The 63,891-nt window shown below is 36.1% G+C and overlaps 5 protein-coding genes across 10 annotated transcripts; 3 read left to right on the forward strand and 2 right to left on the reverse strand.

The window, feature by feature from the left end:
* The first annotated feature begins 6,482 nt into the window (after nucleotides 1-6,482).
* Nucleotides 6,483-8,702, forward strand: LOC140873698 (subtilisin-like protease). The gene has a single exon (XM_073276916.1). The coding sequence runs from the start codon at nucleotides 6,483-6,485 to the stop codon at nucleotides 8,697-8,699; it is 2,217 nt and encodes a 738-aa protein (XP_073133017.1). The 3' UTR covers nucleotides 8,700-8,702.
* A 295-nt stretch (nucleotides 8,703-8,997) lies between these two features.
* LOC140873643 (uncharacterized) lies at nucleotides 8,998-14,292 on the reverse strand. Of its 5 annotated transcripts, none has more exons than XM_073276843.1 (9): nucleotides 13,608-14,099; nucleotides 12,633-12,752; nucleotides 11,764-11,993; nucleotides 11,339-11,590; nucleotides 11,179-11,255; nucleotides 10,719-11,079; nucleotides 10,341-10,397; nucleotides 9,670-9,731; nucleotides 8,998-9,425 (listed from the first exon to the last, which is right to left on the reverse strand). In XM_073276843.1, exons 2-9 carry the CDS (start codon nucleotides 12,724-12,726, stop codon nucleotides 9,374-9,376), a joined length of 1,185 nt encoding a protein of 394 aa, XP_073132944.1. In that variant the 5' UTR covers nucleotides 12,727-12,752; nucleotides 13,608-14,099; the 3' UTR covers nucleotides 8,998-9,373. The 5 variants fall into 5 exon arrangements, with proteins under 5 accessions (XP_073132944.1, XP_073132941.1, XP_073132942.1 ...); XM_073276841.1 differs by lacking the exon at nucleotides 13,608-14,099 and adding an exon at nucleotides 14,159-14,292 and having other exon boundaries at nucleotides 8,999-9,425; nucleotides 12,633-12,764; XM_073276839.1 differs by lacking the exon at nucleotides 13,608-14,099 and adding an exon at nucleotides 14,108-14,228 and having other exon boundaries at nucleotides 8,999-9,425; nucleotides 12,633-12,764.
* Nucleotides 14,293-16,286: 1,994 nt separating this feature from the next.
* On the forward strand, nucleotides 16,287-19,729 carry LOC140873759 (putative transferase At4g12130, mitochondrial). Its single transcript, XM_073277001.1, has 5 exons — nucleotides 16,287-16,891; nucleotides 17,691-17,944; nucleotides 18,561-18,659; nucleotides 18,954-19,112; nucleotides 19,206-19,729. The coding sequence occupies exons 1-5, from the start codon at nucleotides 16,452-16,454 to the stop codon at nucleotides 19,448-19,450; spliced, it is 1,197 nt and encodes a 398-aa protein (XP_073133102.1). The 5' UTR covers nucleotides 16,287-16,451; the 3' UTR covers nucleotides 19,451-19,729.
* A 498-nt stretch (nucleotides 19,730-20,227) lies between these two features.
* LOC140873730 (uncharacterized) lies at nucleotides 20,228-28,588 on the reverse strand. 2 transcript variants are annotated; one of them, XM_073276959.1, is made up of 8 exons: nucleotides 28,284-28,588; nucleotides 26,938-27,759; nucleotides 25,848-25,946; nucleotides 24,212-24,354; nucleotides 22,631-22,739; nucleotides 22,086-22,193; nucleotides 21,229-21,369; nucleotides 20,228-20,756 (listed from the first exon to the last, which is right to left on the reverse strand). In XM_073276959.1, exons 2-8 carry the CDS (start codon nucleotides 27,208-27,210, stop codon nucleotides 20,394-20,396), a joined length of 1,236 nt encoding a protein of 411 aa, XP_073133060.1. In that variant the 5' UTR covers nucleotides 27,211-27,759; nucleotides 28,284-28,588; the 3' UTR covers nucleotides 20,228-20,393. The 2 variants fall into 2 exon arrangements, with proteins under 2 accessions (XP_073133060.1, XP_073133061.1); XM_073276960.1 differs by having other exon boundaries at nucleotides 26,938-27,063; nucleotides 28,284-28,587.
* A 20,782-nt stretch (nucleotides 28,589-49,370) lies between these two features.
* Nucleotides 49,371-52,301, forward strand: LOC140873729 (AT-hook motif nuclear-localized protein 1-like). The gene is made up of 5 exons (XM_073276957.1): nucleotides 49,371-50,218; nucleotides 50,915-50,985; nucleotides 51,292-51,423; nucleotides 51,552-51,713; nucleotides 51,805-52,301. Exons 1-5 carry the CDS (start codon nucleotides 49,816-49,818, stop codon nucleotides 52,030-52,032), a joined length of 996 nt encoding a protein of 331 aa, XP_073133058.1. The 5' UTR covers nucleotides 49,371-49,815; the 3' UTR covers nucleotides 52,033-52,301.
* Nucleotides 52,302-63,891: the final 11,590 nt, after the last annotated feature.

Genomic DNA, 63,891 nt, shown 5'->3' on the forward strand with positions numbered 1-63,891 from the left:
CTCAATTGACACAACACCCATACGAGCTGTATGCTCATGAAACAGTTTGAGTGGTAGTCCCTTTGTAAGCGGATCCGCAACCATGGAGTTTGTACCGATATGCTCAATAGACAACTGTCCACTCTGAATTCTTTCTTTAACAACCAGAAACTTGATGTCAATATGCTTCGAATTCGTCGAGCTCCTGTCGTTATTGGAATATAAAACTGCTGACTTATTGTCACAATGTAACTTCAGTGGTCTGTCAATACCATCAACAATGCGCAGTCCCGTGACAAAATTTCGCAGCCATATTCCATGATTGGATGCCTCGTAACATGCTACAAACTCTGCTGCCATAGTGGAAGAGGCTATAAGAGACTGTTTAGCACTCTTCCAAGAAATGGCACCTCCAGCAAAGAGATAGATGTAGCCCGAAGTAGATTTCATACTATCTTGGCATCCAGCGAAATCGGAGTCAGTATACCCAATGATCTCAAGCTGATCCAACCTCCGATACATGAGCATGTAATCTTTTGTTCTCTGTAAGTACCTTAAAACTCTTTTGACTGCTTTCCAATGATCCATTCCTGGATTACTTAGATATCGACCCAACATCCCTGTCATGTATGCAATATCTGAACGTGTACAGACCTGATACATTAGACTCCCCACTGCAGATGCATAGGGAATCTTCTGCATTTCCTTTTCCTCAAAATCATTCTTGGGACACTGATTGAGACTGAATTTGTCTCCTTTAGCCACAGGGGTATCACCTGGTTTACAATCTTGCATCCCATATCGCTTGAGAACCTTCTCGATATAGCTTTTCTGTGATAATCCAAGCATACCTCGAGAGCGATCCCGATGTATCTGGATACTCAGTACAAATGATGCATCACCAAGATCTTTCATCTCAAAATTCTTAGCTAGAAATCTCTTGGTCTCATGCAACATATCTATATCGTTGCTAGCGAGTAGGATGTCATCAACGTATAAAACCAGAAAAATATGCTTACTCCCACTGAACTTATGGTATACACAATCATCAACCAAATTCATCTCAAAACCGAACGAGATGGTCACTTGATGAAACTTAAAATACCACTGTCGAGATGCCTGATTGAGTCCATAGATGGATTTTTTGAGTTTGCAAACCATATTATTTGTATCTTCAGACACAAAATTTTCTGGTTGCACCATATAAATCGTTTCATCAATGTCACCATTCAGAAACGCTGTCTTAACATCCATCTGATCTAACTCAAGGTCAAAATGTGCCACTAATGCCATTATAATCCTGAAATAGTCTTTCGAAGAAACTAGAGAGAAAGTCTCTTTATAATCAATGCCTTCTTTCTGTGTAAAGCCTTTTGCAACAAGACGTGCCTTGTATCTTTCCACATTACCTTTCGATTCCCTCTTGGTTTTAAATATCCATTTGCAACCAATGGGTCTCGCACCTTTAGGTAATGGGACAAGATCCCAAACGTCATTGTCTTTCATAGACTTTATCTCCTCATCCATTGCATTAATCCACTTTTGAGAGTTAGAACTTTCCATGGCTTGACGAAATTTGATAGGATCATCCTCCATCATTCCAGTGTCTACCTCATGTTTTTGAAGAAATACAATGTAATCATTTGGCACCGCATTTCTTCTCTCTCTAGTGGATCTCCTTAATGGCATAGGTTCTGAAGGTGCTTGAGTTTGTTCATCCTGAATATTGTCTTGAATGGGAGGATCTCCAATATTGTCTTGTATTGTGTCTTGGGCAAGGTCAGAAATGATATCCTGATCAATTCCCAGAACACCTGTGGGAATATTCACATATTTCTCTTCAAAGACAATATCTCTAACTTTATCTCCCCCCGCAAACTCGGCATCCTCAAAGAACCGGGCATTTCCCGACTCAAAAATCGACTTAGTTGTGGGATCATAAAACTTGTACCCCCTAGATCTTTCAGAGTATCCAATAAAATAACAACTAACCGTCCTTAAGTCCAGTTTCTTTTCATTAGGCTTGTAAGGTCTTGTCTCAGCTGGACATCCCCAAACGTGCAAATGCTTAAGACTAGGCTTTTTGCCTGTCCAAAGTTCATAAGGGGTTTTGGTAATTGCTTTTGTCGGAACCCTGTTAAGGATATATGTTGCAGTCTTTAGAGCTTCTCCCCAGAGTGATTCTGGTAAGGTAGAATGACTAATCATACTCCTCACCATGTCCTTAAGCGTTTTGTTTCGTCTTTCAGCAACACCATTCATAGTGGGCGAACCCGGCATAGTGTACTGTGGGACGATACCGTATTCCTCTAGGAATTTAGCAAAAGGTCCTGGATGTTGTTCGCCTGAACCGTCATATCTACCATAGTATTCACCACCACGGTCAGATCTAACAGTTTTAATCTTTAAGCCAAGTTGATTTTCAACTTCAGCTTTATAATTTTTGAACACATCCAATGACTGTGCCTTTTCATGAATGAGATAAATGAAGCCATATCTTGAAAAATCGTATGTGAACGTTATAAAATACTGTTGACCATTCCAAGAAGCCGAAGGGAATGGCCCACAAATATCAGTATGTATAAGTTCTAAGATGTCTGAAGTCCGGTTGGCTTCAAATCTCCTCTTATTGGTTTGTTTTCCTTTTATACAATTAACACAAATATTAAAATCTGTGAAATCTAAAGGCTCGAGAATTTCGTCTAACACAAGTCTCTGTATTCTCTTTTCGGAGATATGTCCTAATCTCTTGTGCCATAACTCAGCTGAATTCTCACTGATTAATTTTCTTTTAGTGCCTTTACTGGTTTGTAGGGATTCGTTAAAAAGCAATAGTATCCAAAGAATAAAGATTATCATAGCCTGATAAAGGACCGGAACCAATTAAATTTGAATCACGAAACAAACTGAATATTCCATTTAAACTAGATTTGTCCAATGCAGAAATAGAAACCAAATTCCGCCTAAAAGACGGTACAATAAATGTTTCAAAAAGATCCAAATAAATTTCAGTCTTTAACAATAATCTAAATTTCCCAATTGCTTCAACTTGAACTTTGTTGCCATCACCAACATAGATGAATCTTTCAGCATCATTTGGTTTTCGGCAATCCAAACAACTCTGCATAGACACACTGATGTGAGTTGTTGCACCAGAATCTATCCACCACATGTGTCTAGGCACTGAAATTAAATTAATTTCAGAACAAACCATATTAAAAAACATACCTTTATTAGCACGCCAAGCGTGATAATTACTGCAATGCCTCTTCATATGCCCTTTACCACCACAAAAGAAACATGCAGTACTTTGAGAATCACTAGGATCCTTCTTTTGTTTCTTTAGAGGTTGTGTAACTGCAGCTTCCTTCTTTTTATTTCCTTTGTCCTTGGTTTTTGAGGTAGAGGCGAAATGAGCACTTTCTGTCTTATCTTGCTTCAACCTTTCCTCTTCCTGAACACAGTGTGAGATGAGCTCATTCAGAGACCAAGTCTCTTTCTGAGAGTTATAGCTCACCTTAAACTGGTTAAACTGTTGAGGAAGAGATAACAAAACCAAATGCGCAAGTCCTCAAAGAGTTCAAGCTTAAGTGCTTTCAATTTTGAAGCAAGATGAGACATTTCCATAATGTACTCCCGGATATTGCCTTTACCCTTATACCTCATTGAAATGAGATTTGCCAAGAGTGTACCAATTTCAGCCTTTTCATTCTTGACAAACCTCTTTTCAATATCTGTAAGGAAATCTTTTGTTGTAGTGATGTCACTAGACATCGTGCCCCGAATGTTTCCGGAATAGCTTTCTTCATAATCATCAGACACATGCGATTCGACCTCTCCCACTTTTCAAACTCCCTCTTATCATCAGAGGTACTCTTATCAGTAAGAGCAGGAGGACGGTCTACCCTTATCGCAAGATCTAGATCCATGACTCCGAGAACTATAAGCAAATTCTCTTGCCATGATTTGAAGTTTGAGCCATTTAACATAGGAATTGAATTGATGTTGGAACTGATATTCACATGAATTAAATCTGAAGCCAGAGAACAAAAAATAAAAAAATATTACATGCTCAACAAATATCCATATAAAATAATCAATAAATTCAAATAATGTAAACCTCATTACAGAATACCGATAACTCCATTAATATTTTATGACAAAATATTAACTTGTAAGGGATATCCTGACATAGTAGTCAAACACTGACAATAAATATTATGTCAAATAAAAATCATCAATTGGGCCGATTTATTATTTACATAAAACCAAATAACTGTCACATGTTTACCACCACACATGCATATGTAATAATATTAAATATTAAACTTTCTTTGAGCCGAATAATACTTATAAAGATTACATACGCAAAAAACTTTTTATATTTCAAAATAAATTAAAATCCACAAGAAATGTCACTTTGGAAACATCATGTTTCAATTAATTTATTTTAAAATATATAAAATAAATCTTATCATTATTTGAATAAATTGAATATTTAAACCTTAAACCTTAAACCCAAAAATAAAATATTGGATTTATAACTAAATTAAACTTTATCCAAAAATATTTGATGGGTCAGAAAATTTTCTCAAATCTGAAATTACAGTATTTTTTCGAAAATTACCAAAAAAAAAAAAGAAAACCCTAACCCATCTCCTTCCTCAACCATTGCCGCCGCCGCCCGTAATCCGACCAATTCCGACCGGACAGAGACAGAACACGTGGAGGCGATCACCAGCGTGCCATCACCTGTCCCGATCGTTGCTTTATCGGCCGGAAATTTCGCCCCGAAGTATTTGAAGCTCGCGACTTTGACTGTCGAAGCTTTGGCTTCGAAATCCGGCGATTATGCGACGGAAACCGGCGAATAAATGGTGCTGTTTTGGGCGTCTGTTCATGGGCAACAAAACGCCTCATACTCCGCCGCCGGAAACGGCCTGAAATCCAGCCGATTTACATCAATTCCGGCGGCCCCTGAACCCTAATCGGGAAATTCGAACTTTTCCAGTTTTTTTTTAAAAATAAATCCGAAAATAAAATTAAAAAAAAAATATTCTGGACTGAAAAATTCGAATTTCATTCAAAATAATCATATTTTGTTTTCGATTAAACCAAATCGAATATAAAATACATCTTAATGATTTAAAGATGAGTGACTCTGATACCACTTGTTGAAAATATAAAATCCATAAAATTATAGCCAGAATCGTCATGCAAATCATTAAGATTAATCTGAAAAACTTAAAGCGGAAGCATACCTGAAGCCATGGTCTTAAATCTGTAGAAATCATTAAGATTAATCTGAAAAACTTAAAGCGGAAGCATACCTGAAGCCATGGTCTTAAATCTGTAGAAATCTTGTAGAGAACGACGGGTTGATCTTCCAGATCTACGCGTTCATCCTGAGAGCCCTTTTGTTTTCTCTCTGGTTCTATTAATCTGGAGACCATAACCACGTTATATAGATAATTCTGTTAATTATCTCTATTATTTCTGTTTCAGCCCATCACAAAAACAAAAATTATATTTTTAGTCTCTACACATCAAAGGCCCACGTCGTATTAGATACATTAAAGTTCAATAACTTAAAAACTTTAATTGATCACTTTATTTTTGGACTTAACTTAATTGACAGCCCACAATGCATAATTATTCACATATAAGCCCATATAATATAATTGATCTAACATAAAATTCACTTAACTTAAGTTCATCCAAACAAGTCGAAGAATTTGAAACCCACTCATTCTAAGCATAACCCAAGTTTTTGTATGACATTAATTTTTAAAGGATAAAAAATTAAAAATCACAAGTAATGAACGTATTCTAACGAGAAAAAACGGCAAGTTGACAAAGATGAGAACATTTCTTGAACACGTAATCAAACAATTGTTTATAGAAACAAATACTAATCTTAGGCATGCAAACTTTATGTAAAAATTGATTAAAGATGTGATAATATGTTAGAAAACTGAAAGGAAATTGGCAAATTAATTTTTGACAAATGAAGAAAAGAACTTGTGGCACCACAGAATCTTACAGGCCACAAAGAAAACGACATTAATCATGAGGCTTTATAAATCAATGATTAGGACATTTGAACTAATTTCTCATACACAAAAAAGGTTAATTCATTGTTTATTTTAAAGTTTGGAACACCCAAAAGTCGTGAATCTTGCGTAAGAGTTCCCTTATGGCAAAAAATTTAGATGGCATTGAAAAGTGAAACCAATCTCATGCATTTTTATAAATCAAACTCGCTTAAAATGGCCAATAACGATATTGACAATTTTTTCGAGTTTTTAATTAACTAAGAAAAATGCTATATATACAATAAAAATTATACGCTTACATGTTACTTTCGAAATTATAAGAGTCCGACTTGGCCTCGCCTGCATTGTGGGTCTATATAAACAAGTCCCCAGTTTCAGTATTCTTCACCATTATACAAACTTTCAACCACTAATTATTAAATTATGAAGCTAAGCTTATTGCTGCTAATGTGTTTTCCTCCCTTTGTAATTCTCATTTCATTACACAGTCTTAGCTCGGTTGTTGTTGCATCAACAAATCTCGATGTCCGAAACGAGAATTTGCAAACATACATTGTGCATGTTGAGCCACAATATTCACAAGATCTACAGGCATGGTACCATTCATTTGTGCCAGTGCCAAATACAGAAACCTCCACAAGAAAATCAAGAATTCTATATTTCTACAACAATGTCCTGTCAGGTTTTGCTGCTGAACTATCAGCGGATGATTTGAAAACCATACGACAGAAGGATGGATTCGTTTCGGCACGTCCCGAACGTGTTATCCCTCTGCACACGACCCACTCCCCCAACTTCTTGGGGTTGAATCAGAACTTGGGATTTTGGGACAGCTCCAACTATGGGAAGGGTGTCATTATTGGAATTTTGGACACCGGGATATCTCCTGATCACCCGTCGTTCAGCGACAAAGGGATGCCTCCTCCGCCTAGTAGATGGAAGGGGAAGTGTGAGTTCAATTTCACAGCCTGTAACAACAAGATTATTGGAGCTAGATATTTCGGGAATGTGGTTGGAACCCCGTTGGATCAAGACGGGCACGGCACACATACTGCTAGCACAGCTGCTGGAGCTTTTGTTGAAGGTGCCAACGTTTTCGGTAATGCTAATGGCACGGCCGTTGGGATGGCACCTCTTGCTCATCTGGCGATTTACAAAGTGTGTGGCACGATAGGCTGCACAGAGAGTGCCATTCTTGCTGCCATGGACGTGGCCATCGATGATGGCGTGGACATTCTTTCGCTGTCTCTTGGTGGCGATTCCTTTCCCTTCTATGAAGACAGCGTCGCGCTTGGCGCGTATAGTGCTATGGAGAAGGGGATTTTTGTCAGCTGCTCGGGAGGGAATTTCGGTCCGTTCAACCAGTCTTTGTCGAATGAGGCTCCGTGGATCCTGACGGTTGGCGCGAGTACAATTGACAGGAAGATAAGAGCTACCCTGGTGCTTGGAAACAATGAGGAACTGGATGGTGAATCAGCTTTTCAGCCAAAAGACTTCCCTGGAACAGCATTGCCCCTTGTTTACCCTGGAGCAAATTCCAGCGATCCGATGGCACGAATTTGCACCGCGGACTCGCTGAACCACGATGATCTCAGAGGAAAAATTGTGTTGTGTGACATTGGTGGCGGCATTACAAGAATTCGCAAAGGAATAGCTGTCAAGAACGCCGGTGGCGCGGCCATGGTTCTTCTGAATCAGGAATACATGGGATACACCACCAGCGCGGAGGCCCATGATCTTCCGGCTATACACATCAGTTATGCAGATGGACTCAAAGTAAAAGCCTATCTGAATTCAACTTCCACCCCTGTATCCTCTATCTTGTATAAAGGAACTATAATTGGAGATGCCAATGCTCCAGCTGTTGCCGGGTTTTCATCCAGGGGACCTAGCCTGGCCAGCCCTGGAATTCTCAAACCCGATATCATCGGCCCTGGCGTGAACATCCTCGCGGCCTGGCCTCTCTCTGTCGAAAACAACACGAACACCAAATCAACATTCAACATTGTCTCAGGAACATCAATGTCTTGTCCACATTTGAGTGGCGTAGCGGCCTTGCTAAAAAACGCGCATCCTGATTGGTCACCTGCTGCAATCAAATCCGCTATCATGACCAGTGCTGATCTAGTAAACCTTGCAGGTGACCATATCGAGGATCAAACGCTTCTCCCTGCTGACGTATTCGCCACAGGCGCAGGCCATGTCAATCCCGGGAAAGCAACTGATCCAGGACTGGTTTACGACATCCATCCTGGTGACTACATTCCGTACCTGTGCGGCCTGAATTACACGAGCCGGCAGGTTGGCGTCATCCTTCAACGCAAGGTAGATTGCCTCGTCGAGTCCAGTATACCGGAAGCACAACTGAATTACCCGTCATTCTCCGTCGTTCTTGGATCAGATCCTCAGACGTATACCAGGACGATTACTAACGTTGGCGAGGCTGATTCATCCTATGACTTGGAGATTGTTTCGCCTCCCGGTGTGGATGTATCTGTTGAACCAAGTGTCCTGAGTTTCTCGGAAGTGAATCAGAAATTGGCATATAATACGACGTTTAGCCGATCAAGACATCAGGTTGACAATGTGTTTTCTCAAGGATTCCTGAATTGGAAATCTGCCAAGTATTCAGTGAGGAGTCCAATAGCAGTTGTATTTCAATGAGAGGGAAGAAACCAATCACTTGTCTCCAATAAATGAATTTTGTAGATGGATTTTATATATTACTTGTTTCTAAAATATGGACTAAATCAATCCTTTCTCATAGATATAAATCTGTGACATCGTTTGATAAAAAACCCACTCGAATTGAAAATAGAACAACGACAAACTCTTTAAGAAATTGAGGAATATGTAGGCTGTAGCATGCCAAGGTTGTAATTGTCAAAGCACAAAAAGTTTATTATTCGGTCAATCTTAACATTACAATAAATATTTCCAACAAATTATCATTGACAACAATGATTATAAGCAAAACATGAATTCACCACAAGAATAAGCTCGAGTTACACAAAAATAGAAGGGCCTAAAAAATTAACACAACATCGGACCTTTCATTACCATTGGCATTTTGATATCTGAGCCACTGAAAGGTCACATATCATCTCAAAATTATAGTTGTTTTCCTGTACAATTCATTGATACAGCACGAGCTAAACTAATGAGTTCATATACATCATTGAGTACAGACTACTGATACTACAAGAATTACGCATCAGTTTCATTTTCAACGGCTCAAAAGTTAATAATAGCTCCCAAACGAAGGCTGTGTCGCGGAGAAATGAAACTGATAATATTACGGCATGAGATTAACCAGGAAACTTTTACAATCCTGCTCTTTATTCAAGAGATTGGCGGTAGGTTCGTTTCTTTAAACTGCTGGCTGACTGCCTGTAACATGATAATCAAGTTACAAATCAGTACCTCATTTTTACATGGATGCTGTTTAAAAGTCAAGTATTGAGATTGAGAAAATGGCTGTAATGCTTTTGCCATTGTCGGTAACTGAAGACCAACTAAATGATTCCAGTTGAAGAAAAATAAGTGAAGACTAATGAGATGATTCTAGTAAAAAAATAATAAAAAAATGTGAAGATAATTGTTCGAAATTAGAGTGAAATGTTGGTACACTTACGACTCATCTGAACGTTCTTTGCTAGATGATGACTTCTGGAAGCTCGCAGATGGTCCACCAACCTGTTAACAAAGCATGATCACCACTTAAACTAGTTTGTATCCAATATAGACCATCTCAGATGTAATTTGCACATACTTCTTAAGATTTGGTCCTAGGCATTAAAAATTTAAGCCTGAAAGCTGCCCCTTGGAAAGCTAATCCAAGAGCAATTTTACCACAGTACTAGAATTTAAAGTTATTCTTCCATAGAAATATATGGCACAGATAGCTTTGGATTTCAACTAAGGTTTATCACTAAATTTGCATAAATTTCTTGAAAGTTGCACTAATCAAATTCTCTCCCCAAACCCATGGTTATCCACCTAAAGTCCGTTCCCCACTTCAGAAAGTATCTAATTTAAAAATGCTAAAACAAAACAAAAACTACAAATATCGTGGGGCTTTAGAAAGCGCGGGTACACATGAAGATCATCGCCAGAGTGTTTTAAGACAAGGAAAATTAATAACTAGTGTAACATACTCGAGAAAATATTAAAAAGGATCATGATTCATGCATGTACGGCTGTGTTTCAACTTTAAGTTTTCAGTAGCCAATGTATCCACTAAAATCGTCTTTTTCTGTTATTAATACACAAGGTAGCAACACAGCAAGTATCAGGCATACTGACAGAGTGGTGAAATTTTCTGCTGCTTTGGTTATGGGCTTCAAGGTACTCTTCATAGCTCTGCATGATGAAATGAACGAGTCAATCATCAGCAAGCGAACTTTCAGCTCAAATCCTTACCTCTGGCAAAAATGTTTTTAACTCCACAACACAGCAGAAATATCTAGAAATAAAAGTTGACAACAACAGAATTGAACACCGTAAAATGGAAAAGCTTTGCATAATTTATAAACCATCCCTACATCAAATCAATAGAGGCTTCAATGCACTGCAGTGGTTTCAGAAATCTAGTAAAGAAGGTTACAAGGTAAGAACAACAATTGTGATTTCTGATGCACCATGACAGCAATTCATTGACAAAGCTTGATGAGACACCTATACCATTTCCAGTATATCGTCTTCTGTAAGAGTGCCATCAAGGGTTCTCCACTCTGCTGACAAGCCCCAGCTATCAATTCTAGAAGAATTATTCAAGCTACTAGTTGCACTTCCATTAATTTGACAATGTTTTGACTGTTTTACATTTGATGTCCCATAAAACATTGATGATTTATCAGGTAAACAGGAACGATGTTGTTGCAAATGAAATCCACTTGCTTCAGCTTGATGCTGATAGAGTAAAGGCGGAAAAAGCATGGGTGCCATGTGCGCTAGAGGTTCGTTAAAATCTTCATCTTGTTTAGACTGGAATGGCTCTAGATAAGACCTTCTTTGAGGAAAATCGTACCCAAAGGCTTCGTCCCTGCAAAAGATAAATTGCACTGATAAATGCCAAAAAAAAAAAAAACAACCACCATCAAGTATGAACAATAAAGCTTCACTTCGATAACTGATTAATTACCTTTTCAAGCTAGCAACCATATTATTTCCCTGGTCAAGAAGGTCACAAAGAGCTTCACCAATATCCTGAGGCAGCTCCTGAAAATAATAAAACCTGGTGGTATTAATTTATTGACAATAACACATTTAGATATCCTTCAAAAGCTAGAATAATAAAATACCTGACAGTCCCTGCTGATTTTTACAGGCTTGTGGTCATTCCATGGATTTTTTAAATGAAGAGTACTCTGGAAAGGCAGATCATGTAAACATAGCCACTTGACTTTAAAACTGCGTCCCCAAGGGTTATTTTTTCCACTACCTTGACTCCAAATATTATCCCTTCTCCAACCAACTGAAGATATCATTTGGGCATACCCTTGGAAGAAGCCACTCATGTTGACACTAAATATAAGAATCACTTTGCTGGAATTCTGCATAATTACTTAAACTGCATTATTTATATTCATAATATATATTGCCACCCACGATCAGGCGCTACTGACAGTAAGAACCTTGTATTACACACACACACACACGTGATTATGATAAAATGGTTCAAAGGGGGCCCAATAATCTTACAAGAATAAAATTTAAGAGATCTTACTAGAAAGGCTTCTTCAAGAATAGGCTCATTCATGACTTGTGTAGCCCAAATTCCTTGCTTTATCGACAATTGGATATTTTGATGATTCAAGCTCTTAATAACAAAATATCTGGTATTATTCAATTCAGCCCTCTTCATTTTATTTGAAGTTCCCACACCATCGTAAGAATTCGGTTGATCGTCTGCCCCCGAGTGAGAAGCTTCCTCGTTTAATTTACCTCTTGGACTTGCTGCCAGAGGTATTCAAAGCATTTAAACATGAAAGTTAAAACTTAGCAGTTAACATCCATGTCAGAAAACATATCTTTGAGGGCATATCCAGACACCAAGTATGCTAAATAACTCTATATTAATTATCTCTACATGAATAAGTTTGAAAAGCACTGCAGCAGTTCTAGAGACAAAAACAAAGCCCTGACGCCAAGATGGAAACATGATGACAAAGATGGCGTTCATAAGCACAAAATAATCACGAAATGTCAAACTCACACTTGTGTTATCTTACAACAATTAAAACCTACAGATTTCACTATTATATAAGAAAATACTGATAATGAGATAACTTTAAAAGGGAAAATTACATTTTTTATCCTGTAATTTGCATTTTTTTTCACTTTTGGTCATATTAACAATGAATTTGCATTTTTAGGACCAAAAATGAAAAATAAAAAAATAAACATACAAGTCAAAGCATAAAAAAATGAAAACAAACATATATGTTGAACCAAAAAATGAAAATTCACTGCAAATCTGTAACAGGATCAAAAATGGGAAAAAAACATGCAAGTTACAGCACTAAAATTGCAAATTCACCGTTAACGACATAAAAGAAAAGAAAAGAATATAGAGTTAACTTAAATGACATTCACCTGGTGTGCTTGATTTCACTTGGTCTTTTATGCATTCAGTCTCTGACGAATCAACCAAGGGTGTAATTTCTTTTACAGTAGATGACATGCCCATCTGACCTCCTACGTCCAAGGAAGCAACTATAGAAGAAACTACAGATTAAACATAGAAAGTTAACTCCAGAACAACCAAACTCTAATTAAAAAGATGTAATTTGAAAAAAGAAGTGGAGAGAAATAAACAAATAACGCCAAAGTAGTGATAATACAGTAACATCAAGCATAGCTAAACATATCAAACCCATGTCGAGTACAACACCAAGAGATTGGATATAATGTGAAAATTTTAAATCTCATAACACTAAAATGTACCATAGCATTGACATTGTAAGCAAAAGAATGGTGGGATCTGTTTTAATTCATAAATAATGACAATCTACTCAAACACAATGTTGGAATAAATGTAGTCGTGCAGAAACTATTTAACTAGAAAACAAATTTAGTGGCTACTGGCTAAAGAGCCTGAAATGATTTCAAGAGAATCCAGAAGTAATACAACGTGCCCAAACCTAGACCAAGATTAAAGAAATTACAGTAAAAGGACAACGCAAGCACTTGAGAAAGTTGTGGTTTCAGTAAACCAGTAAAGACACACATCTTCTATGTTGCGCACAGTTTCTCGTGACATGAATTAGCCGAAAAAAATATCCAACCAAATTTTAAACAAACAAACACACTGATCACCAACAGGTACTGTCATTTAATGATGACTTCAAATATGTGTGAAAAAACTCATCTGAACAGTCCGGGCAATTGGTGAATCCAAACTAGTGAATGTGAAAATTCCAAAGTACAACAAGACAATGAGGATGCAGGCTCCAAGTGCAAATGGAGTCTATATCTCTCCTAATAGAAATCACTAGAGCAATCCACAAATTACATCCTTTAGCATTGTTGAACATCGTTTAATTACTGTTAGTTGAAATTTTTACTTACTATATCAACTGTAGCCAAAATATTAGCCAACAGGACCAAGTTCTAAATCGAGTGACAAGGGTGTGTGTTGCAGGAAAATCAAAACTTCCAATCTCACCAGTGGCTGCTGCCAACTCAACTTTCATTGTTGGTGCATCGCATGTGATATAAAAGGTAAATTAGACCATAACATGCACAAAAGGAAATCATACACATCCCAGCAATATAATCAAAACTAAAGACAACGCATCCAATTAAATTTTACAACTTCAAATTCCAACACGCTGTACTTCATAAACAATACAAAATCAAGTAAACCCAGAACTTCCATTTCCGATTGGTCCACTTTGCTGAAACATCCTGCATTGAACTTCACTGTTCAAACCCTCACAAGAGACCAAAATGAAGCATGCTCCCCATTACAATAAACCCGCAGGAATGGAAAAAAAGCAAAAAAAAATAATAAAGGAAAAACGAAAAGAAAACAGCAATTACTAGTTACTACACAGGAAAACGCTTACCCGTACAAATAAGTATATCAGAAGCCGAAAAGACACAGCATAACGACATACCTTCTTGGATGTGGAGGAATTTGAAGAGAGATTAAAGAACAAAGATTTGAGTGTGAGTTTTGATAATGTCTTTTAGGTTTTTTTTCCCCCTTTTCTTTCTCTTTTATTTTTATTTTTATTTCTTATCCTTTTTTTTTTTCCCCTCTCAGACAAAGAACACGGGAATTTACGAGGAGTAGGTTCATTTCAATTTATTTATACAGACATTATCCGATGATAGATTTAAAGGTTCTCATTTATTAATATATGCGGGATCCACTAAAAAATAATGGATCTCATATTTATTGATAAATGTCCACCGTTAGATCTACTTTAAAACAGTGCCTATATAGGTACGATCTAACTTACCCGAGGAATGTGTGCAATGTACGTTAGAGTGTGCAAACACGTATTGATTTGGTTTTTTATTTTTAAAAAAAAACTCGAACAAAATTATTTAATCGCAATCGGTTTTAATCAAATCGTTAATAATTGTAAATCAAATGGTTGGTACCAAAGCTAGATTTTCGGTTGGGTAATACTACATGTACACTGATGGTTACACGTTGGATTACACATTGCACTTGAAATTACATGATTATCCTAAATGCATTTTTGAAAGATTTTTTCCAAATAAAGTGCATGGATAATCATGTAATTTCAAGTGCAATATGTAACCCCATATGTAACCCTCAGTGTACATATATCATTACCTTTTTCGGTTTGATTTTAGACGATTGAGGATTTGAGGTTAAAGTTTGACTTTTTGTCCTTTAAAATGCAATATTTGATTATTTTAAACATGACCTAAATATTCTAAATTCGTTATTTAGTAAAGTGAATTATCTAATTTTAATACTTACGAAAATCGATTTGGTTGGATTTTTTAATCAGAATTTTGAACCAAACCAATTTATTTCAGAAACCGATCCAAACTACATTAAAACCAAACCGGCGGTTTGTTTTGGTTTTGGTTTTGGTTTTGTTGCAGTTTTATTTGGTTCGGATATGTTTCTCCCAATGTTTTCATAACCGGACTGGTGATCAAACCGATTTATCTTAAAAAAACGATCCAATCGGTCGGATCGTTTTAACCGGACGGTTGGACCGAAAACCCGTTTATATAATATAATATAATTAATAATATATTTTAAATTTTTAAAAACCTAATAATGTATATAAATTGAAATATATATATTTATCATAATTTAAAAACTAAATAACCATATAAATATATTCAAAATATTAATTATAGTTATGTTTTTTAAAAAATAAAATTTAATAAACTTTAATATTACTAAAATAATATTTTTAATGAAGTATAAATTCTAAATAATCTTGTATATATATAATAAAATATTAAATTAAGGTTTTAAAATTAAAAAACTAATTTAAAAAAAAATTTAAAAAAAACCGATTGAACCGGTTCGACCGGTTCTTGACCGATTTTGACCGGTTCTGACCATCAAAACGGGTTTTAAGGATAATCTGGACTGGTCAATGACCAGTTTTTGGTCGACCGACCGGTTCAATTTTGAAAAAATGGGTTTCTCTTGACCTCTAGATTTGCAGGATATTAATGCATGTTAATATTAAATGAAATATAATTTTGCATATAATAAATTATCAATTTCTATCTAAATTATAAGTACTACATTTATGTGAGTTTGTTTTTCTCTAATTTAGTATTGAATTTTTATTTTACTATTTATTCTCTTAAAATAAAAGTAAAATGTCTATAAATCTCCAAATCCAAACTTAGATTTGGGTAAATAAGAAAAAAAATGTTTCTATGTTCTTAGAATTCTTTAGATCACATCATTTTTTAGACGAAAAATAGTTACACAAAAGAGATAAATGCTCTCATGTTAGCTTAAACAAAATTATTTCAAAAAAATCTTACTCATCAAATTTATGAAATGCATCGAAAAAATGCTCTCATGTTAGCTTAAACAAAATTATTTCAAAAAAATCTCACTCATTAAATTTATGAAATACATCTAAATTAGTTTCGATGAATAAAAAATTATTATTATCAATATAAATAAAAATCAAATAAATCGTCTCATCTCATCTCACGAATACACGTCCACGAGAACAAGACTTATTATTCATTTTAAGTCGCCCTTAAAAAGGTTACCGTAGGCAGCAATTAAAGAATTAATAAGATGGATACTTCCAGTTTCCATTAAGACAATCTGTCGAACATGTACCACGCGTCCTCCCACGTGTTTTCCTTTGCATCTTTTTCTTTCTTCTACCCATATTACCATCAGCTTCAGCTCCCCTCTCTTCGCCTGCAAGAACCCACAACATGCACTTCTTCAGAACCTCCCTCCGTTTCCTCAAGTCCAATTCGTACAGTTACACCAGACCCTTCACCACCCTCGAAGCCGCCGGCCCAATCAACTGCCTCCTGGAAACCAGATCCGTCATCCGTTTTAAAGGACCCGAGACCATCAAGTTTCTGCAGGGGCTTGTGACCAACGATGTACAGAGCCTCGGCAATCCACTTCCCGCGGGTGAGAACAGCGTCACTCCCAATATGCCGGTGGCTGTGTCGCCTACGGTGTACGCCGCATTGTTGAATCCTCAGGGGAGGTTTCTTTACGACCTTTTCCTGTATAGGCCAACCCGGCCGGATGAGAAGGTCGACCGGAGTGGGTCTGGACCCGGGCCGGACCCGGGTGAGGTTGAGATTTACGCGGATGTTGATGCGTCTGTCGCGGATGAGCTCTTGGAGACTTTAAAGAAGTGAGTGCTTCAACTTTTTATTGTAAATATTAGTTTGATTTAGAATGTGTTGAAGTTAGATTACGTATATCCGCACAATCGCATTTCGGTATTTCTTCTCGAGTTTGCTCATTTATTTGACATGCAAACGAACCAAGAAAGTGGCCAAGGCGTGATCCGATGGTTTGAGGGAAGCAATTGTTTGGGAAAAAAATTGGAAACCTGGCAAATTAAAGGAAACGAAGTTCTTTTTCTAGATTTTGATGGTTCTGATTTGCATATAGATGCTGCTTATTGTGATATTAAAGAAAAAGTGGAAGACAAAGATTGATCCTTTTTTAAAAAAAATACTTAGAAGAATTTATATATATTTCTTTTAAATTTCCTTATGAGAATTAGGTTGTGGATCAGTAGCGTGAATTAGTTAGTAGGCCAGGTTTGAATGTTTGTGCTGCCTGAGATATAGCTGAGGGAAAGCTTGAACTTTTAGTAAATGTTATAGATGGATAGGTGAAGATCTAGCAAGTGATTCCGATTCTCGGATTCTTGTCTGCCACAAAAAGAAATTATGTATACTTCATAAAATTTATATCTATCTTCCTTGGGAGGGGTATTACATGACTTGCCTCTGGTGGAACCAGAGTTGGGCCAGCTGTGGCAATTGCTGCTTAAATTTTCTGATAGATTCATATATTTTACGTATCTAGGTAAAAGCATGGTTCGCCTCCATTAAATGTTTGAGTTATTATTTCGAACTCTATACAAATTTTCCAGCTCTGCTACCGCATCTGAACTATTGTAAAATTACTCTCTTGTGAAGATACCGTTTAAGGTCTAAGGTTGACATTGAGGACGTTGCTGGAGAATTCTCTTGCTGGCAACGGTTTAGTGGAAATGCTTCCAAGAAAGGTTCAGACCCAGAAGAATCGGAATCTGGTGCTGTTGGCTGGGGTGGTACTGTTGATCGCTCTGGTGTGTCAGCTTCACAAGGAAATAATTTTGGTTGGCATTGGAATAAAGATCCAAGATTGCCTTGCCTTGGATGCAGGGGCATCTTTCCATCCAATACAACACGTAAGTTGAATTACCTGCCTTACTTGCCCCTCCTCGCTTAACTTTCTTGTGTATATGTATAATATGTGTTCCACAACAGAATAAGTTATGGCCTAACATTGGGGCTCTCATTGGGAGTCAATGTATCGCAGTGGCAACACGGACACGGCCACCATCGGCAAGTATTGATAATGTGGTGCATTACGCATTGGATTACATTTATGCACCAAATTATAATGCTTAAGTGCAATAGTATATAATGGGTTACTATGGGCGTCAGAATGCGATGATTTTAAATATCCCTTATAAATTCTACCAAACATGGGGTTATTAGCAAGAGGGGATCTCCCACCTAGAAGGCTTTTGGGATTGTGTTTTCCTTGGCTGACTGCACGCTGATTTATCAGTCATCATCATCAACTATTCGCACACTGATTTATCAGTCATCAACTATTCAAGTATTTGCATGACTCTTTCAGATGCTAAATCCACCTTTACACCAGAATTAAGATGAGTGCGCATCTATACGTAAAGTTAGTTAATTTGCATTGTTGTTTCTAATTGTATGCCACTTTTGGTTTACCTAACAAGTTATCTGTGACCTCGTTAATATAACAGTGTTATACTTCTGTTGCAGCACCTCTCGTTGAGGCGGATGAAGAAACTAGTGAAGAATATTTTCTTATATGGAGATTAGAAAAGGGAGTTGCAGAAGGCTCCATTGAGATCCCAAAAGGTTCTGTTTTCCTTTTCCCTCGTTGGATATTAAAATATATTATTTTTAATTGACTGGCAAAAATCAAAATTGCGTTTACTTAGTATTGCTGGCAGCTAAAATCAGGTTATCGCATGGAAACACTGTGACATTCTGTTTTTTCCTGTTTTCTTCTATGTAGTCATTGAAGTATAGTTCCCGTAACTGAAAAGGATCGATTGCAGATCCTACCATCATTATATGAAAAACTATTAGTTCATTCCGTTGTGCTATTTCATGAACATTATCTTATTATTTAATAAACAATCGTTACAGGTTCGGCAATTCCACTAGAGTACAATCTCGCTGGTCTAAATGCTATTAGCTTCAACAAAGGTTGTTACATCGGCCAAGAACTTATTGCTCGCACATACCACCGAGGAGTTGTCCGAAAGCGCTTGATTCCTCTCAGATTTCTGAATGATAGTGGAGTTGGTGAGTTCTCATCAATGATAATATGTCGAGCCATTCTTTTTTCTTTTCTTTTTTTTTTTATGTGGATCATGACAACTGAATTTATTAACTCAGAGGTCCAGCAAAAGGTTGCTCCGGGTTCCGAAGTGATTGATGTAACATCTCAAAAGAAAGCTGGGACTGTCACAACTGCACTTGGATCTCGTGGTCTCGGGCTTCTACACCTGGACTATGCTTTCAAAGGGACCGGTAACTTGACCATAAAAGACCAGGAAGATATCAATATAGAGACCATTAAACCCGAATGGTGGCCCGCCGAGTGGTTTCTTGGTCACCAAGAGCATAGTGCAGCTGCATAGATTGGCGACTACTAATTCATAATCATTGCTTCAGATGTAATGAAAAATGCAGAGCGTTACTTTGATCGATCTTGACGAGGATGTGTCGAGATGATGTTGCTTTAGTATAAACGAATGTCTCTACACGTTCTCTTCACCAAAGTACTAATGGAAGGAAGGAAATGAAAGATTTCACCAACTGTTTTCAGAGATACATTTTTTCAATCAAATCTCAATAATCTATGTATACTATGTCTTGTTTTTGTATATTTAAATAAGAGAGCCTTGGACATTTCATTTTCTCCCTTTACTGTTTCGCTTTTGAATTTACAAAAACAGCCATATTTCTTATGGTTTAAATTTGATCAAGATAGATGCTTTTTACTTGCGCAATCAATTCTTTCCAAGCATCTATCTTTTAGCTTCTATTATAATTTAAATGAAAAAAATTAAAATTAAATTTATGAAAAACATCTAGGAAAAAACTTATTAAAAATATTTTAATTGTAATTTTTTTTTAACAAAATATTTTTTAAAAAATTGATTTGACCTGCACATAACTCGAGCTAATCAGCTAAATCTGAATGTGTAATAGCATCTAGTATATCCAAGATTTTAGCACGTTTAGCCTGAAATTTTGGAAAGTGGAGCTTTCATTAATTGGTCTCCAATTTGCTTAGTGAAATACAATTTATTTTCTAAACTCTGATTTTTTTTTTCTTTTTTTGAGTAATAAAAAAAGACATACCAATTGCGGTCAGGACACGGGTGCGACCCCAGCCCCCACGGACAATTGCAAGTACCAAACATTTGCAATGAAATCTTGAATCACAATGTACTTTGATACAACCCAAGACAGTCGTACGTTCATCACACAAGAACGGAAATTTCAGGACAAAACATCTCCCCTCGGCAAAATTTACAAGTGGTGACAGTGGACAAATAACACATTTACAGTGCCGGCCTAAACTTCCTTGGAACACTTCTGGTTAAAGTACAAGGTGCCTGGGTGAAGATTAAGCAAACTAAGAACAATGCACTCACACGATAGCCGTGAAAGAACTTCGGATGCCAATGCTAGCTTGAAGCATTCAATGCTGTCATTGGATATCTGGGTATTGCTGAGACTTTGATTATCAAGATTACCGGAATTCTGATCTTCTGATGCTGGAGGAGGTTCATTTGCATCTTCAGGGCTTCTCCTATCGTCTTCTGGTGCATCATCGGTACGTCTACCATCATTTTGGTCACTTGAGCTACTCCCACCAGGTACATCTTTTTGGACCACATCTGGTTTAGCTTCCACACCAACTCGCCTTAGGTGTAGCTGAATAAGATGAGATGGTGAATGAGACCTTCAACTAAAAGGAACATTTCCCAACAGGCAATTAACCTAGAAAATATAGGTAATACTTTTTCATCTTTCAGAAAATTATTTTCTTTCCCCTGGAGAGTGGAAACATAGACATCCTATATTCTTTTACAACACATTCTGTCGTACCGTTATCATCTTCTATTTCCAAAAACACAATAAAATATATATATATAGTTAGCATTCCAAATTTCATTTCCTAGAAATTTACCTGAAATATTTTTCGGGAACATTGGAAATATACCAAATATCCCCATAATTTCCTCCCACTAACTAAAAGAAATAGGTTCTATTCATTGAAATGTTGTCACCTCCCTCAATCAGAATCATGATTCTGTCAAGGAACGTAGACTAATTTCATGTTTAAGATATTCGATAGTCTTGATCCAAGTCCAAATCCCAAATGAAAGAATTTTCCGAGTGCTACCTGAAGATGAAGATTTACTTCATCTGGTCTTGAAAGGAAGGGAAAATCACCACCGGACTTGAGGTACGCTTGTCTGGCACCAGGGTATCTTTCTGTCACTTGATCTTTAAGTTGTACAGGAATAGCACAGAAATCATTTGTCTTCAGGCAGGGATAAACACGTCCAGAAAAAAAAAGAGAGAAGTTAGAAATAAGGTTGATCTATTAAGAGGCGATCCAATCTCACATAACCACCATAACAACCACGTGGATATAAATCTGAATAAAACTAGATGTAGTTTCTTATCTTCCAGATCATTGATTTTGCAAACATTTCAGGAATGTTAAACTCATTAAATTTGCTAAAATGTCCACAAATTTATGTGATCTTATTGATTACCACTAACAGGAAAATGTCTTCCTTGGTATAATAATCCTCATTTGCTTTGTGTTCTCTTTAAAACAAATATAGATGAAAGGTTCTCCGCGTTATTCTCTTCATTGAAATCCAGGAAACTATGGGAGGCCTTGAATATCAATGCAATTTTTTTTCTCTCTCTACAATGTTCAGGAGATAAGAGCTTCCTCCTCTAAATATTAGTCCCTGATCAATACTACATGTGAAAGGAAAACGAACAAGTATTTGAAATGTTGACATCTCTCTAGCCTTCAGACTTGTATGAAGAAAGACTTTTAAATTCTAAATTTACCCTGCTGAGAATCCCTAAAGAGATTGGTTGCAAACCAAGGAGTTAAACAAGAAAAGCTTCATCCAAATTTCTTAATTAAATTCAGCAATAAGTTTCTGATGGTAATTTACTGTCCAAATCAAGCACTCATCATCCATAATTATTGATGGTATTAAGTACTCAACTTACATCCATTATAGTAATTAAAGAATCTGAAAGCAGAAGAGGCCCAACAGATGCAGCATCAGCTGTCAGACTCAACCTGGAGGCCAAGTCATCTCTTGAAAGGGTTTCAACCTGCATCATAGTTAAGATTCACACCATAAGAAATGTTCATTTCAAATTTTATCTCAAGAATCAAAAGAAATTTTTTCTATAAATATTGTAAAACAAACATTACTCAAGCAAATTAATAGTTCTCACAGTAGGTAACCGACCAAATAACAAATATTTTTTTAGTTGCATCCCAAGCCACTTGGACCTGTTGAGGATAAAGATCAAAGGTGATTTTGATGTCAATGGCTTCTTGCAGCTGAAGGCATGCACACAACCACTTTTTTCCTTTCACATGCATCTTGTCAATAAGTCCATAGATGTGAAAATATCAACAAATTATCTTCGTAGAAGACCCTGATTGGATCAGAATCTCTACACCTCAGAAAGTACACGTAGATACTAGTAGTCATGACTAGAAGTAGTAAAAGAACTAGTGTAGGTTCAAATGGAATATTTACCTGAGCAACTATGAAATCCACAGAATCTGCGATGAAAGGTTCATGAGGACCATCGCGAATTCCAGTTAGGACATACCGCTTCAATAGAAATGAAGGTGTCCAACCTACACTGTTAAATATTGAATTCACAATAAATCCAATTACAATAGGATAAATAAACTGCAGAGATTGATATTCAAACAACTCATCCCACTGGCAATCACAATCAATTCAACAATTGCATAAACCATTGATATGTGGAAGTTAAATGGATTAAAGTGCCCACAGCCTTTCAGACCCCAACTAGGTTCAAAAATCTTAGAAATAATTACGTGGGTATTTAAGACCTAGCTGACCATCCCACAATTTCAAGATAATTTGAAGGTGGGAAAACAAAACATTCACTTAAATAAAATGCATAAAGGCAACAAGAAAACAAATGTCAAAAGTAATAATTCAAAACTTTTCCGAGAGCATTAAGAGACAAAGGATTTGAAAACAACTATAACTAGCTAAAAACTGGGATGAGAAAAATTCTGAATGTTTTTTTGGTGTTAGAAAAGGATGGGATAGAGATCAAAAACCTCAAAGTAACCAATGATTTTTAGTATCGTCCCAAACTAAAGCCTAGGAAAGTCCTTGAAACGCTGAAAACTGGGATGATGGAACAGCTGCAAAAACACGGAGGATAGTGGTGGGTTCAAAAGCCAAAATATGCTGAAGTTGCAATAATTAAGCAATTTCAAGACCACAAACTGTGGGTTCTTTTCAGATATTATATTTCACGAGAAGGAATTTTCTTGCAAATAATATTAGTCAGTGAAAGACTTTAAAAGGTAAAAAAATCAGGCAGAAGCACACGTAGCAGCGACCAAAGGGTAGAAGGGTATAAATGATGTCCTGGACTTCCCCTACAGTGGATACTAGAAAGATTAGTTGTGTGTTAGTGCATAGAAGCACCTCACTCAAAAAAGTTTTTCATTAAAGACATGCATTTTTCAGTAGAAGCGAAAGTAGTTTAACATTTTGACCTTAATGATTAAAAGACATCTTTCTATTTTTTGAGTTTCTTAGAGATGCTGGAGTAGAATAAGCAAGATCTCTAAATCCGCACTTGACTGTTTTTCAAGTGCTTTAAGAAAAATTAAAACGCCCATCCAAACATCAAAAATTATGTACACAATTTTTCTAAATTTAATTTTCAATGAGACAAACATCAATATCCAAACACTCTTAAGTCTATGTAGCATTGCCCTAGTAAAGGAAGGTTGCTTACCTGATTTCATCAGTGGTGTCACAGTAGATACAGCTAGAAAATTAACCATGTCACACAACTATAATAAATACTAAATTTAGCAATAATGACTGGAAAACCTGCTATAGCTGCAAGAGATACTAAAACTGGGCAGTGAAAAGGAAAGAGAACATACAGTTGAGTGCTGACACATGAATGATGTAATATTTCCAGGGAAAACTTAAGACAGTAACATTGTAAATGGTGATATCAGTAAATATCTTAGTAATATTTTCTTTCTTTGGAAAAAAGGCGTTAGCATTTGAACCAGATTGGAATAGAAACAGAGAGAAAATTGTAGTACATACAGAGGAGCCCATGGCATAGCTGCAGAAAAACTACTTGTCTCCAAAAATGTGTTTGAGAGAACCAAAGATCGAACTCGACGTGGCCGATGCTGAGCAAAGAGTTGAGCTAAGAAGCCCCCAAGAGATGTACCATACAAATGTATCTGCAAAATAGTTTGTCAAGAAGTAAGGTAATAATACTAAGAGAGGAGGCAACGGTCAATCTAAGACAATGAATAACAAGAAAGGAATCGAGGATAGGCTTGGTAAAATCACTAGGATCCAAATGGGAGATAATTTCTCATGTTTTCAAATAGCATCTACTTACTAGGTGTTGAGTGCTTGATGTACGGGAAAATAGAAAAAGTAATTGTTTGAAAAAATGTAAAAGTGAAGGGTCACAGCCTTGATTTCATTCAATATTCATGTAATTCAGCAACCATCCCCAATTTGATCATTCAAAATTAGTCAAGGTCATACAGATCTGTTCAGTGACATGATATGAATTATGCGACTGGGATTGTAGATGCTAGTCCAACATAGAAAAATCCCTGCTTTTATCAACAAACCGTTGTATCCAAACTAATCCACATTGTAAATTTAAGGATAACAAAACCTACAGATGCTTGAAAATATTTAACCTTTCTTGTTTCTCAACCCTAAGTCATCCAAATGTCATTACCATCTATTAAAGTATTTGTTTTTCCATTTTAAAATTCCCAAAAATTTCCATCTCCAGATCAATGATTTCAAACTATTTATATTTATGTACAAATAATTATCACTTGCATCCTTATTTTTTATGATTCTTCCATCTCGAGGTTTAGATGATAATTTGTTGGTATCTTATTTCATTATTTTTGTATATCATTCCAAACTTCACTATCCCAGTTATGTTTTGCTTTGGCTTAAAAATAACACATTTCGTTGTTGGTGCATCGCATTCACTGGAAAGTTTATAAAATGAAATTTATACAAGCATATCTACCTAATTCAATCACGTGAAAGAAATTCTAAACTTAAAAATAAGAATAAAAAACTGACACATTAAATGCAGAGGTAGTAGGGTGTCTTTAAGAGGTTGAAAGCGAAAATGACATAATTGAAAGCTTGAAAAGAAGTGGTGGCTATGTGTTTCATTCGATCATTATTTCAATATGTTGATGGAAATGGCAACTGAATGCGAAAAGCTTTAAATGGTTTTCAATACGCACAATTATTTTCTACACTCAAAGATACCAGCTAGAAAAGATAATTATCTAAAACAAGGCTATATTTGGTAGGATAATATCAATCTAGGAAAGTAGAAAGGTCCCTTCATTTTCAATATGAAACAGAAAGTACCGTGCTAGAATTCTATTGAGCACCACCACATCCTACAATAAAGAACACCTTCCAATAGAATCTTCATATCACTACTTGGAAGACAAATTCAACATGTTAAGGTAGCAACTCAACATGAAAAAGGGCATGGGAAAGGACCAGAAGTTTGACAGCTAGCAAGCTTGGATCAAACCCATGTATTCAACTTAAACATATCATAATTCATAACACTTAAATACATGATGCAAATAATTGACCCAACGGAAGTCCTTTTAGCCAGGAAAAGAATTAAATTTCAACATCATATAGTGCAATGATGACAAGGAAATCTTACATGATGAACATTAATAACATCCAAAAACTTCTCAAATGCTAGAATCCACTCATGGTGATTCCACACTCGGGGAATATCAACTGATATCACTCGATAACCCTGAAAATATAAAAAATAATGCCATAACCAAGAATAAGAAACTCGTAAGAAATAAAAAGTAGACGTAAAGAGACAAATGAAATAAGAGAAAACTTTATGACATTATACTACCCAAGTATAATTGAGATGCCATACAACAAAAAATTAAAAGTATTTCAGTAATACATCAATAAAGGAAGTGTCTTTGCATATTAAGTGAGTTCAAATATAAAATACGTTTTCCTCTTCCATTAATCCGGACTGTCTCATCCAAAGGGAGCTTAAACTCCCTTTCATAACTTACCCTACTTCAATATATAAGTTCACTTTTTAAATCATGTGATGTCCTGACTTTTCAAGAAAAGGAAGTGCCAAAACATCTAATTGATCTTTTCCCAATACTTTATAAAGACCGCTAAATCATATACTATGTCCACTCATTGGTGTAGTGTAAGCAGCCACCTTTTAAATAGAACGACATAAGTGCCACCAGGTTGCATTCAAGTGCATTTGAGGCTTCCTTCAGAGGTCGAATCATTGATATTAATCATTAACAATTGAGGTGGAGGAGCATTTACAGATGAGAAATAAAAGAACGAAGTAGTTTTAATAACAGGATTATGGAAAGAATTATCATCAAACGTCATCACGGGTAAATAATATAATTTATCCCAAAATCCAAATATTCAAACACTGAGATCCCAATCATACCAAGGTATTCAGACAAGGAGTTTCCAACCAAGTAGCTCACTAGGAGAACAAATGATTTTCCATGAAAAGATCGTCATTTGAACTATAACAAGTGCACAAAAATAACAAAACAAAAACAAAAAACAAATTTATTTTTCTGCTCTACATAAGTTTAACCTAGTACCAGTACTGACAAATCTTAAACTTGGACTGTTCAAATCCCACAATATTCCCCCACCACAATCAAAAGCTACACACAGGAGACCAATGCTGGTTAGGACATTACAAGCATACTGATCATAAAATTATTAAAATTTATTACCTTCATAGATAATGACATAATTTGTTTATAGTACACGTCGGCAGTTCCAGCAGTACCAGGAAGACAGATCAGTGGAGGCACAACTTTTGGCCCAAAATCATAGTATCTCCATTGCTTTGCGCCAATCTGCATCAAATTTTGCATGTAAACATCATATCTACAATTTATTGAACGCTCAAGAATAATCAAAGTCACAACTGAAATTTTATTGCAGCAAACGACATCAATTATGTAATAAATACCAAACTGTGTAGAGGACTTCCTCATAAACATATGATTATGAGAACATATAAATTCCTTGTACCAGTAAAAATTTATACCCTATTGACTCCATTACTCCTTGAAGATATGAATCTTTATGGGTAAGCAAAAGATAGCAAGATCTCACTCCTCATTAACATAAATATAAAAGGGTGAATAAGAACTAACTGTGATTTTATTCTCAACGATGACACGCTTCACTTATTCCAGAATAAGCAACAATATTAAACTGATTATGGAATTTATTAGTTAAGCAATAAGAATTCATATGTCCAAAAAACAAAAATATGTCTCAAATTAGTTTAGCCCTTCATTTGATCAGCTTGTTAATATAAATATTTCTCAGATTTTCTTTGCTGGCTTTCTATCCATTTTCCCATCTGCCAGAAATGGTCATGTTAAGGGGTGTTAGCTGATGCATGATTTCCAGGATTAAGCTTTGGAATCTGCTCGCTTCATGTCACCCAAAAGAAGAAGTGTTCATGTGCAATATCACGGGACTAGAGACACATGGATGCACATTCTCAGCACATCATAGACCTCGCTCTGCATTGGCAGCTCCTAGAAATCGATAATAGTAAATCTCTGTCAAATACCTGAAGCTTTTATGCATTTGGCATAGGATAAAGTCTCAAATGTTTCTTCAATACTCTAAACTGTTTGAGATGATTATGTTGAACCAAGTACCTCAATAAGAAGCTATACATCCAACTACTACACATTCTGAGCTTTTAACCTTTGTAAATAGTAAGCCACTACATTTTATTTCTATACAACTTGAAATGCAAATATCTCAATGCTTGCAAGAACCCGTAACTAGATTAGATACTTGGAGCAAATTCCTAAGAAACAAGATTGTGAGACAACTGCAACCAGATAAAGATAAGATTTTGATTCTTGAGTCCAAATGATCGACCAAATCAGGCATGAGATCAAATCTAAAAAAGATTAATTCAAGCACGTAAAGAACTACAGACGGAATTTGACCAACAAAAGAAACATTTGAGAAATGAAGCTAAAGCCCAAAGCCCGTCATCCAAAATTCAAAATTACAATAAAATATGTTGGAAAAACATAAATCTTACTGGGATCTTGTGAAGAGGGACCTGAGACTTGAAGTAGATGTAATCACCAGGCGCCGAGAAGACGCCTTTCATCGCCGATTTTCAACGCTGTCTGCTACACAGTTCTCACAAACACGCGAACGAAGTATGTCCGTAAATCTAATTTTATGTATGTATGTATGAATGATCGTATTAACAACGTAATTGTGGTGGGTTTCTGAATTTGATGGATTTTCCCAAATTTTTTAAAGAAACGCAACAACAGTCATGAGCTGTGAATTGATTAGTGGGACTCAACGAGGCGAAGGATGATTGGGCTCAATCTCGGGTGGGTCCAACTCCTGGTTTAGAAGCGTAAAAATTAGTTGAGTTGATCTGGTTGGTCAATTCTATTCTATCATATAAAATAAATGTATTGAGTTGATAATTTCTACCAAATAATTATTGATCCGCCCATGTCTCGCCTAACAGAGGGTTATTAAAAGTTACGAGTCGGCTTACCCCAATTCGCCAATTTACGTGTAAATTCGTTAAGTTCTCGTCATCTAAAATAGATGAGTTAGGTCGGTGTTTTTCTAATTTGTCTAAAAAATAAACCGCATAGGTCCGTCTAATGGTGGACTGTGGTAGGTTGTAGCCCAGCCCGCTAGCCTATTTTAATACCTCTGGTTGTGTTTCTAGGGTTTGTTTCCTAAATAATTTGATTTATATTTAAATTGAGGTAATTTCATAATTGTAATAAGTAATAAATAATCATGTTGTAATTTAAATTGACTATGTTTGTAACGACCCTAACTCTATAATTAATAAATAAATATGCGGAAATATTTTTTTTTTATACTTACTAAATAAAATATGTACATATATGCCCATACATATATGCACAGAATAAATAGTTTTAAAATAAATAAATAAATAAATAAACAATTAAACACTTAAATAAAAATGCATTCTTTAAAATAAAATAAATATCTGAGTCAAATATTTAATTAAAAATACTGCATAAATAAAATGATTAAAATTTGCATGCACTAACAATATTCCATAAAAATATTCAAAATTTCCAACCACTGAAAAATAATATAAAATGTAGCATGCTGACATAAATAAACATGCACGTGACTCAGACATCTATCACGGTCACGGGGTCACTGCATGTCCGCTCATACATCCTCGCCTCCGGTGGGTACAACATCCTCCTCAACGTACTCACCTGCACCATACCAGTGTAGTGAGCCTAGAGGCCCAACATGCTAACATAACAAGGGTTTAAAATAATTTAAAACAATTAAATACTAATACATACATATACATGAATGAGCATGCTTAAAAATTACCTAACATAACTTAACTTAAATAAACTTAAATAACATAATACATAACATTGTTGAGCAATTAATTTTCTAACATCGCATGGTTGTATCCGTAGTGTAACCTTAAATCATACATTAAATACTGATCAGCGTGGAAACCAACGTACGTGGCCGGTGACGAATCACCTCTTAAATTGGCAGTAAACTGCCCTTCAATCATATGGGGACGAATCCCCCTTAAATTGTCACACTACTTTAACTTCCAACATAAAATATTTTCTTGCTCAACCTTAAACATTAAATCATGCATAAAATATTATTTCATGAATGCATGTACTTGAATAAAATGTGTTGTCCTTCATATATTTAATTTAATTTTCTTACTAACATATAAATATTAAAATAACTCAATGCATAAAAATAATTAAATATATAATCAGGACACATGCAATTTTCTCATGGTTGTCCTGAACTGCTGGCCCTAACACTCAAGCCCAATAAAAATTTCACTAAGCCCAATAACACTTAAACTGGCCCAATGGGCCCAAAAACCCAAAGACGGGCCCAATAAATTTTTATGGCCCAAAGCCCATAAAATTAATGGACTAACTTAATTAAAATTTTAAAAGTCCAAATAAAATTATTTGGGAGTCCAAAAAATTTTATTTTAATTTAATTGACTCAAAAATCCACTAATTCATAAAATATTTTAAAAATAAAAAGACTCGAGCCCGGCCCACCTAACCCGGACCTGGACCCACTTAACCCGACCCACTAACCTACTGACCCGACCCGAGCCCCCACGACCCGACCCGGTACCCTAAACCCTAGAACCCGAACTCCTTACACTCCCTCGGCTGCGGCCGTGAGCAGCAGCCATTCCATGGCTGCTGCCGGCCGGCTCCGGCCGCCCCTGGCCGGAGCGCCGCCGCCCGGACGTAGCCCACGTCCGGACGGACCTAACCTGTCCGAACCCCGGCCCCCATGCAGCCTAACCCAGGAATCCCTTCGGCCCTTCCCTTCGAACCCTACTCTGCGCCCCCCCTTCGACCGAACTGCTGCAATTTCCTCCCTGGGCTCGTTTGGCTCGAGCCATTCGAGCCACACGAGTCCAGGCCGTCCCCCACACCTCCTAGGCACTGACCAGCAGACATACCTCCATGGTTAACCCATAAACGTGGCCATGATTAAGAGAAACAAGGAAACATGCGCATACATCCAACACCTTTAACGTTTTTTCTGAAAATCTTTAAACAATTCTTGATACATAACACTACACACACGCATATACACTGGTACGACACAAAAAGTAGAAAAAAGGTCATGCCTTTCACCGTAGACGACGAGAAACACGAGCGTGGGACGGTTCCGGGACGACGGAACGAAAATAAGGAACTTCGGAGCTTCGAGGACCTTGGCTATGGCTTTTCTGGAACTTCTGGGTGGAGAGGATGAAGAACAAGGAGTGGGGGTGGCGGCTGATGCTAGGAGTGACGTGAGGTTTGGGTGGGGTTGGGTAGATTTAGGTTTTAATATTTAAGAAAATGGGTTTTTTAGGTTAATAAATAAAATAATATAAAATTTAAACATTCTAAAAAAAATTTAAATCGGAAACTTAAATTAAAATTTATAAAATCCCGAAATTAAGAATTAGGGAAATTTTAACGATAATTAAAAATCATTAATTTGGCTAATTTTTGGATAAAAATGACTCCTAAAATTAAATAAAATTAAATACTTAAAATTTTGAGATAATAAAACTCAAAATAATATTTTAAGGCTCTAAAAAGGCTCATAAAATAATTTGGGTGGAAAGTTGTCATCTCGTCCGTCCACGGTCCCGTCTACGCGATCAAATAATTAAAATACTAAAAATCATAAAAATCACTAATTATGGGTTAAATGCTAAAAAAAAAAATAAATTAAATCATGCACAATTAATTCACATAATTATTTAACCCATAAATCATAAATTTAAATGAATAATTTCCTAATTATGCATGCGGATCCACGTATTTAAAAATACCGGGTGTTACAATTCTCCCCCCCTTAAATTGAATTTCGTCCTCGAAATTAAAGTACTTACCCGAACAACTCCGGGTAGCGAGTCCTCATGTCTGCCTCGGTCTCCCATGTAGCTTCCTCCTCTGAGTGATTCAGCCACTGGACTCTGACCATCGGTATGACCCGCGTCCTAAGCCTCCGCTCCTCTCTAGCCAAGATCCGCACTGGTCTCTCCTCGTACACAAGATCTGGTGGCAACTGTAAGGGCTCGAAATCTAACACATGCGACGGGTTGGAGACATATCTCCGAAGCATGGATACATGGAAAATGTTGTGCACTGCCGCTAGCCCTGGAGGTAGAGCTAAACGATAGGCCAACGTGCCAACTCTCTCCAAGATCTCGAATGGCCCTATATATCTCGGATTAAGCTTGCCTCTCCGTCCAAAACGCACTACTCCCTTCATCGGTGACACCTTCAGGAATACGTGATCACCTACCGCAAACTCCAAATCTCGTCATCTGGCATCTGCATAACTCTTCTGCCGACTCTGAGCAGTCCTCATCCGATCTCGAATCTGAGTCACTATGTCAGCTGTCTGCTGCACAATCTCAGGACCCAGCAAAATCCGCTCACCAACCTCATCCCAATGCACAGGAGATCTGCATCTCCTCCCATACAATGCTGCATAAGGAGCCATACCTATAGACGACTGAAAACTGTTGTTATAGGTAAACTCCACTAATGGCAGTCTAGTCTCCCAAGAGCCCCGAAAATCAATGACACAAGCTCTCAGAAGATCCTCGAGAACCTGGATCACTCTCTCAGACTGACCATCTGTCTGGGGATGAAATGCTGTACTGAACAAAAGCCTCGTCCCCATAGCTGTATGCAGACTCTTCCAAAATGCAGATGTGAATCTCGGATCTCTGTCTGACACAATAGACACTGGTATGCCATGCAGTCTAACGATCTCTCTTATGTAAAGCTCTGCATACTGTGTCAAAGTATAAGTAGCCCTCACCGGCAAGAAATGAGCTGACTTGGTGAGTCTATCCACAATCACCCAAATCGCTGTACAACCTGTGGCACTCCTCGGTAAGCCAACCACAAAGTCCATCGTAATATTCTCCCATTTCCATTCCGGAATAGGGAGAGGTCTAAGAAGTCCTGTTGGACGCTGATGCTCTGCCTTGACTTGCTGACAAGTCAAGCAATCTGACACCACTCTCCCGATGTCACTCTTCATCCCGGGCCACCAATACAATAGCTGCAAGTCTTTGTACATCTTCGTACTTCCGGGGTGAATGGAGTACGGAGATGCGTGAGCCTCTGTCAAAATCTCAGCTCGCAGCTGATCGACGTTCGGTACCCACATCCTTCCACGGTACTGAACGATGCCATCCTCCACTGTATACAAGAGATTACCTCTAGCCTCATCTCTCTGTCTCCATCGCTGTAACTCTTCATCAGTGGACTGCCCCTCTCTAATCCGATCTCGTAGAACTGGCTGCACCGTCAACACGGACAAGCTCGGTGCATGACCACTCGGATAACACTCCAAGCCAAATCTCTGAATCTCGGTCTGTAGTGGTAACTGTACAGTCAAACATGATACCACTGACGACTTCCGACTCAAAGCATCTGCCACTACATTAGCTTTACCCGGATGGTAGCTAATGTCACAGTCATAGTCCTTCACCAACTCCAACCATCTGCGCTGTCTCATGTTCAACTCCTTCTGTGTGAAGAAATATTTGAGACTCTTGTGGTCTGTGAAAATCTTGCACTTCTCGCCATACAGATAGTGCCTCCAGATTTTCAAAGCGAAGACCACTGCTGCCAACTCCAAGTCATGTGTCGGGTAGTTCTGCTCATGAATCTTCAGCTGCCTCGACGCATACGCAATAACCTTACCACACTGCATAAGCACTGCGCCTAAACCAAGTTTAGACGCGTCGGTGTACACCACTAACTCCTCGTGTGGTACTGTCATCGCTAACACTGGTGCTGTAGTGAGTGCTGCCTTCAACTGATCGAAGCTCCTCTGACAGTCTGAACTCCATATAAACTTCGCATTCTTCTTGGTCAAGAAAGTCAAGGGCACTGCAATAGAGGAAAAACCCTTGATGAACTTCCTGTAGTATCCGGCCAAACCCAAGAAACTGCGAATCTCTGAAGCATTCTTCGGAATGCCCCAATTCTGCACTGCCTCCACCTTAGACTGATCGACTGCAACTCCATCTCTCGAAATAATGTGGCCAAGAAATGCCACCTGCTCAAGCCAAAACTCGCACTTGCTGAACTTGGCATACAATCGATGCTCCCTCAAAGTCTGCAAGGCGGTCTGAAGATGCTGTCTATGCTCCTCGATGCTCCTAGAATAGATCAAAATATCATCAATAAAGACTATGATGAACTGATCTAGATATGGCTGAAAGACTCGGTTCATGAGATCCATGAAAACCGCTGGAGCATTGGTCAACCCAAATGGCATCACCAAGAACTCGTAATGCCCATATCGTGTCCGGAAAGCAGTCTTGGACACATCTGTATCTCTAACCCGCAACTGATGGTAACCAGATCGCAGATCGATCTTGGAGAACACTGAAGCTCCCTGCAACTGGTCAAACAAGTCCTCTATCCTCGGCAATGGATACTTGTTCTTCACTGTGACTCTGTTAAGCTCTCGGTAATCGATGCACAGTCTCATACTGCCATCCTTCTTCTTCACAAACAACACCGGAGCTCCCCAAGGGGAAAAACTAGGTCGAACAAAGCCTTTCTCTAACAACTCCTGAATCTGCTCCTTCAACTCTTTCATCTCGGTAGGAGCAAGCCTGTACGGTGCCTTAGAGATAGGCACGGTGTCTGGCACTAAGTCGATACTGAACTCCACCTCTCTCACTGGTGGAATTCCGGCAACATCCTCCGGAAAAACATCCGGAAAGTCACGAACCACCTCTAACTCTGATAATGATCTGCTAGATGGCTCTGAAGTCGTGACAATACTCGCTAGAAACCCCTGGCAACCCCGTCTCAACAACTTCCTCGCCTGAATATAGGATATCACCTGAGGAATGTCACTGCTCTGAGATGCATGAAAAGTGAACGGGTCGCCCCCTGTAGGTCTCACTGACACTGATCTCCGACGAAAATCAATCAAAGCTCCATTGACTGTCAACCAGTCCATACCCAAAATAAGATCAAATCCACTCAAAGGCAATACTACTACATCTGCTCGAATGGAGTGTCCCTGCAGCTCTAACTCCAGTCCTCGAATAACCTTCGAGGTAGCAATAATCTGCCCTGACGGCATAGTAACATCATACCCACTGTCGCTACTCTCAGGTGTGATGCCTACCCGCCTGATAAACTCCAGGGAGATAAACGAATGCGTAGCTCCTGAATCTAGCAACGCAAACGTGGAGTTACCTCCAACTAGAATTCTCCCTGCACGCAGAAAATTCCCAACAGTTTCATACCACTACTAAATTTTCCCCAACGAGTTCCTACAAATTCTTAATTCTAATCACAAGTAAAACATGCTTCCTATTCTAACATGCAGTTAAATAATCCAAATAACAAGAATCCCAAATTAAAGACTAAATTTTTAACCAAAGGAAAATTATTAAAATTACTAGGGATAGGATATACCGGTGATCAAGGAGGTGTCTGGATCTACCTCTTCAGCCTGCATCACGAACACCCTACCAGCGGTGTTCTTCTTCCTGGGGCAGTTAACCATCTGATGCCCCGGCTCTCTACAGTGGAAGCAAACTCCTGCTCCCAATAGGCAAGGTCCCGAATGCATCTTCTGGCACTTCGGGCAAGTGGGATAAGCTATGGCATTAGGGGCCCCGCCCCTCTGCTGCTGCTACGACCTCTGCTGCTGTGGCCTCTGCTGTGGATTCGGGCCCTTAGCCGGCCCTGTATACTGCTTCTTCGCAGGAGGCTGCGAAGATGGACGCTGGTATGCAGCCTGAAACTGTCTCTTCCCCTGCTGCTCCCTCTGGATCTCTCTCCGACCCTCCTCGGAACGCAAGGCTCTACTCACTGCAGACTCGTATGTAAAGACGTCTGCCATACGCACATCATGCCTGATCTCAGCCTTCAGGCCCTCCACAAACTGTCGCATCTTCTCCTGCGGACTGTCAGCAATCATGGGCACAAAGTGACAGCCCCTCTCAAACTGGCTCACATACTCCACAACAGACCTGTCCCCCTGACGGAGACTCATGAACTCACGGATCATGCGGCTGCGCACATCCTCAGTAAAGTACTTGGCGTAGAAGATACGCCTAAACTCCGTCCACGTCAGTGTGGGCAAGTGAACTCCCTTAGCTGCACCCTCCCACCATAGGGCTGCATCCCCTCTCATCATGTATGTCGCACAGTTCACCCTGTCGGTGTCTGTGATCCCCATGTAATCAAAGATGGACTCAAGAGAGCGAATCCATCCCTCAGCCACCAAAGGATCGGTGGTCCCAATAAACTCCTTAGGCCCCTTCTTCTGGAACCTTTCAGCCACGTCCTCCTCATGGGATAGTCTGGGACGTGCAGCCTGCTGCTCCAACAGAGCAGTAATCCCCGCCATCATCGTAGCACTGGCCTGCTCCAGTGCTGTCATAGGGTTCTGCGGAGGTGGCGGTGGAGGTGGAGGTCTCCCACGTCTGTTAACTGGTCTGGGAGGCATTCTGCACCACCACATATTTATTTACGTAAATCGCCATGCATAACTAAGTATTTAAAAAAATTAATGCTAACTTAAATTCTGAAAATTAAATCATACTATAAACACTTAAAACTTACAGACCGGTAGCGTGGATTTCTGAGCTCGCATAGCAGTGAGGACCCCTCCGAGGACCGTGCTCTGATACCAACTGTAACGACCCTAACTCTATAATTAATAAATAAATATGCGGAAATTTTTTTTTTTTTTATACTTACTAAATAAAATATGTACATATATGCCCATACATATATGCACATAATAAATAGTTTTAAAATAAATAAATAAATAAATAAACAATTAAACACTTAAATAAAAATGCATTCTTTAAAATAAAATAAATATCTGAGTCAAATATTTAATTAAAAATACTGCATAAATAAAATGATTAAAATTTGCATGCACTAACAATATTCCATAAAAATATTCAAAATTTCCAACCACTGAAAAATAATATAAAATGTAGCATGCTGACATAAATAAACATGCACGTGACTCAGACATCTATCACGGTCACGGGGTCACTGCATGTCCGCTCATACATCCTCGCCTCCGGTGGGTACAACATCCTCCTCAACGTACTCACCTGCACCATACCAGTGTAGTGAGCCTAGAGGCCCAACATGCTAACATAACAAGGGTTTAAAATAATTTAAAACAATTAAATACTAATACATACATATACATGAATGAGCATGCTTAAAAATTACCTAACATAACTTAACTTAAATAAACTTAAATAACATAATACATAACATTGTTGAGCAATTAATTTTCTAACATCGCATGGTTGTATCCGTAGTGTAACCTTAAATCATACATTAAATACTGATCAGCGTGGAAACCAACGTACGTGGCCGGTGACGAATCACCTCTTAAATTGGCAGTAAACTGCCCTTCAATCATATGGGGACGAATCCCCCTTAAATTGTCACACTACTTTAACTTCCAACATAAAATATTTTCTTGCTCAACCTTAAACATTAAATCATGCATAAAATATTATTTCATGAATGCATGTACTTGAATAAAATGTGTTGTCCTTCATATATATTTAATTTAATTTTCTTACTAACATATAAATATTAAAATAACTCAATGCATAAAAATAATTAAATATATAATCAGGACACATGCAATTTTCTCATGGGTTGTCCTGAACTGCTGGCCCTAACACTCAAGCCCAATAAAAATTTCACTAAGCCCAATAACACTTAAACTGGCCCAATGGGCCCAAAAACCCAAAGACGGGCCCAATAAATTTTTATGGCCCCAAAGCCCATAAAATTAATGGACTAACTTAATTAAAATTTTAAAAGTCCAAATAAAATTATTTGGGAGTCCAAAAAATTTTATTTTAATTTAATTGACTCAAAAATCCACTAATTCATAAAATATTTTAAAAATAAAAAGACTCGAGCCCGGCCCACCTAACCCGGACCCGGACCCACTTAACCCGACCCACTAACCTACTGACCCGACCCGAGCCCCCACGACCCGACCCGGTACCCTAAACCCTAGAACCCGAACTCCTTACACTCCCTCGGCTGCGGCCGTGAGCAGCAGCCATTCCATGGCTGCTGCCGGCCGGCTCCGGCCGCCCCTGGCCGGAGCGCCGCCGCCCGGACGTAGCCCACGTCCGGGCGGACCTAACCTGTCCGAACCCCGGCCCCCATGCAGCCTAACCCAGGAATCCCTTCGGCCCTTCCCTTCGAACCCTACTCTGCGCCCCCCCTTCGACCGAACTGCTGCAATTTCCTCCCTGGGCTCGTTTGGCTCGAGCCATTCGAGCCACACGAGTCCAGGCCGTCCCCCACACCTCCTAGGCCCTGACCAGCAGACATACCTCCATGGTTAACCCATAAACGTGGCCATGATTAAGAGAAACAAGGAAACATGCGCATACATCCAACACCTTTAACGTTTTTCTGAAAATCTTTAAACAATTCTTGATACATAACACTACACACACGCATATACACTGGTACGACACAAAAAGTAGAAAAAAGGTCATGCCTTTCACCGTAGACGACGAAAAACACGAGCGTGGGACGGTTCCGGGACGACGGGACGAAAATAAGGAACTTCGGAGCTTCGAGGACCTTGGCTATGGCTTTTCTGGAACTGCTGGGTGGAGAGGATGAAGAACAAGGAGTGGGGGTGGCGGCTGATGCTAGGAGTGATGTGAGGTTTGGGTGGGGTTGGGTAGATTTAGGTTTTAATATTTAAGAAAATGGGTTTTTTAGGTTAATAAATAAAATAATATAAAATTTAAACATTCTAAAAAAAATTTAAATCGGAAACTTAAATTAAAATTTATAAAATCCCGAAATTAAGAATTAGGGGAATTTTAACGATAATTAAAAATCATTAATTTGGCTAATTTTTGGATAAAAATGACTCCTAAAATTAAATAAAATTAAATACTTAAAATTTTGAGATAATAAAACTCAAAATAATATTTTAAGGCTCTAAAAAGGCTCATAAAATAATTTGGGTGGAAAGTTGTCATCTCGTCCGTCCACGGTCCCGTCTACGCGATCAAATAATTAAAATACTAAAAATCATAAAAATCACTAATTATGGGTTAAATGCTAAAAAAAAAATCATGCACAATTAATTCACATAATTATTTAACCCATAAATCATAAATTTAAATGAATAATTTCCTAATTATGCATGCGGATCCACGTATTTAAAAATACCGGGTGTTACAATGTTTTTATGGGATCGTACTGTAATTGAAAATATCACCGAGACGTTAAAATACGATTTTTAATGATAAAATAAAATAAAAATAAAAGGACAAATATTGGGCTTAAATTTAATAAATAAGTAAGAGATGCGCACTATATTTATCAAACATCAGCACGATTGATGAGCTATAACTCATTTGATATTAAAGATTATTTTTTTGCCAAAAAAAGAACTTTCGTTTTCCAAAGTAGAGTTATGTATCCTGACTGTTATTATGATTAGAAATCAAAGTATCAAAGATAAAAATCATAAACATCATAAACAATAAAAAAAAAACATTAATATATATGTTAATTTACCGCTCGAGCAAGCATATGAATAACAATATTCGCTTGTCTCCTCACAAACTAAACTTTGTAAATTCATTCTCTTGAAAAAAAATGAACAATTAATATTATGCAACTATTATTCTGAACTCGCTACAATCCGTCCGAGTTGAATGTACCGCATTAATCATCAATTTGGAATCTGTCTAAAATATTGACATGTTGCAAATCGAGCGAATCAACCCACATTTGAGCATCAAGCAACGTTTTTTCGCCTCGGCCTCACGTATCCCTAATGACCCGTGATAATTTTGCATCATGCACACCATGAACTCACCATTTGTCTCCAGAGTAATAGCTGCAACCCCTATCGAATGCGTCTCCTTGAAAATCATCGCATCGACATTGCATTTCATTTTCATACATTCCGCTAGCGGCTCTTTAATTCCTCGTTTGCACGTGTCGAGGTATATTGATCATGCGGCGATTTGCGAGCATCGATCCATTGTTTTTGTAAGTCCAAAGCTAGAGACATGCGATCACTTTTCAGTCGTCTTACTTTGTTCCTCATTCAATATTTCCATATGTTCCGTAAAATATTCATATATTGAGTGGGGAGGGAGTATACGAGAGGAACATCGATCCAAGAAACCAAAGAGCCATTGTACGATGGACTCTAGATCTGAATTATTTGTGCAATCATTCACAAGATGCAGCAAGTTTATCAAGCCCCAACAAATTTGTGCATAAGGGTATATATATAGACTATAGTCAACAAAAAATGCCAAGTTTTTAATTTCTGGATCCACAAAGAATACAACAAGAGGGTAAGTAGAATTTGTCGATACAGGATGCAATTTCTCGCAACGCTCCATAGAAAGAATTTGATTTTTTATGGTACTGGTATTTTTCATAACCAAGTTCACATGCCAGTTATCGCATATATGCACATTGGTAGAAAATAAAGATATTATATATATATATATATACGAAAATTTCGAATTTAAGATACAATTATATAAATAACATCTCTTTCTGCTAAAGAATGCTAGCAAGAATTCAACTTATGAAAGGACGATAATGGATCAAATTATCATATTCCACTATCTAAACTTTAAGTATGTATGTTTTAATTATCTTTTTAAATAAAAAATTTTTTTGAAACGATAAAACTTTTCTTCAAAGTAATATATATGTATAGCTAATATTGTCATATCAAGCTAAGTGTTAGTCATATATATATATATTCATGGTAGTAGTATTTGTAAATGCTTAAAAAGTGATTATAAACTTTTCTTCATCAAATTTTGAAAATTTTGTAAAGAAAAATTCATGATATTTTAAAAAAAAACATCTCCGATACTATCTATATATGTGAAAATTGATTTTTAAACTAGAAAAATGAACGATCGTAACATCAGTATATCTATGAAATGTTAAAGAAGGCACAAATATATTTTTTGGGAGTTATTTGCACCAACCACCCATGTGAAATATTGAAAATGCGCACTTTTTCCTTGTGAAATTTTAATAGGCATTTTCAACCCCGATCTTTTAAAAAATTAGCACACTCGCCCCTTCAAATGAGTGATTGTTCTACACGCGCCCCTCATGCGACTGGACAAAGATTTTGATTTTTTTTTTTGCACCAAATACCCCTGTGAAATTTTAAAAATGCACATTTGACCCCTGTGAAAATAATTTTTAAATCTATTCAACCCATAATACACGATTTTTATTAAAATCTAATTATAAAATATTTAGCAAACATTTTTTGTTTTATTAATTTTATTTTAAATTTTAAATTTATTATGATTATATAATTGTTTTCTAAAAAATATTATTATTTTATTTTATTATCATTATTTTATTAAACTTTCTTCTTGTTTCCAACTTATCCATTAAAAATGAATTCATAAACGAGATAGAAATACCTAAAAGTACCAAAATATTAAATCAAAATGATAAGTGCATGATAAGTACCAAACATTTTTAATTTTATTTATTTTTATTTTTTATTTTTATTTTGAATTTATAATTTATAATTAATTTATTTCTAAAATAAATTATTACTTTATCTCGTTATCATTATTTTATCAAATCACTTCGTGTTTTCAACTTCTTCATTAAACATGATTCATAAATAAGAATTTAATATCTAAAAATACCAAAATATTGAACCAAATGATAAGTTTATGAATGTTACTTTTTCGATTTAAAATTATATAAGCATGTTATTTTTTTATTATTTATTACAAATTGTGCAATGCATATTCTCGAAAAATTTAAATTTTGATTCAATAATATATAATCCTAAATCGAAAAAGTAATATGTTTGAACTTATCAGTTTAGTTCAATATTTTGGTACTTGAAATTATTTAAATACTTGTTTATGAAATGTTTAATGGAAAAGTTAGAAATACAAAGTGAGTTTAATAAAATAATGATAACAGGATAAAATAATAATATTTTTTAGAAAATAATTAATTAATGATAATACATTTAAAATAAAAAATAAAAATTAATAAAACAAAAAATGTTTGCTAAATATTTATAATTGGATTTTATTAAAAAATGTGTATTATGGGTTGAATAGATTTAAAAATTATTTTCACAGAGGTCAAATATGAATTTTTAATATTTCACAGGGGTATTTGGTGCAAAAAAAAATCAAAATCTTTGCTCAATCGCATGAGGGGCGCGTGCGCAATAATCACTCATTTGAAGGGGCGAGTGTGCTAATTTTTTAAAAGGTCAGGGTTGAAGATGTCTATTAAAATTTCACAGGAAAGAAGTGTGCATTTTCAATATTTCACAGGGGTGGTTGGTGCAAATATTCCTACCTCATTATATACAAAATTTGATGTCATACTTAAGAAAATGTCTCTTTCTTTTTTAAGCCCGTTCACTTTCGTAGAGCATGATTGGTAGGTGGAAATGAGGTAGGGATGAAATGAGCATTCACATCTAATTCTCTACAATCATGTTTGGTTTGGATTTGGAATGAGAATATTGGAATGTCTATTCTCATATTCATGAGAATAGACATTCCATCCATTTTGGATAGGAATAGTCATTCTCACTCCTAATTTTTCTCAATTTATAAATCGTTCTCTTATTTAGTTTAATAAAATACCTAAAATAATAATAATAATATTATTATTATTATTATTATTATTATCAAATTAATTCACTATCATTTATAAATATAAAATTATTAATGAATGATGATGATAATATTATATTAATAACTAAATAAATAAAACAATCACTTAATAATCATGTATATTATAAAAAATATATAATATAATAAAATAATTGTTAAATAATAAATATCATAATATTTTATTAAAATACACTTATTTTAATAAATAAAATACTAATAATAATTACTAAATTAAGATTAATAGTTATATTAATGCATCTCCAGCCCTCCAATCTCCAAAATGGAGAAGGCAACTCACTCCAACCCATCTTTATTTTGGAAAACCAAAATAGAGATCGCTACAGTGATTCTCCAAATTTGGAGAATCACTGTAGCTATAGAGCATAGATATGTAGTGTGGCTTTATTTACACAAATGTCATTGTATAAAATAGCAATATAATTCTTTTTGTATTTTGTTAATTATTTTTTGTTTCAATTATATATATATTTGTTCATTTCAATTATTTTATTTAATTTAATTTTTTTGGTGTTTTTAAAATGTATTCAATGTTTTATTCTTATTTATTTATTTTAATTAAATTATATTGAAGACAACAAATAATAATAATAATTAAACAAGATCGTGCTTAAAAAATACATTACATACTTGATCACGAACTGAAATTGAATTAATTAAAAATAATAACATAGATAATCTTATTAAAAATAGAGAATATGGGTTGAAGAAGATTTTTGAAATAAAAAATTGAATAGTAATATTTTGGATAATAGAATACTCCAAAATGGAGAATAGCGCTCTAGATGCCCTTAGTTTTACTATAAAGATAATTTTATAATGCTTAACAGACTACGTACAAATAGTTATATTTTTTTTATTGTATTTTTAAATAATAATTATAATAAATATTTTTTTAACCTATAATAAATATTTTTGAGTACCTACTATTTTGGATTTTAATGAAAACATTATTTCATAATTAAAAATAATTTTATTCTATTTCGGTACCAATCATTTGAATGAAATAGATTTATCATTACATTCTTATTTTTATTCCATTCCAAAGTAGATTTTATTCTAAAAGAAAAGAACAAAAATGAATTTTAGAGAGAAGTTTTTTTTGGTGGGTAAAATGACAAATGCATGGTATCTATACTATATAATTATATATTTTGTATATTAAAGTTAAATTTTTAGTGATGTATTGGTGAAGCTCATCATTTTTTTCCCTTCAACCACTCGTCTCTCAATTTTCAATCAAGCAACCAAAAAATAAATTTTTTTTAATTTGTAACATAGTTATAAATATTTATATATATACATTTTTATTTCATTCAACTTAAATTATTTATATATGATTGTAGAGTAAAAATAAATAAATAATATACGTGTGTTTTTATGGAAGTCGTGTGCGAAGCTGGTACACTTGATGATATATGAGCATTTTCTAAAAAAAAAAGAAGAAAATTATAATAATCACGTGTTACCTCCTTCTCTTAAACTAAAAATATTTTGCAAAATACGAGGAAATATTTGGTTATGTAAAGTAAATTATTTATTTCTCTTACTTGTTTAGAATATTAAAAAAACATAGTAATTCTTAGGGCCTAACACATGATGATGTTGATGTCATTTTATTATTTAAAACTCTAAACTACATAATTAATTTTTTTATATTAAAACCCAAAAACAACTACCAAATTAAATATAAAGCTGACTTGGGGATTTTATTGCGCATTTCATTTTATTTTGTACCATATTTATAACAACAAATTATTTCGGAACAATACTTTTTTCCTAATTTTCAAGGTCCATATATTTTTTTAAAAAAATCAACCAATATCCCAGTATTTTCATTATATAATAGCGGCAAAGACTAAAAATTTAATGCCGTGTTTCAATATTTTGGTCATTAATAGAATTTTTCTGATTTTTAATTTTCATATATATAAAAGATACAGGGATTTGTCTTATTCATTGTCGCAATTAATTTATGCAGATTCCGACCACTCTTGTTTTTTGTTCATTTTTTTAGATTGGAAGTTATTGTATATTTCAAATTTCAATACTTGAAAATAGTTGGGGTTGAGTAAATTAATAATAAAAAATCGTTATCTTTTCTTTTTATAAATATAACAAGAACATTTTTTTTGCCGTTTTTGGTCAAAGGAAGACTGATACGGCTACTTGGATCTCTTTTATTTAATCGGTATTTGTATTTTTATCCCTCAGAAAATGTTATAGATTGAGACACTAAAAAGTCGATCCATAAGTAGACTATTCTTGGGACCAAAGTTTAATTTGGTACAAAATTTATTTTTTAGTATATCATATCTTATCCTCGGCGAATATTATATATATATGTATATGCTATGCATATATCTGAAAATAATGAAAATTACGTGAATTAACACCAGAAAAAACTTTTCATTGGCGTACATGCTTTATTTTTTAAATTCAAAAAAATAGTATATTCGCTTTTACAACTATATGTTTTTGGGAGATTGTAGGTGGAAGTATTTGATATTGTTCATCTTTGGACTATGAAAATTTATGAAGCTTAATTATATTTATTGAACCTATAGCGTGGATGCACTTTTGTTGTTTTATGCGGATAAAATTAAAATTTAACTTCTATTAGTCTGCCTATTTCGAATTTTAGTTGTATAAATTGTCAAATTTTAGTTTTCACCCAATAAATTAAATAGTTTTTCATTTTTTCCCCCAAACCTACTAAACTCGTCAAATGCTATTTATTTAACATTGATATTCTTCTACGTGAAAATAATAAAATCTATGTCACCCACAATAAAATCTACCTGAACAAAAATAAATGAAAACTACGAGTTTTTTTTTTCACTGAAATATTGAGTATCGTTTTGTTTTATTTTTGATTAAATGTATTTTAATATGTGTAATATAGAATTGATTTTTGTCGCATAACTCATGTAAGAGCAAAGTTAGTCCAAATAAGTAATATTTGATAAGTTCGGTGATTTTGACTAAAAGAAACAAAAAAAAATCTAAGTTACTGGATGAAAGAGAAACTTTAAAAAATTGCATGACTAAAATATAAAATAGATAAATTTTTTGTGACTAAACTAGTTTGCAATTTTCCCTTCTAAGGAGATTGTGATAAACAAATAGGTATGGCGTTTATATTATTTTAATTTTAATGATGCGTGGAGAAGTATGATAATATAGGTTGAGTACGTACTCTAGCTAGGCTCTGCAGATGAAGGGATTAAAGAAAATGTAAAGAATTATTAATCATCCACTTTGTTAGATATTTATTTATTATTACTTAAGCTTTTTCTTTAGTTTGGTTGGTCAATAATTATTGGCCATTCACTTTGTTAAAAAGCTTAAAATAGATCGCCATCTTGGCTTTCTCCCTGTTGCATCCCAGGATTTTAGTATTTGAATATATGAGTTGATTTCAAAAAACAAATAAAATTTTGAATTATCATCATATATTGTAATTAGAGCGTCAAAACAGTCTATATCCACCTGTAAACCATTAACCAATGGACGGACTAATCCTAAATTTTTAGTTATATTTTACGAGGTCAAGACGAATTGTATGAATTATCAACCCAACTCATTTATTTAGTAGGATCGATCGACTCAACTCAACGCATTTTGACAGTTATAATCATTTAGTTGGAATTCTGTTAGTAGGATTAAATTTCAAGTTTTTTTGTTGGTAAAAAAAAAGAAAGAAAACAATGTAATAAAAATAAGATGTTAAAGTGTTTGGGTAAACTTATTTTAAAAAACTTAAAAATGTTGATATGTTTGGTATTATAAGATCTTTTTATTGTCAAAATTACAAAAAAGAGTATAATTCTATGAAAATAAAATTTTGAGTTATACACATACGAAAATAGTTTTAGAATAAACATATATTAAAAAATAAAATTGTTTTAATATTTTACTTTAGAAAAATTTATGTGATTTGTAATTTTTTTTTAAAAAAATATTTAATATTTAATGGGTAGAGGATATGATGGAGATTTACGAAAACATTCAAGGATATTTTAGAGAGATAAAATATTAAAATAAGATCTTTTTGAAAAAAGTATCTCCCTCCTTACTTTTTTAAAAACAGTTTATAAGCTGTCAAACAGATTATTTTGACAGCTTATAAGCTGTTTTTAAAAATTTTTGCCAAACAAAATTTGAAAGCTTAAAAGCTCTAAAACAGCTTATAAGCTGTTTGCAAAAACTTTTAAACTCTCCCAAACACCCTCTAAAATGAACCATCCATAAATATCGAATAATAATAATAGTAATAAAATTTATCTATAAAATTATATATAAATAACATCACGAAAAATAACAGAATCGATAACAATATAAATAATTTTGCTCCACAAAGCAATTCAATAACTATTCAGTATTCAGTTGTTTTATTATTATTATTATTATTATTAGGGTGCGTTTGGTAGGTCATATTAAGTAGGATAATGTCGAATAAAATAACTAATCTCACATTTGGTAGAATTTTTATTTAACCCAACTAATGAAGCGTACAACGGGCTAAACCAGATAAAGGAATGTTAATTAAACCCTAAAAACACCCATGTATTGAGAATCCTTCTTTCAATCCAACTCTCGCTTTCCATGAATACCCCTGGCCGCGTCTCTTTCTTGGATGCAAATATGTTCTTTACAGAAAGCTAAATTGTTCAGCTATATTCTGATTTTCTGAATTTGAAAGCTTCCAAATTAATTACATTCTCCTCAACTTCATTCTAGATTACTCTATGTAATCAAGCTGTTACAACAAGATCGTGCTTCAAGCAAACAATATCGAATCACCAACACCTGAAAATATATCGAACTCCTGGAATATATTGGTTAAAGAAAACACCATTTTAGGTTACATATATATAACATCAAACCGTATTATATACAACATGTCCATTCTAATTACTTGGATACCATAATCCTTTCAAATTTACATAGTTGGATTTAAAATTAGATTCTCAACCAAAAGTTCCAATTCAACAGTTTTAAACGACATTAATCAAAATATTTTGAAGTTACCTCAAGATCGTGCTTCAATCCATCTGTTTGCAGAAGCTAGACGTCGAATGTGCGTAAAGGGAACAAGATCTGAGACTAATTTCGCTTTGAAAATTTGCGAAAAGGGATGAAGATGACAAGAATTGGCTCTTCACCGAAGGTTAACTAATGTATTGCGATAAATTATTGGTTTGGGAATTTCTTTCCTTAAAATAAGTAACGAAAAAAAAAATAAACAGGGGAATTATAGGTAGTGCGTGAAAATATATATTTATCCCATCACTTTATCACATAAACACAAACATCATAAACACTAACACATGTTAATAATCATTCACACCAAACACATCCCTGTACAAATATTATTAAAGTTATCCATTCATTATCAATCAATTTATCAATCCATCAATTATCTTATCATACCAACTAAACGCACCCTTAGTAGTAGTAGTAGTATTTTTTTAATTTTTTTTTATTAAAAAATGTTTTCTAAGGACTATGGATGAATATTTTGTTAGCTACAATGGTTCGGTCGAAAAGGTTTTATTTCATTTAAAGAGAATTAGTGTAATAAATATTCTTAAAACATTGATTTCAAAAAAAAAATAAATCTTAAAACATTAATCATTAAGACCTTGAGGACAAGATTAAGGTAGATATGATTATGTTTAGTGTCAGTGTTTGCTTTTTTTCCTGAATTCCGTGACATTGACAAGTCTAAATACAAGTGAGCAGACTTTCTGGACATATTTATACAGAATACATCATAATTTTAAATATTAAAATTTAAAATTTCATGTCAATTAGAAGATATGTATTTTTCAAAATTGAAAAAAAAAAAATTTATATTCTCGATATTTTGAGTTATCTAATTTTGATTTATGCGATAAAAAAACTGTATAAATATTGGATTTTCATAAAAAAAAATGTTTCCAGTGAATTCCTTATAACATTGGAAGTTGAAAAATATTATAATTCCCCATGTGATGAGTAAATACACATAAAATTTATGGTGTTTTAAAATCCAATCTGTACAATTGTTAACGTGCACATGCTTCCTATTTATATAATTATATGTACATTTTTATTTTAAATATAATTCGTTTCTCATACCAGAGAAAGAATTTTGCTAGGTCTATATAAAATTGGGGACCATATATATTGTTCGAGACCAAATTTTAATGAATCCGCTTTCCTAATTTCAAATAATAATAAAGAAAAACTTTGCGTGGTATGTACACAATTTACCATAATTTCCACCCATTTAATTGTCTCACCTCTTTCAGCCCATTTTGCAAATTTTAAATTTATTTTTCGTTTTTGTACTGAGGAAAATCTTTTTCTTTTTCCTTTTTAAGAAACTGTTGATAAATAATATCCCAAGTATTTTATCTTTCCTTTATTAATTTCCGTTTTGTCTGTTTTTGGTACTCGTAGAGATAATAATATTTAATAATAATAATATGATAATATACAAGAGATGTAATGTTTAATGTACATATGCAATGTATTTTATTTATTTATTGAAATTATCTTTTTTTAAAGAGAGTGATTGCTGTCTTCATGCCTTGGCAACCTAATTTCACTTTTCCCAACCACAATTACTTTTTTTTTAAAAAATAAAAAATAATTTTTTTTTCTTTTTTAATTTCCCCGGACTTCAACCATTATAAACCAAAATACATAATTTCCTTGCTTTATAATAAGTTTTCAATGAATGGCCCAATATTTAATAATTTATATTTAATAATTTACCATTTTTCTAAATCTCAAATTTGGACAGTGTGAGTAAAGTTAGGGGAACCTAAATTAAAATAAATTAGCCTCAACCCCACAAAACTCATATTTTCCCATTTTCTCGTCACCACCAAACCCCAAAAATTCAATCTTTTCCGATCCCAATCTCCAAATTTTATCCCAAAATCAATCTTTTTTTTTCCTGGAAAATCCCTTGTTAATTTTTTTTATTGTTTTCACTGATATTTGAACTATTTTTGTGTTCAAAAATATCAGCTTTATCTCACTTTTATGTTACATTTTTTTTTTCTTTTAGCTCTTTTTAGACTGATTGTAGCTTGTTAAGTGATAAAGGTGAAATCTTGGGAACTTCTGAAACTTGATTTTGTTCGTGTGGAGGCATTTCCATTTTTATTTATTCATTAATTTCTTTTGCAAAACAAATACTTCTAATTAATCTTTGTAAAGTTTTCTCAATTTTTTGGCAAGAAAATAATGGGTTTCTGAGAAAAATTTGGTTGGAAGTTATTTTCTTGGAGTTTGAATTATGGAAGGTACTAATACTCTGGTTAGCAGTGGAGTAACTGTGGTGGGATCAGATGCTCCCTCAGACTACCACATGGCTCCTAGGACCACAACAGAAAACCCAATTCAAGGACCCGGATCAGCACCACCGCATGTCACCGTGGCGTCACCGCTAGTTTCCATCACTCCGCCACCGGGCACGGCAACCCCGGTGGGCGGCGTAGCCGCTTTGAAGAAGAAGAGGGGCAGGCCCAGGAAGTATGGACCTGATGGCTCCGTGGCAGTCGCCCTTTCACCCAAACCACTTTCTTCCTCGGCACCACCACCGGTGATCGACTTCTCCGCCGTTCAGAAACGAGTAAAGGTCCGGTCTTTTGGGGCCGAAGCCAAGATGCAACCTCCCAGAATGGAAACTGGGAGTTCGGGTAATGAGTTGATTGATTTTGATATTGAGCATTTTGCTATTTATAGTATTATGTTCATGAAACTTTGCTTGTCTAGTGATCTCTTTTGGTACCTGAATCCTGGTGTCAATTATGTCTTTGGAGCATTTAGTGTTTTTTGGGGGGAATTATTAAGTATTAACATAGGATATTGAATGGAGAGGTGGGGACCTGTGAATTGATGTGCCATATTCTTGGTGCAAATGGGTAGTTGAAGAGTCAAGTGGGATTCAAGGAATCTTGAATTTGCGGCTTTTGTTTCAGCACTTTTTCCTTTTGCAGTGAAGGATCTTGGTTTGTGATTTGTCTTCTTGGTAATTGCACTTATGCTAGCGTTTACTTAATTATGCTTGGGTATGCGCTTACCTTAAGCTTGGACTGATTCCTAAGTATGTATATTCTTTATGGAAGTGTGACATAACAAGTTTAAGAGTCGAGTTCGGACACGGAAACTATCTTCTAGGCGGGGAAGTCTCGGAAACTTACTAGGCACCCCACAGCTACTTGTGGAACCTGTTTGAGATTTGGACACCCAGAGCAACCTAGAGAACCTCACGATCTTATTGGCTACTACAAAATTACTTAGAATGATTGTGGGGCATGTAATCGGATCAAATTTCTGGCAGACATAAATAATTTTCCTGTCATTATTGTTGATAGTTGATATTTCTTTTTCAGGTGATCAGTGGGTTTCATGCTCTGTTGGTGCCAATTTTACACCTCATATCATTACTGTTGATGCTGGAGAGGTAAAATGTTGATGCTATCTGAATGTATATATATATATGTTTTTATCATAATAATAGCCATAGAAAGCAGAATTTTTAACTGTATTTTCCTTTCCTGTTGAGGTTAACTCGATTATTGACTAGTACTACCAAATTTCTTTGAACTTTATTATTTAGATTTTAGATTAGTATTTGTGTAATGTTTTGTATAAGATGACTTTACGGTTGCTGTAGAAGTTAAGGATACAGTTACTTGTCATGTCTTATTTCGGAAGTTGCTCATGGCAAACTTAGGATTTTAGTTATTTTATCCTTTGGTGATCTTAGGATGTCACGATGAAGATCATATCTTTCTCTCAACAAGGGCCTCGAGCGATATGCGTTCTCTCTGCTAATGGTGTAATATCGAGCGTCACTCTTCGTCAACCCGATTCTTCTGGTGGTACATTGACCTATGAGGTGCAACCAGATTTTGAAAATCACTTATTTAAACAATTTTTCTGATGTTAGCAGTTCTTAGGCGTGTTGGTTTTGCATGTGAGTAGCAGTATTCTTATACAGTACCCGTTTGTCCATATGTTGTTTAGGGTCGCTTCGAGATACTGTCATTGACAGGATCGTTCACGCCGTCTGAGACTGGAGGGATCAGAAACAGATCTGGTGGAATGAGCGTCTCTTTAGCTAGTCCTGATGGGCGTGTTGTCGGCGGTGGAGTCGCTGGCTTATTAGTAGCTGCCGGCCCCGTGCAGGTAAACTCCATCCCTGTCGTTTTCAGGATATAGCTAGACCTTGAGTCCGAGCGCGTTATCTAAACAGCATAGGCATTTTACTTTGAACCAGATTGTGGTGGGAAGTTTTCTGGTGGGTAACCAGCACGAGCAGAAGACGAAGAAGCACAAACCGGAGTCGTTGGCCATCGTACCTGCTGCTGCTATTCCAATCTCGAGTGCCGGGGTAGAGGACACGTACCACACTTCCTCTTCTTTCAGAGGAGATAGCTGCTGGTCTGCGATGGCCCCGGAGTCGAAGAACAACGCCACTGACATCAACGTATCTTTACAGGAGTAGTAGGCCTATACTGGCCCCAACACTTCAAGCATAGTTCTTACTGACCACACTGGCATCGATTCTTACATTCGCGTTTCTCTCATTCGACGTTGGCGACGCCTGTAAACCGAGTAGTAGCACAAGCGCACGCCGATGGCAACCCGTTTTTTCGCGGTCGGTTGCGCCGGAGGACGAATTAGTCGTCAGATTTTACACTTCTATGTTGAACCCTAAATCTTGAAGATTTTCTGGCATACTTGATTTGGTTAATGAAACTTTTGTGATTCTGATTGTTGGAGCTGATCACTGGTGGTGAACAAGGTAAATTCTTCGGTATAGAATTAATTTTTATAAAAAAGTTGATTTCGATAAAATAAAAAATAAAAAAAATCAACAACTAAAAAACGGATTTAACGGAGCCAAACAACATTACAAATGTATATAACTTTCCAGAACAATTTTTAATATGCAAATTGCATCTATGTATGTAATAACGACATATTGTTTACTAATATAAAGTAAACTTTTCGTAAATCTTCTGTTTGAAAATAATCAAAATATTACACTTGTCAATGTATATTATATTCATCCAACCATCTGCTAAAAATTGCTCTAAAAATTTTAGAATGACTTGAAATTTTTGTTATTAATTAAGTTTAATTAATGGCTAGCTCATCTCTAAGGGTAAATTAATCTCGTTTCAAAATTAAAAAAAAAAATATGAAAATATCAATACTTATTTTCTCTGGGTCTCTTCATCTCAAAAATAATATATTATCTCTGGGTCTACAAATTGCAACTTGTCATTGCAAGTCATCTATGACAAAATGTAAGGTTAGTAAATATAAAATTTGGAAAAATTGCATATAATTTCCGTCCATCTTTTTGCGATTTTATTTCTGCATGTTATTCCATTTCAGTTTAATTTATTCATTTATTTTGTTTTGTTTTCTTTTGATTTTTCCAATTTCAGCCGGTTACTATTTATCTCTTATATATATATATCAAGGTACTGTAGGGGTGGGTCGATACGGTATACCGTGCCAAAAATCGGACACCGTATACCTTACCGAAAAAATCGGTATGGAATTTTTTTATATCGATACCGTACCATATATCGAATATATCAAATTTTCGGTATACCGAACTTTCGGTATGACGAAAATCTATACCGTGTACCGATACCAAATTCAAAAAAAATTCGGTATACCGGCAAAAAAGTCGGTATACCGAAAATTTTCATATATATATTTTTAAAAAAAATTTATTTTTCGGTATTTCGGTATATACCGGTATACCGAAAAAAAAAATTTACCATATCGATACCGAAAATTTTGGTACGATATGATACCAAACCGAAATTTTCGGTATCCCGATTTTTTTGGTAATTTCGGTAATTTTTTCGGTACGATTTTTTGGTATTTCGGTATGTTTCCCCACCCCTAAATTTTAGTGTCAAATAAATCACCTTAATGCAAAAAAAAAAAATGAATAAATTATAAAACAAAGAACCAATATTGAAAAAAAAAAACGAAATAAAGAAAGATACATTTTTGCATATAACATTATTTATTTATGACAAAAACTCCTATAAGACGGTCTCATGGGTCATTTTTGTGAGACGAGTCTGTTATTTGGGTAACCCATGAAAAAGTATTACTTTTTATGCCAAAATATTACTTTTTATTGCAAATATGGGTAGGATTGACCCGTCTCATTTATGAGACCGTCTCACAGGAGATCTACTTTTTATTTATTTTATAAAACATAAATTTCAGAACTTATATTTTGATATTAATGTGTCGGAATATTATATGGAGAATCTATTAATTTTCAAAGCCAAAATTTCACTGAGGTTACTTGAAGACAAAGTGTGACAAATTATATTCCGTGGAGCCACCCGGCCCCTTGATTAACTCCGTTTAGTTTTATATAATTATATAATAGCTTTTTTTTTTAAAAAAAAATATAATCATATAATAACAGTGCATTGGATTTCATCACTAGTGATGGACTCGATCAAATTATGCTTAACTACAATAATATTTATGGTTGTGTCATTCAAATTTAGAATAATTATATTAGTCGTATTCAACAGTAAATTAATAACATTCCTTTCTTGAAGGGATTAAAATTAATATAATTTTCACTTTTTAAATAGTTAGTTATACTCAAAGTCCTTTTTTCCTTTTCTTTTTTTAAAGAATAAAGTAGACGACAATGCCGTTTTATTGTTTCTTCAAATTTCTGAAAAAAAAAATGGGTTATATTATTGTAAAATCATATTGAGATCAAGTCGTCACCATCACTTGAGTGAAGTGATATATACCTCTTGTTTTTCAAAAAGAGAAACAATCTTGATTCGAATTATATCGTAAAAGCGAAAAAAATATACTTTGATTAATTAATTCTGTTTTGCAAAAAATAAATTTTAATTTAATTGTCAATTATCTCTTGATCTAGCTAGTCGGGAACGATTGAGAATGGATGAGTTAAGATATATACCTCTTGTTTTTCAAGGAGAAACAATCTTGATTCGAACTATATCGTAAAAGCGAAAAAATATACTTCGATTAAGTTAAGATCCAATTGTTCTTAGGTTAGAGTAGGGCTGGAAAAAAATACCGAAATGCCGCCATATCGTCTTTATCGTACCCAAAAAAATCGTATATACCGAAAATTTCGGTATACCGAAAAAAACCGTATATACCGAAATTTTTGATATCGGTATCAGTATAAGATTTTTAAATTTTTGGTATTTCGATATACCAAAAAAAAATCGGTATACACGGTATCGGTATGATACCGCGCATACCGATATTTTTTTAATAAAAAAACAGTTTTAAAAAATCGGTATACATGATATCATACCGGTAATCGGTACGGTATCGATATGAATTTATGTCATACCGAAAATTTTGGTATACCGACATGTCGATATACCAAAATTTTCGGTACGATATCGGTATCAAAATTTTCAGTGTGGTATGCGATATTCGGTATGATATGCGGTATACGTACCGAACCACTCTTAGGTTAGAGTCCTACTTATATGATTGTTTAATTATGTAGATAGGCCCCACCCTTTGCATCGAAAAAAAAAATTAGAGTTTAATTTATGCTTTCGGAATTTTATTTTATTTTTCTAATAAAAAAAAATTGGTGTCTTGTTTTTCAACTTAATAAATGGTACAAGAAAAATAAAACCGATCTTTTTCATGACAAAACAACAACAATAATAATATAGGAAAAGAAAAAAAAGTGTTCGAGAAAGCTACAAGTGGAGAGTAATTCCATCGAATTTATGCCTAAGTTCCCATATTTGTTGACTTGTAAATAATTCCTCCAATCTCACACAACGCCACAATTTTAAATGTATCACATAATTTTTGTAAGTCTTTCTTTTTTAATAAGAAAAAAAGTGAACAGATAACGTGTAAATTTTTTTTCCTTATTTAATACAATCATACAATTTTGGATTCAAAAAATAAATAAAAATCCATACAATTTTAATCTCTCTCCATACTTTTTCCATCTAATCTCTATTCGATTTTCTCACTTTCTACATGAATACTGTACGTACGCATGTGTCATTAGATTTACATGAAAGTTAGTTAATCTTGTGTTTGGTTTTATTTAATTCACTAGATCAATCAAATTAAATCAAAAAAACCACTTAAATGCAAGTAAATCAAAATAATATTTCAACTATATATATATGAAAAAATATCAAACCAAAAATAATTAAAAATATTTTTCCAGTAAAAAAAGCCAAACTAAATAACCAATCAACGTACGCTATAGTCTATCCTATTGATTTAATTAAACTGTGTGTCACTTTTGCATATCGCAATAAATATTAACGCTCGTATAAATAATTGAACTAGCTAGCTAGTGGTTTACTTTTTACAGATTGTTATTTATGACGTTAAATTTGTATATATCCATATACATTTGATGTAGCAATTAGAATTCATACAAATCCTGTAATAATTTTACATGGTACATTTTTATTTAATAAACAACATTACTATATGTATTTTCAAAGAATAAAGTAGGAATAATAATACATTGGTACGTGTATAGAATATTCCAATCATAGTTAATTAATTTCCTGAATAATTCAATCTCCTATTCTTGCAAGAAACATATCTCAACCAGGATGAGTAGTAATGTAATGCATGACCTCAGCCTGCTGACGTCCAGCACTCTACTATATATCTGGTAAAATTTGAAAATAACCCCATAATTATAAAGTTGACATTAATAAAATATATATATAATTTTCCTGGAAATTTACTAATTATACCACTAATTAAGCAACGCCGTATCGCAAGGATATATAATAGTTATAAATTAAGTTTCCAAGAAAATTCATTAATTTAAGTGTTGTTAATATTGTAAGCAAATTACAAATAAGCTATAAATAATCAACGCAACAACATTAAACCTTGCATTATAACAAGTCCAACTTTCATTCTTGCTCTGCAAGATAATCAATCAAACAGGTTATGAAGTTGTTCGACAGGCAACTCATAATTTTATCGTTCTTAGGGCTGATCATAATCTGTTATTTTTCGGTTTCAACGTTCGGAATCTTTGACGGGTTTTCGTATGATCGGATTTTCGTGTTCTGGGTATTTAACATCATAATTTGTGCTGTACATGTGAAGTATGATGGGAGATCATGTGCTGAAAATTTGGACGAGATCATGAGTTCTTTCGGCTTGGTTTACGAAGTACGAGAGGACGACGAAAACGAAGGCGATGAAATGATAATAACAGATGAAAATATAAGCAGTACTAGTAGTGTTACTGATCATGATGATGTAGAGGTGTATTCGAACGTAGATTCAGATGGTTATGATACGGAAAATGATTGGAGTGGTGAAGAAGACGAAGACGACCACGAAGACGATGACGATAATTTGGAGGGAAGAAGTGAAGACTTTATAGAGAAGATGATGAAAAGGTGGAGGGAAGAATTATTGATGGATATGATCTCCACACAGAATTAGGGTACATATAAAATTGGTTTTCTATTGGTTTGATATTTTTATTTTCTTATTTAATTTCATGATCATAAACATACAAAATCCCCTCGTTTTTTGTGGGTTTTTGATGTAAAATTACATAGGTGATACGTTTTGTTGTTGGAAAGTATCGTATTTTATCTATTATGTGCAGAAAAAAGTTGTCTCCTTTTGTTGTGGACAAGAAGATATGTTGTATAGACTTTCTAAAAAATACTATAGAATAAAGATCGTGCATGAAGAATAAATTAACATTGTACATTTCTCTCTTGTTTTTGTTTTTTGCTTTCGGGTTTTTTTTTAATAAAAAAATTCAACACACAAAATTGATTCTAATTTCAAGGGACAATGAACTTCTAATTTTGTGTTTTATAAGTTTTTCACTTTTTATTCTAACGTTGTTATTCATTATTACAAGTGAGTTCACGACAAGAGGGAAAATGATGGACATTTATGTAAGAATAAATGTGAATTGTTGGATTTATACGTGTGAACTGATAAATTAGCCGAGGCAAAGATATAGTGATTATTTGGAATTTGTTATGGACGAAACATTAGAAAATGTTAGTGATATCCCGAGGAGGAAATCACTTCAGCTCAAAGATGATCCTAAGATAAAGATCAATCTTTAGATAGACAGGATGGTCCAGGAGGTCGGCTCGGGAGATCCGTCAAGATCCTCCGCCACCATCACCCAGCTCGGGAGCTCGGGAGCTCGGAGCTCAGTCAAGCTCGTCCACACCATCATCCAGTTCGGCTCGGGAGTTCAGCTCGGGAGCTCGGGGAGCTCAGCTCGGGAGCTCAGGACCTCCTTCAAACTCCTCCCCCATCATCTCCATCTTAGGTTGGGAGCTCTGGAATTCATCTCAGCCCCGATGGCAGTAGGGAGTTAGCTCGGTAGAGGGGTTGGACAACCTTGATGAGCTAGCTAAGATGTTAGGATCAGTGCTCGGGTTGAGTTCAGGGGTTCAGCAATAGATCATTCATCCCTTTTCCATATGACCCCAGGTAGTATAGCGTCCTCATGATAATAGTTCAGCTCAGATTAAATGTTTCTTATTTCCTTTGTCAGACAAGATTCGGGCGAGATCTCAGCCTAAATATTCGGGATTGTGATCCCGGGATTCGCGGATTCTTGATAAGGAAGGTAGGCGTTAAATCCGGAGCTCTCTCCTATAAATACCAGGTTCATTTTCATTATTTGCATCCTAAATTCTTCACTCGTGGGCACACACCACTCTCTATATTTTCGCTATCCTAGCATCTGACTTGAGCGTCGGAGGAGATACGCCGGAACACCTTCCGGCCCCCCTTAACATTCTTGTTAGTGGTTTCAGGTCAGCAGCAGTTCATCTCTTATTTGGAGGAGTTTCTTCAGCTCGTCCAAGGAGATCACTTTATTGAGGTATATCAATTGGCGCCGTCTGTGGGAAAATCGAGCTAAGACGTTGATATGGCAGGAAGAGGAAGAGGAAGGGGAAGAGGAAATGTGGCAGATATGACTGTAGATCAGCTCAGCCAGTTCATCACTCAAACGGTGCAAGCGGCCATGGGTCACAATCCACCACCTCCTCCCGTGGGTCAGCCAAACCCAATGGATGCGGTGTGGGAAGAGATTAGGAGACTAGGTCGGCAAGTGGGAGGTCGGCCTGGGCCTATACAAAGGGAAAGTCCTTTTGCTCGGGCTATTTTAGATGAGGAACTCCCTGCAAATTTTAAGCAGCCTACTTTAGGGGAGTATGACGGGAGCTCAGATCCAGAGGAACACTTGGGGAGATTTGAAAATGCAGCCTTGTTGCATAGATATTCAGATGAAATTAAATGTCGGGTCTTCCTCACTACTTTGGTAAGGTCAGCCCAGCAATGGTTCAACCTTTTACAGCCTGGTAGTATTCAGAGTTTCAATGACTTCAGCTCAGCTTTTCTACACCAGTATGCGAGTAGCAAGAAATATTTGAAGACTTCTCTCAGTTTGTTCAATATGAAGCAATCTGAGGTGGAATCGTTGCGGGAGTATGTCCAGCGCTTCAATACAGCAGCTCTGGAAGTACCTGCTGCCACTGCTGACACCTTGGTCAACTCTTTCACTCAAGGGTTGAGAGGAGGGGAGTTTTTCAGATCCTTAGTCAAGAAGCCTCCTTTTACTTATGATGAGCTCCTTAGCAGAGCTGAGAAGTACGTGAATTTGGAAGATGCACAGAGGCAGAGGAGACAGGAAGGAATGTCTGGGAATAAACCTAGTGCCAAGGTGGGAGCAAAGGCCGAGGGAAAGACAGAAGGAGGAAGGAAGAGGGTGGCAGAAGAGATGAATAGGACCAAAGGACCCTACCCCTATCGGTGAGCCTGGAGAAGGCAATGCAAGTATGTGAAGATAGGCGAGCACTTGTGAGGCCCCGCAATGCTGAGAAAGGCCCGCGGTTACCGCCATCTGACAAGTTTTGCGATTTTCATCAGGAGTATGGGCATATCACCAATGATTGTCAGAGGTTAGGTGAGGAGGTTCAAAGGATCATGTATGATGACCCTCGAATCAGAGCTGAGCTGACTCGAAGAGCAAATCCTCCTCGCCAAGGCCGAGCTCCCCAATGGAGGAATCAAAGGAATGAAGATAGAGAGAATCAAGGTGATCATCAGGGAAGAGCTCCTCCAAACGGTCGAGGAGATAGGGTGCAGCAGATTGCAAATCATCCCGATAGGGGTGTTATCCATATGATCTCCGGTGGTAGTATGGATGGAGATTCGGGAAGGGCTCGCAAAGCTCACGGGCGTAGGTTGGAAAATTTTGAGGTAAGTTCTCAGCTCAGCTGTCCCACTGACCCGAACATCAGTTTCGGAAGGGAAGATTTAAAGGATGTGGTGTTACCTCATAATGATCCCCTATTGGTCACCTTGACCATAGCCAATTATGACGTGGCTCGTATCTTTGTGGATACTGGGAGTTCAGTAAACATTATCTTTAAAGAAACTCTGGATCAAATGAAATTGGAAGGATTTGAATTGGATCCAATCACCACAGAGTTGTATGGGTTCACGGGCCATGCTCTGCAACCATTGGGACAGATAGTGCTCCCCTTGTCCCTTGGGAGTGGAGAGCAGAGAGTAACCAAAATGGCTTGCTTCACCGTGGTGGAGGCACCATCCTCTTTCAATGGAATATTGGGGCGCCCTGCCCTGAGTGATTTCCGAGCCGTGGCATCCACCTATCATCAGAAGTTGAAGTTCCCAAGTGGAAGAGAAGTGGGGGTTGTTCGGGGTGATCAGAAAGCAGCTCGGTTATGCTATGTGAATGAGGTAAGGATTGATTCAAAGAAGAAGAAGAGGGAGGTAGGAATGGTTTCAATAGGTCGAACATCAAAGGCGCACGGACAGAAGGTGCTTCTGATTTCTGAAGAAGGTCATGAGAAGGTGGAATTAATCCCGGGAGCTCTGATTGTCAAATTAGCTGCTGATCTGAGCCCATCAGTGAAGCAAAATTTGGTTGGTTTCTTAAGGAAGAACAAAGATGTTTTTGCTTGGTCTGTATCGGAGCTCACAGGGGTCAGTGCAGAAATTATGGTTCATCGATTAAATATTCTTGCGGGAGTAAGACCGATAAAACAGAAGAAGAGACATTTTGGTCCAGACAAGGATAAGGTCATTAAAAAAGAGGTAGAGGAACTTCTTAAGGCAGGACACATTAGGGAAGTGCAATTTCCTACCTGGTTATCCAATGTGGTCCTTGTCCCTAAGAGTTCAGGCAAGTGGAGGATGTGTGTTGATTTCAGGGACCTAAATAAGGCCTGCCCCAAGGATTGCTATCCCCTGCCTCGAATTGATCAATTGGTTGATTCAACGGCAGGTCATCAGTACTTATGATTCATGGATGCATATCAGGGGTATCATCAAATTCCTCTGGAGGAGGAAGATCAGGATAAAGTAAGTTTCACCACCTCTCATGGAACTTTTTGTTACAGAGTGATGCCTTTTGGTTTGAAGAATGCAGGGGCCACTTATCAAAGACTCATGGACAGAGTGTTTGCCTCCCAAATTGGCAGAAATGTGGAAGTTTATGTAGATGATATTTTGGTAAAGTCTCAGGATGATGTGGGGTTGCTGGCCGACCTAGAGGAGACTTTCTCGACTTTGAGGGCTTATCAGGTGAAGCTTAATCCGGAGAAGTGTGTATTCGGAGTCAGGGGAGGTAAGTTTTTGGGGTATATGGTTACTGAGAGGGGCATAGAGGCCAATCCTGAGAAGGTGCAGGCTATCCAATCCATGTCTGCTCCCCGTAACTTACAAGAAGTTCAAAGGTTGGCAGGAAGGATTGCAGCCTTGTCTCGATTTATATCAAGATCAGCCCATAGAAGCTTACCTTTCTTCAAGGTGCTTCGCAAAGCCAAGAAGTTTGAATGGGATGATGAATGCGGGAAGGCATTTGATGACTTAAAGAGTTACTTAGCTGAGCTCCCTGTGTTGGCTAAGGCAATTCCTGGTGAACCATTGTACATCTACTTATCAGCTTTGGAAGGGGCCGTTAGCTCAGTACTTATTAGACAGGAGAGAACAGCTCAACACCCTATCTATTTCTTCTCACATGCTCTTAAGGGTGCAGAACTTCGGTATTCAGAGGTGAAAAAGTTAGCATTAGCCTTGGTTATGACAGCAAGGAAGCTCAGACCTTACTTTCTATCACATCCTATTGTGGTGCTAACCAACAGCCATATTGGGAGGATATTAACTCGAGTTGATATTTCGGAAAGGTTGGTAAAGTGGACTACGGAGCTCAATGAGTATGATATCCAGTATGCACCAAGGACGGCCGTTAAGGCCCAGGCGTTAGCTGATTTCCTTGCCGAAACAAGACATATGGAAGCAGAGGATTTGTGGAAAGTATATGTTGACGGCTCTTCTAATAGTGAAGGATGTGGGGTGGGGGTGTTTTTGATCTCCCCTCGTGGAGATAAGATCAGATTGGCAGTTAGGTTGGATTTTCGAGCTTCTAATAATGAAGCAGAGTATGAGGCTGTGTTGATTGGCCTCCGAGCAGCTAGGCAAGCTGGGGCAGCTCGGGTTCACCTCTACTCTGATTCACAGTTAGTAGCCCAGCAGGTGAATGGAACGTATGAAGTTAAAAATGAAAAGCTGAAGGAATATATGAGGACGATAGAGGAAGCTAAGGGTTTCTTTGATGAGGTATTGTTTGAACAAATCCCGAGGGAGGGCAATGAAAAAGCAGATTATCTCGCCAAGATGGCTAGCTCACTTCATAGCTGGAAGACCAGGGAAGTTGTTGTGCAAGTGGAATTGACACCCTCTACTGAGCTCGCGCCATTAGCTCAGGAAGAGAGTGACTGGAGAAAGGAACTCTTGGATTACATAGAGAAGGGTGAGTTACCAAAGGATCCGAAGAAGGCATATCGGTTGAAACAGAGGAGTCTCCGCTTTGTGATGATGGAGGGAGTTCTTTATAAGAGGTCATTTACCGGACCTCTTCTCAAGTGTTTAGGCCCCAAGGAAGCTCATTATGTCCTAAAGGAGATACACGAGGGGTGTTGTGGTAATCATTTGGGGTCTTATTCTTTAGCCCGTAAGGTTCTCTTGGCAGGATATTTTTGGCCCACTATTCTGAAAGATGCCACAACTTTGGTGACTTCTTGTGATAGTTGTCAAAGACATAGTAAACTTCAGCACCAACCAGCAGCGTTAATGAAAGGGATAGTAGCAGCATGTCCTTTCGATCAATGGGGAATTGATATTGTGGGTCCTTTCCCTCCAGCCCCAGCTCAAAAGAAATTCTTGTTGGTTGCCATTGATTACTTCTCTAAATGGGTTGAGGCAGAGGCTTTAGCTCGAATTACTGAAGGGGAAGTCTTGAAATTTTTGTGGAAGAATATTGTGTGCAGATTTAGAGTACCACGTAAGCTCATATCTGACAATGGGAGGCAGTTTCAAGGGGCTCGAGTGCAAGCTTGGTGTAAAAAAATGAAAATTCAGCAACACTTCACATCTGTCCATTATCCTCAAAGTAATGGTCAGGTGGAGGTGACTAATAGGTCTTTGGTGCAAAGCTTGAAGACGCGTTTAGGCCAAGCCCAGGGAAATTGGGTGGAAGAGCTCCCTAGTGTGTTATGGTCATATCGTACCACACCAAGAATTGGAACTGGAGAAACTCCATTTAGTATGGTGTATGGAAATGAGGCCGTCCTGCCAGTAGAAATTGGAGAGGAGTCGGCTCGGATCATTTTATATGATGAAGAAAATGGAAAGAGAAGGAGGGAAGACTGAGACTTTTTGGGTGAAAAGAGAGAAGCTGCTGCTATCAGGATGGAGGCATACAAGAACAGGATAGCTCGGTCCTATAATCGTCGGGTGCGCAGGAAGGATTTTCAGGTAGGAGATTTGGTGCTGAGAAAAGTTCAGGAGGTGGCTGTAGGAAAGCTCGACCCTAAATGGGAAGGACCATACAAGGTGGTGATGAGGCTCAGTTCGGATGCTTACTACTTAGAGGATTCAAAAGGAAAGATGTTGAAGAGACCTTGGAGCGCTTACAATTTACGCAAATATTATTCTTAAATGTTGCAAGTTCAATTTTCCTTTAAGTTGTAATTTGTACAAGCTACACTTACGTTAATCTATAAGCAGTTATTTTTTCAGAAATATTGATGTAAATGTGTCTCAGCTCATCACCTTAGTCACGCTTCTTAAGCCCCTGACTTTGGTTCAGCTCATCACCTTAGTCACGCTTTTTAAGCCCCTGACTTGGGTTCAGCTCATCACCTTAGTCACGCTTCTTAAGCCCCTGACTTGGGCTCAGCTCATCACCTTAGTCACGCTTCTTAAGCCCTGACTTTGGTTCAGCTCATCACCT

Source organism: Henckelia pumila, unplaced genomic scaffold (genome assembly GCF_033568475.1).
Source record: "Henckelia pumila isolate YLH828 unplaced genomic scaffold, ASM3356847v2 CTG_80:::fragment_1, whole genome shotgun sequence".
NCBI classification, from domain to species: domain Eukaryota; kingdom Viridiplantae; phylum Streptophyta; class Magnoliopsida; order Lamiales; family Gesneriaceae; genus Henckelia; species Henckelia pumila.

Coding starts and splice junctions, on each gene's coding strand:
- LOC140873730 (XM_073276959.1), bottom strand. CDS start 27,210: ATGTTTATGAGGAAGTCCTCTACACAGTTTGGTATTTATTACATAATT. Junction 24,355..25,847: donor ATGTTATTAATGTTCATCAT/GTAAGATTTCCT, acceptor ACTATTTTGCAG/ATACATTTGTATGGTACATC. Junction 21,370..22,085: donor CTTTAATTACTATAATGGAT/GTAAGTTGAGTA, acceptor CCCTGCCTGAAG/ACAAATGATTTCTGTGCTAT.
- LOC140873759 (XM_073277001.1), top strand. CDS start 16,452: ATGCACTTCTTCAGAACCTCCCTCCGTTTCCTCAAGTCCAATTCGTAC. Junction 16,892..17,690: donor CTCTTGGAGACTTTAAAGAA/GTGAGTGCTTCA, acceptor TCTCTTGTGAAG/ATACCGTTTAAGGTCTAAGG. Junction 18,660..18,953: donor CTCCATTGAGATCCCAAAAG/GTTCTGTTTTCC, acceptor CAATCGTTACAG/GTTCGGCAATTCCACTAGAG.
- LOC140873643 (XM_073276839.1), bottom strand. CDS start 14,156: ATGTCGTTATGCTGTGTCTTTTCGGCTTCTGATATACTTATTTGTACG. Junction 11,994..12,632: donor AGTGAAATCAAGCACACCAG/GTGAATGTCATT, acceptor TACCTCTGGCAG/CAAGTCCAAGAGGTAAATTA. Junction 9,426..9,669: donor AAAGAACGTTCAGATGAGTC/GTAAGTGTACCA, acceptor ATCATGTTACAG/GCAGTCAGCCAGCAGTTTAA.
- LOC140873698 (XM_073276916.1), top strand. CDS start 6,483: ATGTGTTTTCCTCCCTTTGTAATTCTCATTTCATTACACAGTCTTAGC.
- LOC140873729 (XM_073276957.1), top strand. CDS start 49,816: ATGGAAGGTACTAATACTCTGGTTAGCAGTGGAGTAACTGTGGTGGGA. Junction 50,219..50,914: donor AATGGAAACTGGGAGTTCGG/GTAATGAGTTGA, acceptor TTTCTTTTTCAG/GTGATCAGTGGGTTTCATGC. Junction 51,714..51,804: donor TAGCTGCCGGCCCCGTGCAG/GTAAACTCCATC, acceptor ACTTTGAACCAG/ATTGTGGTGGGAAGTTTTCT.